The following is a 72,089-nucleotide window of genomic DNA, read 5'->3' as shown; positions in this document are numbered from 1 at the left end:
TACCTTGCTCAAGATTACAACATGGAAATCAAAACTACGACATGGGCGTTGCAAGCTAATTTCCCTAACCATTAGGCTACACTGCTGACCCGAAAAATATGGATAACAGAAATGTTTGGCTTTTAGGAGCAACTTACACCTTTGAGCTGTCTCAAATTATGCTTGCACCCCATGTCCAGAGGATGAAAAATGACCCACCATCACCTGACCCCCAGTGATAAATCCTCTTCATTGAAACCCTAAGTCAATATTTTTCATATAGAAACAACCTGTAACTTATCAGTAAATTGGTGAATTTGGTTTCCAGTTCACAGTCCAGAGAGACAGTATTTGTTCATTCGCATTCACTACAAAACATACATAATAATTGATTATTATTATTTTTTGCTGTAATAGATGTGTGCTTAACTTTGATCTTGATCATCACTTCTCATTTAATAACTGCAGGGTTAAAAATGCTCATAAGTCAGTCTTTTTCACCTTGGTGGCCTAATGGCAATACATCTCTTGCATTTGGTGCCATAGATAATGTATGCCAACAACTACAGGCACTTATTCTGATTGTCACAGTGATAAAAATAAAAAATTCATAATTTCTGGTTCAGATGGTCCATGTACAGTAAAATAATGACCTATGCATATTGCCATTTTATATTGCGCAGACAACTTACTGATATGAAAGTACATTTTTATGCACTGCTGAAGTTACATTTTTGAAGAAAACTTGAATTCACTTGCAGAGAATATTCCTCTTCAGGATATGTATATCTCTTTGAAAGGGTATTCAAGGTATTTTCAGGACTTCTGCCGAAGGCGCAGGGTGTGGGAGTGTGAGCTGGGAGAACAGTAAACACATTTTACTACTTCTAAGGACAGAACAAAGAAATGCGATGAGGTGAAAAATTGCTCACTAGAATGATTCGTCATAAGAGGTTCAGGGTTGAGAATTCCGTCCTACCTGATAGCTTTTAAGTGCACAGTACTCTAACCGGGAGGTGTGAACACCAGGCTACATCCATTACGCAGTATTCGACATTGACAGAGGCGGTTTGACACTGGCCAGGCTAATGGGTAAGAAAAAAAAGAAAGAGGTCTTTAATACATTCCACAAGGATCCCAACCACGTAACCAACCCCATACTTGGTCAGATGGGGAAGTTGGGGGTGGTGACCTCACTTACTCATATCCTTGACCTGCAGACTTCCTGACGTCATGCTCTCATCTGATGACAGGTCCTCTGTAACACCAGTGAACTGCTGTGTGCGTAGTAACGGCAGAGGAAGAGAGCGGAGAGCGGCCGTTCCTCTCCGCCTTGCCGGATCTCAAACCGGCCGATCGTAAGACAGCCCGGCCAGGCGCCGACACAGGAAAGGACTCCCTGATTAATGATTCGCGACGCGTGCTCGATTGATTCTCGCGTACGCCCTGTCGTAGTGTTCATTAGCGATTTATCTTGATTCCGGAGGTATGATCGATTCACTGGGTGTCCCTGACGCCAGTCATAATTGACGGCCGTATGCTGAAGTGTAGACTACCTTTAAACGACCTGGTGAGGCTCCCTCAAATTTCCATGCCTAATTAGAGTGATGGTTAATGCAGCAGTTCCCCTGTATTATCCGTGACTTAACAAGGGGGTAATGGAGGGTAATAGGGCATTTAAAAAGCCAGGAATCATCTGACTAAAAAAGGTATTTGTGTCCCTCAGTTTGTCATTAATATCAGCTATGAAACCTAGTTAACTCCAATTGCCTTTATGGATCTGGAAGTCTATGCACAGAGAATAATGTAGGTGTAGCCAGAACTCAGAAAGGCTATGTTTCAGAGCTGAGAGTCAGGTGGACTTGTGGTCCAACAGCTCCATTGAGAAGAGTGAGCCTCTGTGTTTATTTTGTCAGAGTACATTAGGCAACTTCCCTCGTACAACCAGCACCCTCCCCCCCAGTCTCCCCCCCCCCCTCCGCCCGCCCATCCACCCCCTCTCTCTCACACACACACACACACTGACTAGCACTACATTCCCAGTGAACAGTTTCACTTCCTGACGAAAATCTCTTCAGGAACAACTTGCTAAATCAGGGCTTCATCTGGCTCAGTTTACAGTAACTGCTGTGGGCCTAGATCAATAAGGATTAAGCACTGAAACTGAGGAAAGTGACCACAGTTTGAGCAGGGGTTTTAAAGTGGACGTTCAGCAAAGACTTGGTGCTAGAGTTTATTTTCTGGTGATGGGCTGAGTTTAAAGTTTCACAACACAAATACAAGTTTCCTACCAATAGTCGCTTACTGCAGTCAAGTTACAACAGAAACCACAATAATCCACTTATATACACTTGCTATATCACACAGGAAACATCTGATCCAGATTTTAAAATGCAGAATGATTACTGTGGTTAAGTCATAGCAGAAACCATGATGATCCAGTTCCTACTGTATACAGTATGCTACTGTTTTACAATGTAGAATGCAGAAAGTTACCTGTCAGCTTACTCTGCACCATGTGCAATAAACTAGTTTCTGTTCCGTTGTCCCTGGTGTTCTTCCTAACTAAATTTGAATGACTTTAATATTTCCTTTGTGCAGCAATCTTTCCTGCAGCAAGGAAAAAAAAACAACACTTCTCCTGACATCCTCTTATGTGATCAGGGAAAAGAGAAACCATTTTTCATAAAGACGTACAGTATGATTCCCTGCCTGAAGATCAAGCTGCCCCCCCCCCCCCCCAACCCGCCTCTTTGCCTTAAGACAACAATATTTCTTACAGACACCAATCTCATTTGGGATCTGTGAAATGGTAGAAATGCAGTGGAGTAATTATTCATTCTGGATTAGGTGTACCTCGGGAATCAGCCAGCCTGACAAACAGAACAGCGATCAAAACTGTAAAATAATTAGAGATGCTTATTAGGGGTGAATAACGTTGCAGGAGCACCCCTTAAGGAAATGGTAATTAGGAATTAATGAGCTCTGAAGACAACAAAATATTTGGTGACTCTTGGACTCTGAGAGCGCTCCCACTTCTCCTTGAATACTAATTAATAACCAAAGAAAACAAATTTGTCATTATGCATAATTAGTAATCAATTTGTGTGTGGTGTTGAATCAATGTGTTGCTTTAGGATGTAAAAGACCTTTTCAATCAGGACAACACCACAAACTTAGTTTGCATATTCATTAATATATTTAAAGTAATTATTCTTGGTTTGACGCTGAATGGATCTGCTTTAGGTAGGCCTGTGCATGCACTAGTGTGCCCAACCCTATCAAACAGGGATCAGGGTACATATCCCCTACTAAGCGAGATAAATATCACAAATCTCCAGTACCTACAAGCAGATCCAGACAACAGGTGGAAGATGGGGTGGTGGAGGGTGAGTGCAATTCTGTGAGCTGCAGCAAGTATGCAAAATCAGCGCAGGCAATGAGCAGCACCCTGAGAGGTCTGACTGTCGGTTTAAAAAAGGCACAAAATGAATGATGTGTGCATGTGATAGGCTGAGTATGAAGACATGTAGAGATGCATGGATGTGTTGGTTAAGTATAAGAACATATGGTTGCTGAAGCCAACCGGTAGTTGCTGAGGCCAACCAATGGTTGGCTGCACAAGGGTTTCCTGACCAAACCTGCTCTGTGCATTTCATGCATGTCGCTCACTTCATTCTGGTTTGTTCTTTTGCATTGCTACAGGAGTGATAATCAGCATTGTGCTTTGAGAAAATAAACTTGAAAGGTTTGTGTACTTAGTGGTAATGGCTCAGATGTCACCATCATTAGGTTGTACAAGTTTTCCGGAAGTTTCCCTTGCAACGGTTTTGTGAGTACCCAAACAGGAGAAAAAGGGTCTCTGAGTTCAGCTTCCACTTGAAGATAATTGGAGGCACATAAACCCACAGTGTAGAAATAGAGGCGGTAAAAATAATCATGTCAGAATAGTTTATGCAAAATTGTCATTCTTTTTGCGGTAATTGTTCGCGCTAGGTTCTGAAAACCGTGCCAGTGATACGTGTGACCCTAGACGGATTAAACCCTGAGGTAAATTGATATGACTTTTTGTTTATCTGGCATTGATTATGTGCTGCAGGGGACGGTAAACGGGCTGGCTTGTGGACGAGGGGCTACAGCCAATCACAAGGCTGCGATTGTGCCTTGGCAGGTGTCGGGTCTGGAGTCATATTGATTTCTGTACAGGGGGAGGAGCTGTGAGAAGCCATACATTTGAAATGACACAAATGAAAGCAGAGGGAGAGGTTCGGGTGTCTGCTGAAATATGAAGGTCGTTCTGCAGGTACAATCGTCAGGACTACGGGTGTCAGACCAAGACAAATCAGCTTAAGACAAATGCACTGTGATGTTAAATTGCGCATTAATCCCCGTATTGACTGGATTAAGGACCAAGGCGAGTTCTCCTCTCCCCAGTTGTTTATGGCAGGGAGGTGGGATGAAGGGCTTGCTGTAGTCTTAGCAAAGGCAGTCCTTCATCTGTGTCATATTATAAACAGCAATCAAAGTACTCTGATTGCTGAGGCAGTGTAAATGTGATGCGGCCCATTGGCGTTAAATACTTTCTGCTGTGGCCCAAAGTCTGGGGGTTATGTCCTTATGTGACCATGGCTACGTGGAACAGGATGTGTGTGTGTGTGTGTGCGTGCGTGAGTGTAAGATAGAGTGTGAGTGTGTAATGTGAGAGTGAGTGTGAGTGTGCCTGTGAGACAGAGTGTTTGTGTGTCTGTATGAGTGTGAGAGAGAGAGAGTGTGCGTGTGTGTGTCTGTGCGTGATGGCATTGTTTTGATGTGCTGAAGATGTAAAACCGCTTAAAGAGACTGAGAGATCATGCAGTAACAAGGTGCTGTCAGCCCCTGCCGAAACACTGTGCATCACGCCACAAACGTCTGGTGAATTTATCTGAACACCATCTCCTTGGGTGCTGCCGACTGGAGAGACCTCTCAGCACATTTATAAATGTAGTGTCAAAACAAGCGCTCCGGGCTACAACACACTCCGCTTACTTCAGAACGGTAGGAACATCACATACCACCGCGAGTACCAGTAACCACCAATCAGACCTGACGCGTCCCCGCCCCCGAGACGAACAGCTGCTGCTCGCAGTTTATCGAAGCCCTGGCCGTCTGAGCGGAGGGTACAGCTCGCGTTCCGCCTCGTCCAGATAAATACCCACATCTGAGCACATCACCAAACTGCCACTCAGACTTCAGCTAACAGATAGTCTGCTCCTCCTAACCTACGCCTCCCCTCCCATGCAGGAGAGACAAAGTGAAAAGCAAACGATTTTGCCGGAGGAGCTGACGACATTTGTGCTGTCCCTCTCAGTCAAGAACAGATCTGGAGAAGAAGTCCTTCCAGTAGCTGCAGTTCATGTTCTCCCTTCCTAGAGGGCCAGGGACCACATTAACAGCAAATACTTTAATACAAGGATACTCAAATCTGGCTCTTGAGGCCAGTAGTGTTGCTGGTTTTTTGTTTTCTTTTTTGCTGATAGATACTTGACTGATCAATGCCGCTGACTGGCCAGGGATTTAGCCCACCTGATGTCCTGGGTTTAAATTAGTCCTGATTGGGGGAGAGGAATGAAAACTAGCAGTACTGCCAGCTTCGAGGGCCAGTTTGGAGTATCTCCCTGCTTTAATACATGTACCGAGGTGTTCAGATTGGGATAGAGGGCCAGAATTAGGCATTTGTGGACAATTTGTTATGTTTGTTTATGGGAAATATGGTTGGAGCTCTCGCATTGTTAATTTCTTAATTTCCGCTTGACAATAAGGAGGTTCTCTGAAGTGCCAACAAGCGACAACTGAACACTTTGCATAATCAGGTGTCAGTTTCTGTGCTTTACATCTTGGATCAAGGCCAGGACAAGCATTGAGTGGGTATAGGCAGTTAACATACACGGAAGGGGGGTTGCTTGCTTCCAGTTTCACCTTGTATTCCTTTCCCTTATGTTGTCACAGTTAAGTGCCTCCCAAAGCTCTGATACCTGCCAAGCCAAGATTAATGTACAAGTAACAGGCTCTTTACCCCTGAACCTAAACTGATTACAGGCAAACTTTTCTGCTTTACGGTACTGCCTTCATTGCACCCTCAAGTACCAAAATTCAACTGTGCTATCAATACCAATAACAGATGCGCAATCTTAGGCTAGTGATTCAATTCAGTAAAGAAAAAGTGAACTTGGATCAGTCTTAATTTCCTATCTCTGTGTTTCATATGTTGTATGTAGTGCACATACTTCATAGATATAGCTAATAACACTGTTACATGTACTTGTGGTTTGCTGCTGCCTTTAGCAACTAACACTAGGCTTTGTAGCAGTAATGTGTGTGTGTGTGTGTGTGTTTTGTTTTAATCACATGATGACCACTGAACTGACAGTTCTTTCCCAAAAATTGCATGCCTGCAGCGATCTGTGCCTCACAAACCACTTTGAGAAACATTAATAACAGGTGGCAGACACTACCTGGAGAATTACAGAAATTGCCTTTGGTGTAGCCTACCATTTCAACTGGAATGAAACCTTTCAGATTTAAAAAAAAAAAAAAAACATTTTTATAAGAATTTTAATGTCCTGGAGTTTTCCTGGAATTTAGTATTTCCAGTTCTTGTAAAGTAGACAATGCACAAATTACACAGAAATTAATCAGAAGTCACATGATCAGCTGGTTAATCTTTAGCTCTAAGACAGGGCTGCCTGACCCTGTTTCTGGTGATTTACCATCCTGTAGGTTTTCATTTCAACCCTAATTTGGCACACCTGACTCTACTAATTAGCAGCTCAACAAGACCTCTAGCTGTTGAATTGCTTGTGCTTTCGTAGGGTTGGATTGAATGTAAACATTGTGCAAAAGTTGTGTAAGTAGCTCTGGATAAGACAGTCTGTGAAATGCCTGTAATGTAATGTAATGTAATGTAATGTAATGATGATGCACATCTGTGTGTTAACTTCTGCTTTACAAAATTGTCTTTTATCTACCCATGTCTCCATTATTTCCTAATATGAATACATACAAAAAGAAAGTTGAAGGATGCCTCTGAATTCAGTGGCGTCTCCATGCTAAGCACTTAGGCTGGTTTTACTTCGCCTGAAATACTTTTTGAGTGGTTAGATCTGTTCTAGCCGAAGGTCATTACAACATAGCAGGCCTGCAGCAAAAATGGTGAGCTGTACACTATTCTTCTGTGATTTTTGAGCATCCCCTGACAGCCTTAGACTACAGTATATCGGTCCCTTTATAGATATTACATATCTTTAATCCGCACAGATATGATTGCATTCTTGGCCTCTTGCATCAAGGACAAGGATCCCAAAAAAAAGAAGACACTTAAGTTCAGCAGCTTCAGATTGAATGTCCTCACTTATATCCTTAATGACATTTCATATTTTCTTGCTGGTGACTTCAGTCGTTTCTAAGGCATGGTACACAATGACAGTTCTCAGGAGGGGGCAGTAGAGCTTGCAGTAACTGCCCCCTCCTGTGGAGCAGGGCTCATTGCCATCCCCGAGCTGAACCTTTTTGAAATGACACGCTTGGAAATAAATCCCCGAAGGCTCACATAAGAGACGTCTGAACAGGCGGACGCAAGGTTACAATATTTACAGTCCATAATATCGAGGCGCACACGCGCCGCGGCAACTTGAAGCTGAATGGCAGGTCATTCGAGGAGATGAGATCAGCTCCTGCTCTTCAAAGGTCAAACGCTTTCCCAGAATGCCGCTGCTTCTAAAGTGCGGAGCGTGTACGCATGAGGGGCAGGCGTGATGAAGGACCACATAACAGCACTTAAGATAACACAGCCATCGTGCCCCCAGAAGATTCAGGGGCCCCATTCCTGTGCAATAAGTTTGAGATTTCCAGGACACACAGTTACGGTAATGTAATAACAACACAGTATGGTCGAGGACGTAGCGATCTAGCTGCTTTAAGCTGAAATACCCTGCCCCAGACAGCTGCTTACTCTTGCATTTATATAACATCGTATTGCTAGAAGTTAGCAGCTAAAATATAGCCAATTAAATTTAAGATAGCCTACCACTTTCGAGCAGACCACTCTCAGTAACATTCATCCCTGCTCAGCAAACGAATTAGCTTGATTTGTTTCATCCTTATTTTCTGATTGATTGAGCAAGTAAATTGCCCAGAGTAATTAATGGACTGGCAGGACCGTATGAAAATTTGACTGGATTGCCAAAACTGCTGGCCAAATCCAAGTGCAACAATTTTTCATATCCATTATATTATATTAATTTACCACTGGTGCCAGAACATGGTTATGAATGCTCTGGTTTAACCCCTGATTATTAGTATATGCGTAGAACATCACAAACTTGCTCAAGACATTCTTGCCATATGCTGCACAGTAGCATAGAACTCTTATATTAAGAGAATGACAGCACAGCTTTGCAACTATAACACTTCGGTTTCCCATGCATGTACTAAAGCAGGGGTGCACAACTCCAGTCCTGGAGGGCTGGAATGGGTGCTGGTTTTTGTCTCAACCAATTACCAACCGATTACCGTTTTAGTTTTCTGACAGCTCTATTGGCTATGCTGGTTCACTCCTGTACATGAGCACAATAAAATCTTTAGAATACACTTGTAGTTTGTTGCTGTAGCTGGTGTATATACACATGTCAGTTCAAGGTTTGAATTTTAGAATTTTGAAAATTAGAATTGAGCTATAATTAAATAATTAAGAGCAAAAGTTTGCAAAAAACTTATAATAAAAAAGGCTTATAATAATGTTGAAATGATCCTTCAGAATTTACGTGGCAACACCACAGAAGCAGAGCCTTAAAATCACCACATTGCTTTGGCCCAGGGTATTCATTGAAAGTCTGATAAGGACCACATGTGATGCATTTAGACATGCTGTTCAGTGGCCAAGGGACATGACAGACATGCGAGCCAGGCTGAACAAGGATCCCTGAGCCTGCTCCCGCACCCCCTCTCCAATTTCAGCCCCTGATCTCCACGACTTATGACAAGAGGTTAACCCCTCGGGTCCCATCGATCTGGAGGTCGAAGCACCAGGGGCTAAATCAAAGTGGGTGTCCCCTCTCGACGGCAATCTGCATCGTGGCTACAGTGTTTAACCTCCTGCAGCAGCGTTGATTAAGTGCCCCCCCCCCCCCCCCCCCCCATCTCCAGCCAATGGGCTGCATCAGACATAGGAATCATCTACTCAGCCACCGGAGCCTGGAACTGCCTCCCAGACCATCTGCCCTTAGCCATCCCACAATGCATCTCTGCTCCCTGACACCCACCTGCATCTTTGACCTGAAAACAATCAGCATTTCTTCTGAACTTAAAATTTAAATGAAAAGCACACAGTTCTTTTCCTCTTTTCAAGCACATGCCAGCAAGGTCAGGGGAATGCGCTCCTGTTTCAGGATATCTGTAACTGTTTAAAGACACAGAAGAGGACACTTTAGGATTGAATGGTGTTTCTCATCATTTTAATTTCCCTCTGTACTTTTATGTTAATCCTTGAATGCCTCTTGTATCATTCTTTGCCCTTGTTTCTTGCTTTAGACCCGGTTTAAAAAAACCTTTGAGTTTTGTTCTTACATCCTGTTCCCAAAAAAAAGTTAATAAAAACCGGACTTTTCAGAATTTCACAGGCTGTGACTGCAAATTTTGTTCCACTGTGCTGTCATTACTGATGACATGGATAGTTGTTTTGGGGTTAAATTGTGTTTTGAGGGAAAATGTGTTCAGAAAATGCTGTTTAATTTTCCAATAAAGTTTTATAAAATTTTATAGTACAAGCAATAACATTTGAAAAATTATGTACCTCCCGGACTAATTTGCTATCTCATTCTACAGGCTGGCAAAACATAAAGTACATAATCAATAGATTTGGAACAAATTAAAATGTCCTTGTGTTCATGGCCTCATCGTAAAGCGGTTTAATATGTTTTTGAGGGGCTGCGACACCTGTTACCCATGATAAGTCCGGCTCACAAACATTTTACTGGAACTGGTGATATAGTAAGGTGACATAAAATAGTTTTTTTATTGGAGGACATTTGACGAGGCAACAGTTGGTGCTAAATCAGGGTGAGTCAGTATAGCAGAGAAGCAGTGCGTGAGCTCAGGAATTCTGGGAAGGCTTTAACGCATGTACTCTGCACGGCTGCGTCCCTCGCCTTGAGCTTGTTCTGCAGTCAGTGTGTCATCTTATTCAACCTTTCTGAATTCTCCAGGCCTTCACACACCTCTCAGTGAAGCAGCGCATTATAGCGTTACACTGTACAGCACTTACTGTACCTCCCATCAGTGCCCCAGTGAAGGGGGTCAGCCCCAGGGCTAGGGCTCCCGGGATATCAGATCAACACGGACACGCAGAGCTGCTGAAGTGTGACAGGAAATGAGGTCACACTGTTTTAATGGGGGGGGGGGGGGGGGGGGATTTCCTCTCTCTCTCGATCACAAGCATTCAGCCTCCCCTCACCCAGTCGCATCTGGACCCCATGGGTAGCGTTAAATACACTTTAACTTTAAACTGTGGGGATACAGTCAGCTACACCACTGAATTGTGCAATCGATTCATTTAGGACTGGAAAAAAGCGCAGCCTTCTTTTTAAGTGTGCAGTGCAGTGCCAGATGTACACAGTTTATTACTTCTCTCCAACCCAAAAATATGAACAAGTCTATCTTTAAAAGGAATTCACCAGGTGGGTTTTGAAACTCAGCCTCTTCTTGATTGTGATTAACTCTTATTAACTGGCATCTCTGCAGACAGGTGATGAATTCCCTGTATTCTCACCGTCTGCGTCAGCTTGTCATGTCAGCGTGGCAGAGCTCACGTTGAAGAGTCTCTTTCCCTTCACCTTTGTGTCTCGCTTTTTCTGTGATTTCTTTTTTCTTTAATTAACAATCACACAGACAACTCGCACTTTCGTTTCCATTTACCTCTCGCACTCCCAACCGTCCCCGACCTCTCAAAACATGCCCTAAAGCAGAACAAAAGCAAAATCAATAAGGACAACGGCAGAAGCCCATATGCGGCTTTCTAAAGATGTGCGCGGTGGCTGTACCATTGTCATTCAGCGTGCGGGCAACGCTCTGTGTAAAAAGAACGAATGCAATCACAAATAGAAAATGTTACAGCGCGAAGCGAAAATGATGTTTTCAGGGAAATGTCAAATCTTGAATCCATCATGTCCGGCAAATATCGCCCAGATTGCTATAATAAGACATCATTTAAAAATGCTTCACCACCCCAGAGGACATGCATGATTCAGCTGAAACTTCAAATAATGGGCAGATCAGTACATTATAGACCGACACTGATATTCATTTGCACTATTTCTTAACATTTAAAAGCATGCAGTCTGTGAAAGACTCAGAGCCTCTAGCTATGAAAAAAAATTATCAACAGGCAGGTCGCTGTTTATTGAGATTAATCAGAGATCTCAGTAAGCGCTGCAGGATTGGTACCCTGGTATATGTGTGTGTGTGTGTGTGTGTGTGTGCTACCCCCCATGTAGCCCCCTCTTTCCCCCTGAACCATATGGCGTTCTGCAGCTCACTAATGTTTCTGAAATGGATGGATGGAGTGGTATTACCACAGGAGATTGCTAAAAAGTGAAGTTATTATTTTTCCGTTTATCAATATAAAGTGCAATAAATACATACGCTCCTGAAAAGCAGATCCCTTTGTTTGTTTAAGATGTTGATTAATGCCAATTATATGGCTCTTCCTAAATATCACCACCAAACACTTAGGCCTACAAAGTCATTATGGTTATACATAGAACTGTCACGAGCAGTTGTTTTGACTGATGCATGGCGCTTCCTTAATCAAATCTGATCAGCATCAAAAACATGCTGTGGCATTTTTCAAACCCATTTCACAATGTAATAATAGCCTTCCAACTGCCCTAATGCTCCTCCACTGGAATGTGCATAAAATACCAAATTATGAAGCTAACCTTTTCTTCAATCTGTTCTTCAATTCACCCGGTATAGTAACACAACATCCATGTTTTCAATTTCAAAAATGGCTGTTAAAAATGGGAACATTATTCATTTGTTTATTTAAAAATAAACAGTAATAAATAAAAAAAATAACCTTTTGCTGAACTTGTGCTGAAGAAGCTATACTGTCTGTCCCCTGTGTTATTTCACACTTGGTAGCCTGGTACACATTTTAGGACTTCTCTGCAGATTGGTCATCATCACAAATGGAGACAGAGACATTTTCGGTTTTACCGAGGCAATCAATTATTTTCAATTGCTTTCTTTAATTAATTTTAAGCTATTAGCTTCTGACAGCTGAAATTATAACAAGTGATACATCTAGACTATACGTGGTTTCCTGTAATTTATATGTATTTCAAATGCCATAGGTGTCCTAAGCGATGCTAGCAGCAATAAAGCTTCCCTCAAACTCCTTAAAATGGCAGTGTCTGACCAATCACAGCGCAGTACGCTCCAGGGTGACATCACTGCGCCTTGTCAGTCTTCTCCTCTCAGCTGTAAAACATGGGCCACAGCTTAATTAAGGCAGCGGCACTGGGTTTGCGCGACCGTGTCTATAAATTCAATTAAATAGTTAATTACTACTGCGAAAGGTTAAGCCGATTCATTCCACTTGTCACCGAGCTGTTATACCGCACTGTACCCATGAGCCTCTGCTCCATAAAGCAGCTATCGTGCTGGTTTGTGTGCAGTCAGAAAACATCATTTCTAGCCTGTCAACCACCAAATATTCACTGAGTAGACCAATGCATTAATGTGCAGGACACAGCCCACCAACACTAAAGGAAAGACATTTAAATATGAGCTCCCTTCTGGTTTAAGACATTTGACTAGATCATGTCTTATGCATTACTGAAAGGTTTGTACATCTGCAGGTTTTTTTAAATACCAACTGAAATATAACTATAGATTCTATTTAAGGAATAGAATATATAGATGTATTTTTATACATAGTTATACAATAACTGATAATGTGTCATCGCTTTTGTGAGTAGCCTACTGTGTTTGTATTTCAGCATTGTTAATCATCTTTTTTCAATAAGGTGGCAGCACTCAAGATTGGTTGTTTGACTTTCTGCCTTTAGCTATGTCTGAAGTGAGATTTGATCTGAGAGATTAAGCTGTTGATACTCATTAACTATGCTGAGTGCTGATTTTGTTTTGTTATTTCAGCTTTGTTGCTTCATGCCGTTTCATGTTTTGCTATTAATTATACCATTGTCAGACATTATTTAATAATTGTAAAAGTGGTAAATATTTATTTTAGACAAAGTGCCATTTCACAAAACAATAAGCTCTGCTGCACCAGGTTAGCATTGCTTCATATTGTTCACCCAGGATTTCCGATCCAATATTGTGATGATGGACTTTGCCTGGACTCCTCACCCCCTCAGAACACAAAGGCCTGCAGCAGCATATTGCGTTCTTTTTTTCCACGAGCCAAATCAGACTTTTGCAGAGATCTCATCACGGCTGGCGGAGAGATCGAGAGCGATTTCAGAAGGTAATCTCATTCAAAGCGCTTTCTATCAGCTGCCTTACAAAGACTGACTGGCACTGCCAAGCTAACACAAATACGCACCTCCTCTTTCTTCTGCACGGGTCTCAGTAAATGAATCTCTGCCGGTTCTTTTCCATTTGACACGTCTATTGTGGTTTTTGCCGTTCCTTTTCAGCCCAAAGCACAACACGCACAAAAGCTGGCAGAAGGCAACACAAACATCCCTTTTCTGGGATATTGGGCTCAGGAGCGGCTGGGGAAATTAGATTTGGAGTGCTAGCTCAAACTGAAGCAGGGGAGTGGATTCATTAAAGGCTTGAACACGCTGCGTCGTAAAGACCGGTGTCTTTATTTATGGTTTACAGGGCAGGGACAGGGAAAATGTAAAGCTGGATTCTGAATTTGCGATTATTAGATGTGTTACTCTGTGATGTTCCTAGCTTGCGATAGTAAGACTCATTCCTACTCATCTAATCTATCACACTATCAGAGCACATTCTTTCACTCTCTCATTAATGTTTAAGGACCTAAAGTATTGTCAGCAGTTCCAAAAATGGAGCTCACACACACACACACAAGAAGAATCCTTTACTCACAGGAATGCATACACTCACATGTGCATGCATGAGCACACTATCTGAAAAGCGCACTCTCATAGCTATAAATGCATTTTAACAGATACGGTCAAATAAAAGGCAATGGGAACCCAAAAGTAAAAAGTAAACATTGAGAATTTCAGGCAAGGCGAATAGCTTGCACTCTAACACCCTTAGGATGTGAGGACCCTGCTGTGGAGTGATTTTGGATAAGAGAATAAGACCAATTTGCCAAAAAGGCAGAGGCATAGTTAATGTAGGGGATGCTGAGGCAGTTAGACTGAAGGTTAATTAACGCTGGGGAGCTTCAGGGCATGCTGGCCAAAGTGAATCCGCATTTTGCCGAGAGGCGGGGGAGACAAGTAGGAATGAGACATAACTCCTCCACTTGGAAGCTTATCCTCGTGTGCCCAGGATCGATACTGCTTAATAACTACGGCCTATTTAAACAGCACGCACGGCATCTGGGTGAAACTGCACTGCACTGACCCCATAATGCCCGTCTTCATCCCAGTGTGACAGGAGCTCCACCGTTCCCCAGGTTCATAAATGACAGCCGTGCGATTGTTAGTGTTCCTTGGTTGATATTCAACGTCCACGTTGGTCTAGCCCTCCTGGGCATAAGGAGGGCCTGCAAAGGGGGAGGTAACCCTTATCCAACGGATGATAAACCTCCGCTAAATTGCAAAGACGAAAACACAGTCTGCATTTTATTTAGAATTTACAGATAAACATAAGCACTTTTTTTAGCCAGGCATTCATTTAAGAGACAATTACAATGCCAAAGTGCTCTGCTGCCTTTCTGTTCTTGTTGTTGTAAGAGTCTGAGATATTGCTGTAATTAAATTTTCATTTGTACATTGGAGCAGTAAATGGCCTTGTCCAGGGAACCGACATATTGTAACCTGCGTGGACAGGCAGAATCAGAGGCCATTCACTATGACAATAACAACTGGTCCCCCGAGAAATCACTGATCACCCATATTTTTAATTTATATTTTTTCTAATTTTTAATGCAATCTTAATGTAAACAGAACAGCAATAGTACTTTCTATTAAGCATCCTCTCTCTCCCATCAGTATTCAGACCACCTTTATTCAGTAGTATTACTCATATTAAATAGACTGGGAAGATAATGTCACCAGCTGGAAGATTATGAATCAGGTTCAAGTTGTTAAATGTATTTAATGTTAATGCTAGCAAAAGCAATGGAATTCAAAGGGAGACATTTCCATTTTTCTCCACCTCACCTCAGACACCTGTACAAACTGAGACAAACTGATCCAACACAGGAGATCTGGAGAATTTACAGCAGTGTTTGCAAAGTTCTGCTGGCAGAGGAAGTAAAACAGCCATTTCATACTGTAAAGTACAAGGTGTAAACATCCTGTTCTTTTATTTTTGTTTTTGATCTCACTGGTCTCTCTTAATGATCATATCATTTTACTGCATCAAAACACCTGCCCTGGACTCAATATGTTGTAAATATCTACAGGCATGAAAAATGAAAGGAAAAAAGAATCTTAAAGAGTCCATATATCTCATACGGTGAGTTCCTGTAAGTATCCATTTGTTGTGCACAGCAAGGCATTTATATTGTTCTGGTGAAGACTGTAATGAACTAAAGCTTTGCTTTGTCCAAATGCAATGGGAGTCTAGTTGAGTGGACTGATAGATTTTCCTTTGGTCAACATCACTAGTGTCACATAGAGACATCTGCAAAACTGTCATTGACGTTGGGGTGAAATATAGTGTCCAAGGGCATCCACATTTTTTTCAGCCGGGTGATCTTTAATCGAATCATTTCACGAACAGTTCAAGGAAGAGGAAATCAATAAACAGGCACGAGAATTTCACAATGTCATGTGAGATGAAATTTTTCAATCTACTGCAGATCAACAAAGATACCATATGTTTTGATTGTAAATAAAAAAAAATTGATTCTCCTTTTCAAGGCGAGGCTGATTAACTGTCAACATGGAAGCCAGGGTGTAATAGTAACTCAATATCATCAACCCTGACATAAGACACAGTGCAGGAATGGAAACATAGGATTTTCTAATCTGAGCCCAATTCATTTCGTGTCACAAACCTTACTCTCAGTGATTTGTGCATGGTCGGGCTTACAGGAAGATATTCTCTCTGGCCATGTCTCTGTTGTGTGATGTGGAACGTTCTGGTGTCTCAAGACTGAAAGATATACTCTCACACACAAAGTCTAAACAGACCACAGCACAGATGTAATTATGAACTGGCATGTGTAAGGCCACCCCATCCATCATGGAACCCACAGGCCCTCGGAGAGCTTGGACTTAATCAAGAGAAAGCACAGAGGGTAGCTAGAATCCTAATGCTCTCCCACACTCAGCACCATCAATAACATCTCTACCTCTTATTTGATTTTGTATGTACACTACATGACCGAAAATATGTGGACACTCCTAATTAGTGGGTTTGGCTACTTCAGCCACACCCATTGCTAACAGATGCATAAAAACAAGCATACAGCCATGCAATCTCCATAGACCAACGCTGGTAGTAGAATGGGTCGTACTGAAGACACTGTCATAGGATGCCACCTTTTCAACAAGTCAGTTCATCGAATTTCTGCCCTGCCAGAGCTGCCTTGGTCAACTGTAAGTACTGTTATCATGAAGTGGAAACATCTAGGAGCAACAACAGCTCAGCCATGAAGCAGTAGGCCACACAAGCTCACAGAACAGAACTACTAAGAGCTGAAGCACATAGTGTGTAAAAATCATCTATATCAATGTATTGTTTATTTACTCTATTGTGAAACTCTTTGAGGTGCTTGTTTCATTGCATGAAAGGTGCTCTATAAAGTTTTATGATGATGATGATGAGGATAACTAATGATTTGTAAGGATTTAGCTTTTTTTATTTTTTTTAAATAGATTTTGTTTACATATTTTTACCAAGTTATCATTGCATGCAAACTATGTACTTGGCCATGAATCATTCAGGTCGTTCAAATATTCCAGAATAAGGGTTGTTGGGTCCTTGATTGCTGATTGCTCTTGCTTGATTGCTCGCGCCTGATACATACTTCCTGTTTGGTGTGGGAGAGAGAGAGAAAAGTTTGTGGGTGGATTGTATTGTGCTTTCAAGGATGTATTTGATATTAGTTTGCGTTTTTAAAACCCACGTAATAAACATGGTAAGGTGGTTTTGCTCCTAAGGTGAACTATTTTGATGCTGTTAGGGGACAGAGGGGGATTTAATTTTTTTCCCCTCCATTAAGCACTTGACTAGCACCTGGTTAGCTAATTCAGCCACCGTTTTGTGGTTTTTAACCCTCTCATGAGCAATCCTAGCCGTCGTTAGATAGCTTGCTTCCATTGTTATGTTGCCAATGTTAACTGTAGTTTATTCTAATCCACTTCCGGATAAATTTGTGTTGTATTTTGTCCTGAGATATAAATAAAATATTGCCTAGTGCAATGGTTATTTTCTGTTAGATATTGCCATTTAGAAAAGCTTATTAGGTGATTATAAACCGATTGATTCTGCACCTGGTTGTTCTTTTTTTATGTTACTAATGAACTTTTAATTAATAGTGCCTTGTTTCTCCTCTCCGGTTTTTGCTGCTAGCTGTTTGAAACCACCTTGTGTCTTTTTCAAGTTCTGGTCTTGGTGTCTCTGCCTCAGAAGTAGCTGGACTTGGGGGGGAGTGACAGAAAAATACTTAGGGTGTTAAAATGTGGCCACAGCTGTGTGAGCTGTTGCAGGATGATCACACTTCTGGAAAGTGGTTTCTAGAGTGATTTTGTCTGCCACCGTTGTCGGATTGTTGAGTAGCTCAAGAGCAAGATCCTTGTAAAATGGTTACTGGTATGAATGATAGGTTTTGAGGAAAATCTTGAGATGCTTAATCTCTTCAAGTTTAGTAAAAGGAGACTTAAGGGATATTTGCAAGATGCAGTCTATGGTAAGGTTCAGTATACAAGATGTCCCAACTCAAATTACACTGACATAAGTTGTCAAAATGGAACTGTAGTGTTAACAAAATATAACCTAAAAAAATTGTGCACAAACCTGGAAATAACACATTATTTACAGTACACAAATGCATGCATGTAGTGATACTGTAACTGGACTATGTTTGGACTGTGGAGGAACTCTGAAGAGGAACAGAAAAAGTCCAAAGCAGCAGAAGAAAGCTGGCTCCCAGCCTTCATAAGGCACTGAAGCCTGCTCCTCTGGAAAGCTGCCATCCTTCCTGGTCCAGCTATTAGCGAGAGTGGAGAAAACAGCCAGACAGCCGAGGCTTTTAAAAGCATGTTTTACAGCACGGCAGATGTAGACATAATGTTCGACATTACGGCGTGATGTAGACCTCTCATTTGGAACAGTGAACAGATGTGACTGTAAAAGTTTACTTTGCTCTGTGGCAGTGAGGGGCGGAGATTTTGGGGGAGGGGGCAGAGCGAGATGTAAGAGGGATCGTTATCGTTAAATTCAATAGGAAACACGATCCTCTGCAAACTCCTACCTTCTGTTACATCTGAGTATATGTGAGATGTTGTGGTATGCATGTATATTACACACATTATTGCATGTAGAAAAGGGAACTTTACATGGACTGCTGGCACTGAACAGCTTCTACACACAGTCAAATCCCAGAATCCTCTCAAAGTTACCTCCAGCATAGTGAAGATTGCATTACTTCCAGATCTCGCACTGCTGATTGTCCCCCCCCCCCTTCCTATATGAAAATGTCAGGTTATTTAGTGCCAGAGAAAGGGCAGCCAGAGATATTCAGACAACCCCCCCACCCCCCAAACCCCACTAAACTTCAGGCTATGACCTTTTCACTCATCTGTTCGCCCTCCATAGGTCTTCATGAACTGGAAACTGACCTGCATTTATGGTGCAATACAGTTACATCAGACTGAATGCATATAACGCCGTCGGAACACGAATCCTTGATTAATTACAATCCAAGCACGCCTCGGTAATGAACGTTAGCAGATTTTGAATACCACGAGGGCGTGAACTGCATTTGATGAACGACTATTCTGCACCAGTGTTCATTTCATTATTGATGGCTCCAATATCTTGTCTGTAAAAAATAAAATGAAGTGAGTGATTCCAGGAAGCTGTGACAGGTGAAGGGAATGTCAGTACTCGTGTCAGTCACCCGGGAGGCGTTGCTATGGACGGACAGATGTGAGGTGAAGCCTCCAGGCAGTACTGTGATGTCACAATGGGCTTGATCTGCGAGGGCTCTGAGGATTCTCTTGCCCAGAGGAACATGACTGATCACAGCTTAGCAAGCTAGCCCTTTCTTTCTTTCTTTCTTCAGTGGCTTTTCAAAGGCTGACCCCTGCATAGCGATCTGGCGACAGGTTTGAAAAATGCTGAAAGAGCGTGTGTTTGAGGCCTCTTTTTCAGCACAGATCTATTTCAGCACAGCCCTTCTGGCAGCTAACAGGATCAGGTTACTAGTTTCAGTCACGGTCAGTCACGCCTGCACAATCTAGACCTTTTGGAATAATGACCCAATGAATGAGAAAATATTAATGCTGCCTTTATAGATGCATGAGAGAGCTACTCCTCTCTGCCAAGATACTCAACACTTTCTACTCTGAGAATATGCCAAACAATCAGGCTGTCTCACTGCAAGGTTATTCTCTCCAGTCCTTCTGTCACAGCTGCTGCAGAGTCAGTAGAATAAGCTTGATATTTAAAGGTGCAGTATATGAGAAGAGACAGAGAGAGAGAGCGAAATACATGCATGTGTGCTGCCTGAAGACAGGCAAGTGCAGCACATCATGTCTTGGGGAGCAGGGAGGTGGGGCATGTTCTGATAGGCAAAGATTGCTGGATAAGTATGTCAGTGTATGCTGTTGTCCAATATCAAGTGTCTATTTGTCACAACTATTAGATAGTTTTGACTGTCAAATTGTAAGGTCAGCTAACTAGCTGAGGAAGGGAGCAAAGCAGAGTCCAACTAAGCATATTAATGCACAGTAGCAATAGCATAGTGCTGTTTAAATGAATAAATCATATTTTAAATTAAAATTAATTGATAACTACCTGAGGAGCAGCATCAGACAGGAGAGATTAAATGGACTGGCTATAGGCTACTTCCTGTCAAGAGCGTCAGAGCTTGGGAGCTGAATTTGAAGGAGATTGCTGATAATTTTGTTAATGAAGGCTTGTCGGATGCCTGTCAAATGAGTGAGTAGAGAGGGTGCTTTTCAAGGGGATTTGTGTTGAGTTTCTGATGGTGCCAGCCAGTTATAGTTTGAATTGGACGACTGCAGTTTGTCTCAATTATTATTTTATTTTTTTGTACAGCAAAGCGGCAGTGCTAAACTGTTAACCTCATATCATACTGTAAAATTTTCAGTAGCCTAAGGATAACCATAATCCATATGCACTTCTTAAAGGGATAGTTCACATTTTTAGAACCATATCCGCTGAGGTACTCCCAACTTAGTTCCCACTCTGTTTGCCATTAGCTATCTTAGCCAAATAACATTGAACAATGGTTGTGTAAATATTATGATCAAAAATAACACACGTCAGACCAATATCTCAGTTTATAGAACACTGTGTATTTTTTCCTTATCTGTCAAAATGCAGAATCCTACGTTAACACAACTTCCAAGTCTTGACCACAAGCACATAATTGAGCATGTGCATAAAATTAAACGGAAAAATTGAGTCGATGATTGAGTTTAAAACATAAAAAAACCCATCTCTGCTATTCTCTTAACAGTGTAGTCAGCGCTCTGCCAGTGCTGCGAATGCGAAACATGAATTTAACCAAATATTTAAAAAGTGTTCTAAAAAGAAATTAATATTCCACCTTCAATAAGCTCATTCTGAATCTCATGCTGTGTATACAGTACATACACTTAAATGGGACAGTGACATAATTTTTTGTTATTTTGGCTCTGCAGTCCTGCACTTTGGATTTGAAATGAAACAATGACAATAAGGTTAAAGTGTAAACTGTCATCTTCAATTTGAGGGTGTTTACATCCATTTTTGGTGAGCCGTATAGGAATTACAGCCCTTTTATACACATTTTAGGGGAGCAAATGCCATTGGAGTGCTAATTAAAACAAGTGCGAAATAAAACAACTTTATTTATGTACATTTCTGTGTGTGTGTGTGTATGTGTGTTTGTGTGTGTGGGTGTGTGAGAGTGAGTGTGTGTGTGTGAGAATGAGTGTGTGTGTGTGTGTGTTTGTATGTGTGTACATGTGTAGAGTGCTGGCCAAAAGTATGAGGCCACCTGTGGTGTAAAAAAAAAAAAAACCTTTAGCTAAAGACAATTTCAGTTAATTTAATTTAATAGCTGGCAATTTCTGCCTACTGTAACACATAAAGATGAGTGTTAAAAATAATCTTAGACATGACTTCTCAAAATACCCTCCTTGGCTGTAATTACTGTTAAACAAACTCTTGGAAGTCTGTCCGGTCATTTTTCTAAGTGGGAGGTGAAGGGGTGGGAGGAATGTACAGGGGTAGGCAAATTGTCTGAAATCTCATCTACCTTCAGTTTTATTTAAAACCACAAGTAGCCTAGTACCTTTTGCCTGTAGAGTAAATAAAATAGGCACTAAAGTTGCAATAAATATGGCTAAAGTCAAGCATAGATGTGTGGGTCTGCTATTCAATAAATGTGCTTAAATTAACTGAATTAATCTATACTTAAAGTTTTTATTTATTTATTTTAAATCACAGTTGGCCTAATACTGTTCGTCTGAACTGTATGTGTTTGTGTTTGTGCGTATATGTATGATTGCGTGTGCGCGTGTATATGTGTGCATGCGAGTGCTTGCGTGCGTGCGTTCGTGCGTATGCTTGTGTGTGCGTGTGCGTTTGTGGTTCAGGGTATTTTGTTGAGAAGCGGTTGTCTGGCGGTCGCTTATGTGTGGGCTCTGGTGTCAGTGACGGTGGACCGAGGCTCAGCCCTGGTCTGAGCACCCTTTCCCAGCCCTGTCTGATTACCCACAGCCAAACAAACAGCTGCTGCAGATTAACATGCGGAGCTGATTGTTTTCTGACCACAGAACGGGGATAAAGGGCTAAACCCCCGACGCGCCCTCAAGCCAACCAATCAAACGGAGCTGCAGAGCAGAGTGCTGATAACACGCTCCGTGTCTGTGTGGGGCAGCTGGCCACGCAGGCGATTTTTTCGAGGAATTTTCCGGAAAAATAGGACCACCTGTTTCGTTCAAATGACACGCGTGGAAGTTTTGTAGAGGAAAGTCATTTGTTCATATCTCAGTTACTGTACCACACACCCAGCTTGTGTATGACCATTTCTATTTGGCTAGTTTGAATTTAAAAATGTTCTACTTTTATGTCCAGTAAAAACAATCCCCATTTCAAAGTACTCAGCAGTCTCGGTCGTAAATAGCACTGCACCAGAATACATGTGATTGATTGGTTGACTGGTTGATTAACTGGCTTCTGGAGAAATTAAACTGTTCCCCTGTGATGTGAGGTCTGATGTGGGAGCGTCCCCTCAGGACTCTGGAGGACACTGGAAGACAGGACAAGAGGCTGGGAGCACTCTGGCTATTTGGCAGAGCGCGTCTCATTTGCGGGGGCGATCGGGCCTGCGGGTGCTTCCCTACTCCGGGCTCATCCCTGCAGCCTGGAGCTCTCAGGCCACTGATTGGCAGTTCAGACGGCGTGTTTCCCTGGGAGAAATCCGGGGAGCCGGCGGGGAGTAGCTTGTCTGCTATAGAAGTGACAGGCGCTGTCGCGGCCCCCGTGCCCCGCCTCTCAGTCACTGTGAGGAGCGGCCTTCTGTCCTCTCTCTCTCTCTCTCCAGCGCTGCCCTCTCTCTCTCTCTCCAGCGCTGCTCTCTCTCTCTCTCTCCAGCGCTGTCGCGGCCCCCGCCCCCCGCCTCTCAGTCACTGTGAGGAGCGGCCTTCTGTCCTCTCTCTCTCTCCAGCGCTGTCCTCTCTCTCTCTCCAGCGCTGCTCTCTCTCTCTCTCCAGCGCTGCTCTCTCTCTCTCTCTAGCGCTGTCGCGGCCCCCGGCCCCCGCCTCTCAGTCACTGTGAGGAGCGGCCTTCTGTCCTCTCTCTCTCTCCAGCGCTGTCCTCTCTCTCTCTCCAGCGCTGTCCTCTCTCTCTCTCCAGCGCTGCTCTCTCTCTCTCTCTCCAGCGCTGCTCTCTCTCTCTCTCTCTCTCTCCAGCGCTGTCCTCTCTCTCTCTCCAGCGCTGTCCCCTCTCTCTCTTTCCAGCGCTGCTCTCTCTCTCTCTCCAGCGCTGCTCTCTCTCTCTCTCTCCAGCGCTGTCCCCTCTCTCTCTTTCCAGCGCTGCTCTCTCTCTCTCTCTCCAGCGCTGCTCTCTCTCTCTCTCTCTCCAGCGCTGTCCTCTCTCTCTCTCCAGCGCTGTCCTCTCTCTCTCTCCAGCGCTGCTCTCTCTCTCTCTCTCTCTCCAGCGCTGTCCTCTCTCTCTCTCCAGCGCTGTCCCCTCTCTCTCTTTCCAGCGCTGCTCTCTCTCTCTCTCTCCAGCGCTGCTCTCTCTCTCTCTCTCCAGCGCTGTCGCGGCCCCCGCCCCCCGCCTCTCAGTCACTGTGAGGAGCGGCCTTCTGTCCTCTCTCTCTCTCCAGCGCTGTCCTCTCTCTCTCTCTCCAGCGCTGCTCTCTCTCTCTCTCTCTCCAGCGCTGTCCTCTCTCTCTCTCCAGCGCTGCTCTCTCTCCTCTGCGGACGTGACTGGCTCCCCGGGCCCGCCCCCGTACCGTCAGCAGGACAGGTACAGAGGGCTCAGAGCGTCTGATGAATCGATGTTCAGACCGAGACTCCCCCTCGTTCAACCCGAGGGTGCAAAAGTCGGTGGAACGGACCAAATGGGGATGAGAAATAACTTTTGGTCATTAACCAAAAGAAGAAAAATGAAAAACCACCCAGGGAAGGTACAGACCTAGATTCGACCAGTAGTTTTTCTTAGACCTTGAGTTAAATTCAAGTGTTTCTTTTCAATGCAGACTTGCACATGTTCATAATACCCAGTGGTCACTGAACAAGTCAAGACTAGAAAATAAGAGGAAAAAAAAGCTTTTGTGTCTAATTCTGATTGAATGGTAGACAAAAGTTCATTAAATCCAACCCACAGCTGTGACATTTCCAGTAAGCAAGAATTAATTTTTACGCACACACCCATTCAAGCAGCAGCACACCCAGTCTAACAAGCAGCAGCAATTTTGAATAAGAAAATATTAAAATCATAGCAATTTACTGTACAATAGAAGAATGGGCGAATGAGTGTCACAGAGCCATGAATCTCTTCTCCTGAAGTGTGTTTAACAACATTTCTTCCTCTATGTCATTTACTTGTCTCAGTGACAAATGGAGTTTCCACAGCCACCATCCTCGCTGAAACACTGCAGTTATTTTTCTTTAAAGTTCCCATTCGATGGCGTTCAGTGACAAGGAGTACTTTCAGGTTATCGAGCCTTCGCGCTGAAAAGACCGTGAGAAATTAATTCTATTTTTCTCCACTTTCTCCTTTGCTCGTTGAGGGCGACAGCCTTCATAAATATAAATGTTTCCACCGGCTCGTCCCTTTCTGAGTCTCTCTTATTCACCGATAGCAAAGTTATCTTCCGCGCAAAAAGGTGTCGATTACAAAGTTTGCTCTTAGCGGTGTGACAAATGTCAGCTCCTGCTGCTCAACATAACACGGTGAGCTCAGCGTCGACACGTTGCTATCTGGCATTAATTCTTGGACTGGATTAAATTCCTTCATCTCTTTTTATGCCTTTTGCTTCTTATTTCAGATTCAGAATGCCGAGTCATGCTTACTCTGCAGTACTCATCGCAGCCCACGCTGCTGAGTCAGGAGAGTGCGGGCGGGCACGTGCTCAGCTCTGAAGCACCTGCGGCCGCTCCTCAACACGCTGTGCTTCGCATGCCTAGCTGCCACGGAAGTGAGCTGGAGAAAAAAACTCTTCATGCGCAGTTCAACACACAGACCAGCAGGGGTCACTGCTGCGTGGTGAGACGCTGCCATCAGGGCTGACTGAAACCCTCCCATCCCCGAGTGATGCTTGAGCCAGCTCTGCATTTCCCTGAGGCACTGGTAGCCACAGTCAGCAGTATTACAGTCCAGTTTCAATACAAGCTCGTCGGGCTCATCTGTGTACTATAACAGTGCCTTACCAGCACCCCACCCAACAACTCAATCCCTTCTTCAATTTTTCTGTCAATTTCCAAATAAATACTAGGGGGAATAGGCTCTCTGTATTTTCCAATGATATTTCTTATCAGTACTTAGACCATAGAAAAGGGAATATAAAGAGAATATTACTGGCATTTAGCAGACACTCTTATCCAGAGTGACTTACCCAGGTTTTTCATTATTTCATTGTAACCACTGATAAAACTGGATATATTGTACTGAGGCAATTCAGGTTAACTGCCATTATCAACAGAATTGAACCTGCACCCTTTAAGTTACAAGTCTGCTTTGCTACCCATTATACTACACTGCCACTTCATAATATGAACTCATTGTACAAACACCGCCAGTGTATAAATTTGAAATTTATATCAGCCTAAAAATAGTTGTATTCAAATAGTTAGTAGTGTGAGTTAAGTGTGAATTAAACGTACATTTTTCATTTGAACTTGTTGAAAGAGGACCATTTTCCATAGTACAATGAATGTGGATTTCACTCCTGCATGTCACTCTGGGGTTGCTATTCGGCTGCCTGTCCTGGGGTTCATCACCTTTGAATGCCGCACATAATGCCAGCTGCATTATACGTGTGGGGAGCCATTCTCCGTTTCTCTATATATGGTCTGTGCCCGGGCAGCTGCCCGCAGGCCAGCGGCGTGGGGCGGGCTCAAATGGCTGTGTGATGCCCTCTAGCAGCGGTGTTCTCTGAGCAGCGGGCAGGGCTGGTAGGCTTCTGTTGGCACTGCTTTTGGGTCACATGCTGTACAGCTTTCAGGCAGTGTATGGCTGCATTATCCTTGATCAAGGTCAGTTACCTTAGTTTCTCCCATCGAGCACCAGAATGTACACACTGTACAGTTTTGAAATTATGGCACAAAAATATGTATTTGATTATTTTCTGAAGTCCATATTTGTGGGCTGATTACATGCATCTTGAATGGGTGGTTTATTTTATTATTTATTTGATAATCACATACTCCTTTTTGATTAAGAGAGGCTACACAGAAAAATGATGGGAATTTAACAAACTTTGGAAGAATACACTTTATCCCTTTTGATTCTGAACTCATATTAGCACAGTGTTGGATTAATACTAAACATTAAATCGTAGGGACTACAATAAAGTTCTGTTTTGTATACTTTTCTTTTTTTATTGAACCTATATACAATTACTGATCCGGACACATCATAAAAAACAACAATGCAATTATTATTTGCAAATATTATTTTAATTATTAGATCACCGTAGATTTGTAAATTTGATGAGGCATTGTCGTTATACTGGGGGAAATTGTACTTTACCTCTGTTGATTCAAGGCACACCACATCTGGTCATTTAAGACTGTAGTTCACTGAAAAAAGTATTTTTTTATTATTTGTATTTTTAAACAATAAAATAGAGATTTCAGAGCATTATACCAGTCTTTCACCCGCTATTCTTCACAGAAGACCATTATTGAGTGCAACAGTAGCCATAAAGCTTTTAAATGACGCAACGTCATGATGGGGAATCTTAAATACCATCAGACAGTAGCACTGTGAAAATTATAACCACTTTATTGCCACGCTGGGCCTTCTCTATTAAGAGACTGTTAGACAAATTCCTCGGTAAAAACCCTTGAGAAGATTACCTGAGTGAGAAGAGTGGGTCTGTCACAGATGATCCATCTCCACGCCCACACTCATCTCCACAGCGAGGCCGTCTGATCTCCTCCTTAGGGAAGGAGACCCTCGTTTGTCACAATGGCCCGGTCCTCCAGTCGCTGCCGGCGTTTCACTGAGCCATCACCTCAAGGCCTCTCTGCACACCCCTTAAAACAACCAGGCGCCGTTCGCTGGGCCTGCATGTCATACAAATGCATCAATGTACATGCTTAACACCGTTTTTAAGAAGGCAGGGAAGGAGTATGGAGACTGAGGGGATGGACCAACAAGCCCTGTTTTGTGTTGTACTAGTTTGTAGCTTGCTATATTTTCCAAAAAGGAAAGTGTCATAGAACCGTCCTGATGATCAAAATCAGAAATCAGGGGATTAATCAATTCTTCTTTAATTACAGCACTTAGCAGTGCTTCATAATGAAATTAAAAATCATTCTACTACCTGAGACAATCAGAGGAGATTAGACGGCGATTGTGTGGAGTTATGGAGGCGGCAAAATCCCCAGCAGCTGAGAGTAGAATAGCAGCCGAGTGAACACTGGTGTGGTCCAAAGTGAAGGAAACTCCGCTGTAGTGTTCAGGTGAAGACATGGCTACTTTTGGTTTAGAAGTGAAAGTTTCATAGCCAGCTATTATGCAGCCAGGTTATAAAACCTGATCAAAATTGGGGTTAACTCGTACTATTTACGTCAAAACGTCTCTCAAGCAAGATGTCTACGCCTCCAGATGTCTAGATTCTCGGTTTTGCTCACTGGGAAGGAACATGGGAAGGATGAGAACAAGACGTTCAGTCAATTTAGGGTCTTCATTGAATTTCCTTGCGTATGAGTTGGCAGTTTACATCGCAAAAACAAGCAACATCCTAAAAGCTTCTGTTCATAGTTTTCTTGTCCTGACAGACAGACCTATTGTAATTAAGTAATGATTGATTATGAGAAATGCCTGACATCATCTAGTAGCCAAGCAGGTGAGTAGAATGTCACAGTAACATGGGATAGAGCACTAGCCGCATACTGCATACTAGCTTAGTGTGGCCATCAAATTCTTTTTCTTTCAGTTTTTATAAACTGAGCAGCCAAAATGCCGTAAGGATTTAAAATAGTTCACAGTAAATAATTCCACATGCATTTCTCCATAATGTCTCAGTCTCATAATGAAATCTCTCTCATTAATTCTAGAGTTACTGTGAGGCACGCAGCCTTTAAATTAGGTAAATAGTGATGTCATCGTGACTGAAAATTACTTTTTGAATTGCAATTTGCACATGCAGTATTCCCCCCGAAGCAGAGTGAGAGAGTCTTCCTCTGAGGGAAGAACGGTCTCAACACTTTCTCTCTCTCTCTCCCTCTCCCTCTCTCTCTCTCTCTCTCTGTCTGTGTCTGTCTCTGTCTTGTATATAATTTCTGAATTGTATATCCGAATATCACAATATAATATATTCATTAAAAATGTGTTTTATTTCAGACACTAATGGTTTAAATGAATTCTGTTTCCATATAAGAACTTATAATCACCTAGGTTTTATTATAACCTCTTTTAACAGATTTTTAAAGGTACCTACTATGATGATGCATACACACACACACACACGCACTCACGTGCACAGGCACACACACACCATATGGTCATTTTACACCCAGCTATGTTATACCTATCCCCATTCCCCATCTGTCTAATGGGTCCCAATAATGACTAAACCTAATAATGAAATAATTATTCATATGTGATTACAGCAAATATTGTGCATTCTAGATTTTTTTTTTTTTGAAAATGAATATGAAAGTTTCTGTCTGTTTCATATGGTCAAGCACACAGAGGTATACACACACGCACACTCACAGTATGTACGTAGCATGTATGTATATGTGGGGTTTGTGTGTGTGTGTGTGAGTGTGTGTATGTGTGTGTGCATGCGAGTGTGTCAGCACATGCGTGTGTGTGTGAGTCTGTGCACATGCATGTGTGTGTATGCGCGTGCATGGGGGGGAGAAAAGAGAAGCTGATGGTGCACTACCATGCTGGGAGGCTCAGTACAGTATAAATCACATGCCAAAACCCAGCTGGAAGAAGAAAGCAATTATGACCACAGAGAGAAGGGGCTTCTGCACTTTATCTCTCTTTAAAAATACGGAGGAGGCCAGACAGGTCCAGGACAGGCACACCGCAGACGAGACAGTGGGACCCCGCACATTCACACGGTGCTCAGCCACAGCGTTTTTATCTGCTCTTTTATTAGCTAGTCATGAGACAGATTTGTTTCCTGAGGTACCCAGCCATGTTAAGCAATACCCTTTCGACTGCAGTTTCTCAAGACAAAAAAAAAAAGAACTTCTCGTGTGATATTTCAACATTTAATTTGCCGGCGATAACGGTTGGTTAGGAAGCTAGGATTAGCAAGATAACAGAAGACAGTTTAATATAATGCTCTGTGGTAAGGATAGTCAATACGCGCGGTTAGCATTCACTCCTCACAGAGTTGAGGACAAACTCTGACTGAACCCAGCTTGCGTGCGGCTCGCGGTGGGCCGCGCGACGACGGGCGCGGACGCTGGCCTGAGGCTCTGACCCGAGGCTCGCGTGACGCGGTTGGGTCGTCACGCCGCGCGGCCTTTCCTTCCCATCTGCCTTAGAGCCCGAGGCCGCTGCCCTCTGACAGGCGGAAGAGGTAATCAACGTTGAAATTAAGTTTCAGGGGTTTTTTTTTTTAATTAAAAAATGAAAAGCACATGTTAAACAGCAAGCACACTGTTTGCATACAATGTTTACTTCTGCATTATTTACATAAAGATAATTGTGGTTGGGGGGTGGGGGCTGTAAGGCTGGCTGGTATGTTGAAGCAGCGGTTATATTCTTATCTGTGGGTGGAGAGACAATCAATTACCTTCCCTCTCTACTGCACTCAACTGCAGCACAGCAGAAACGGTAACGGGCTGTTCACCCCAGCCGGTCTCTGTTGTGCCGGCAGACCTCCCTGCGCGCACCTGAGGGCCCGGAGTCAGCAAGCCCTGCTCCCTTCTCCTCTCCCTCTGGAGGAGATACAGAGGTGGGCTCCGACAGCACATAAACCGCACGGCTGTATGGGGCCCCAGAGACTTGGGGGCCCCCTGCTGGCTCCAAGCGGTAGCCCCTGTATTAGCATTCTGCAAGTACTGGCTGGATAGCTGAACATTGAAATATTTCTAGCCGGCCACTTTTTTTTTTTTTTTTTTTTTTGCTGCTTTTTATGATTGGTTGCTTCTTCTTACTCCGATCTCCCAATTGATGCCACGAGGCTTGCATCCAATTGAGCAGAGCCTACATCACTGAAGAAAAATAAACTGTCACTCGTACTTGTCATTGGCCACAGACGAGTACCTGTAGGCTACAGGTATAATTATTTTCATGTCACCCTTCTAGAAAACAAAGTGTTTAACTCAGAAAGCTCCAGTTCCACATGTGTAAAGTATATGTGAGCATTTGTGTATATGCAAGTGCGTGTGCCTATGTGTTTCTGTATTTGCTTATGAGTGTATGCTTGCATGTGCATGCATGCGTATGTATACGCACGTGTGTGTGTGTGTGTGTCTTACTTCCAACGTCACCACAGACGCAGTCCCCGGAAGCACTTTCTCTGCGATCAGCGGCAGGACTAGAATATGTTTACTTTCGATGACGCTTCCGAGGTTGAAGTCATCCTGTATGTGATGTAAACCTGACCTTAAAGAAAGCCCGGGGGAGATAGAGAAAGGCCGGGAGAGAGAGAGAGAAAGGCTGGGGGAGAGAGAGAACAGCCGGGAGAGAGAGCCGTCCGTGAGCAGATCGTCACCCAGGGCATACTACTCAGAGCCCGCCTTCAGGATCCAGGGCTCAAAAGAGGGCAATAAGTTGTGTGTGTGTGTGTGTGTGTGTGTGTGTGTGTGTGGGTGCGTGTGTGCGCGCGCATTTGTGTGTGAATAAAGAAAAGGAAGAGAGGAAGACGAGCTGGGATTCAATATTGGTCCTTGACTTTGAAACAATTGCAAACAATTGAAAGGAAGAATTATTTTCTTTACAAGCACAGTTTGTCAAGGTCATGGTATGAAAGAGAGCGATAAAGCATGAAAGGGAGAGTTGATTTCCTAAATGCCCAAAGAGGGTATGGAAATCAGTGCACAAGGCATTTCTGTCTGAACAGTAAGAAGAATTAACAATGGTGCAGTTATGCTAATCCTGATCATGAATGGAAATGGTGTCATTGGAATCGGACACTAGCAGGGGTCTGAGTGCATCAAATTTCATTAGGTTCGCTAGAACAATAAACATTTTGGGTCTTGAAGATTTAATAAACACATTTTTTAAACCGAAAATGAGGCACATATATGTTGTAATCTAGTAACTAGGTTGTAACAATGTAAATGCAACCGTTACAAAGTTAATTTATGCTTGTCCATTTTACCTGTAGCTGTAGTACACTGAGATTCAGCTCAGGGAAGTGAACATTATCTGTGTTGCTTGACTGAGAGAATCATTCATCTTGATTGCAAATGTTTTGAAAAATCCATTGCCTGCACTTCCCTCCTCTAATTGATGAGCAATTTCCTAAGAAAATAATGGAAATGCTTGTTATGTTTGTGGTTGCTGCCGAATCGAAGCCTTGTAAAAATTAATTTAGAGAGTGTCCAGACTTCATAATAATGCCTCAGGACACTTGCTTACATTACTGGAATGTGTTCTGGTAATTAGCATAACGTGTTCCTATTAAAGTGGTTGTCATATCCGGTAATAGAGGAGGAGGTGTCTGTGTTTAAATTTGACAAACAGCATTTGGAACAATAAAAAAGCTGCTGTGGTCCTGGCATGATACAGGACATCCCCCGCCAACCCCCACTCTCAGCCCTGCCATTACCCTTAGGGGGTGAAGTGAGAGGGGGGGGGAGGAGTAGGCCAGCCATGGCCCTGACCAGGTTCATAAAGCTCAAAAAAGGTAATGTGGGCTCTGGGAGATCTCCGTGGCAACCGGTGCGTCTGCTCGGCGGGGTAATTTACGGTAATCCACGCGCTGGAAAGGACGCCGAGCTCCAGACGGGCGTGGGGGCCGGAGCCAGAAACACCGGGGACATTCGCCATTTGCCTTTTTGTACGCCGCGCTGCCACATGTCCGCCCATACAATGCCTTTCACCCCGTCGGTGCAGTGCCAGGGGCTGACTTTCAGTCGTACGGGAGTAGATGATGTCATCGGCGAGAGCAAGGTCCTCAAACAAACCAAACGACGGATGGAGGGGGCGCTACGTTTAAAGGCAAACGGGCCACCCCTGGCCCAACCCCCAAGCCCCCCCAGACCCCCTTCCCCAAATATGATGATTGAAAAATGAAAGATGCAACCTCTGCGGGACAGATGGAAGGTAATTACGGTGTGTTTGCGTTTGACATTGTGAGCTCTGTCATTTGGGCCTCTGGCAGCCATTCAGTAGCAGACAGCTGTCTGTGCAGCGATAAACACTAAGACCAGCTCCACGGCCTTCGGGAGGTGGAGGCGTATGTTTAACGATCCGAGGCATGGGCATGTGTGCTGGGCTGTTCTCTGTGAGGGCGCAGGGCTGTTCTGTGTGAGAGTGCAGGGCTGTTCTCTGTGTGTGAGAGCGCAGGGCTGTTCTGTGTGTGAGAGCGCAGGGCTGTTCTCTGTGTGAGAGCGCAGGGCTGTTCTCTGTGTGTGAGAGCGCAGGGCTGTTCTCGGTGTGAGAGCGCAGGGCTGTTCTCGGTGTGAGAGCGCAGGGCTGTTCTCTGTGTGAGAGCGCAGGGCTGTTCTCTGTGTGAGAGCGCAGGGCTGTTCTGTGTGTGAGTGCGCAGGGCTGTTCTCTGTGTGAGAGGGCGCAGGGCTGTTCTCTGTGTGAGAGGGCGCAGGGCTGTTCTCTGTGTGTGAGAGCGCAGGGCTGTTCTCTGTGTGTGAGGGCGCAGGGCTGTTCTGTGTGAGAGGGCGCAGGGCTGTTCTCTGTGTGTGAGAGCGCAGGGCTGTTCTGTGTGTGAGAGCGCAGGGCTGTTCTGTGTGAGAGGGAGCAGGGCTGTTCTGTGTGTGAGAGCGCAGGGCTGTTCTGTGTGTGTGAGAGCGCAGGGCTGTTCTGTGTGAGAGTGCAGGGCTGTTCTGTGTGTGAGAGCGCAGGGCTGTTCTGTGTGCGAGGGCGCAGGGCTGTTCTGTGTGTGAGTGCGCAGGGCTGTTCTGTGTGTGAGGGCGCAGGGCTGTTCTGTGTGTGAGGGCACAGGGCTGTTCTGTGTGTGAGAGCGCAGGGCTGTTCTGTGTGTGTGAGAGCGCAGGGCTGTTCTGTGTGTGTGAGAGCGCAGGGCTGTTCTGTGTGTGTGAGAGCGCAGGGCTGTTCTCTGTGAGAGACCGCAGGGCTGTACTGTGTGAGAGCGCAGGGCTGTTCTGTGTGTGAGAGCGCAGGGCTGTTCTGTGTGTGAGAGCGCAGGGCTGTTCTGTGTGAGAGCGCAGGGCTGTTCTCTGTGTGTGAGGGCGCAGGGCTGTTCTGTGTGAGAGCGCAGGGCTGTTCTCTGTGTGAGAGCGCAGGGCTGTTCTGTGTGAGAGCGCAGGGCTGTACTGTGTGAGAGCGCAGGGCTGTTCTGTGTGAAAGTGCAGGGCTGTTCTGCAACCCTACATAGTCCATTATATTAGGTACTGCCTGAAAATAAAATAAATTGCATTAGTGTGCGTAGTGACCCAATCTGCTATGTGCAAATGCGTTGTATCAATTCATTTGTATTGAAGGCTTTTATAGATGCTGAAAATGGGGTTATTACTCTACAATGAGCAAAGACTCTCTCTTCCTGCTGTGACAGGTGCTGAGCCAGACTGGAGGCTCTGCTAATGCTTGTCTTTAAAAATCCTATTGACTGTAACACATTTAACCTGACAAGACAGACAAATGAAAAAGGTGGGTGGTGGGTGCTTGAGAGGATGTTGTTGATGACTACGCCCCCACAGCATTGGGTCCCCAGGTTCTCATTTAAATATGGGTTCTAGTCAGTATCGTATTTACTCCCTTGCCCTAGCTGACACTCTTATCTTCCACCGTTCTACAGGGGAACTGTGGCTGTTTGAGGGAACGCTGGGTTATGGGGGACACAGAACAAGCTTTTGGGGAGACAGCCGCCCCTCGCCCTCGCCTCGCGACTCCTACGTGCTGATCACACGGCGAAGGACTTTCTCCTCTCAGGCGGGGTTAACATTGAGCTCTACTTCCATGGTGCTCTCACCCCTCCTCCATTCAACCCCCGCCCACCCCCTCCACCCTCCTGGCTGACCCTGACACCCCCGAACAGCTGCAATCAGGAGCCAGAGATCCGCCGATTTACTGACGGACGCGGGAATTGGCGTGAACTTGTCTGAGTGGGGTCAGCTCGACAGCGTTCGTGTCGAACGAGTTTAAGAAACCGCTCTAATGCTGAGCCTCGCATGTGCTGCACGTATCGTGATATACTGCACTTTCCTTTTTTTCCATCTGGAGGACCTCCAGTAAAATACATCTAAAACAATCAAGGCAGAAAAGGCATCAGTTTCTATTACCTGTGACATGTTTGTTTATGGATTTCTTTTTTTTTTTTTTTTAAACAGTCTTCATACATGTCAAATTTTGGCATTGACCCCAATGACCACCCCCCTCCCAGGTCAGCCTGACATTTATTCCCCTGTGAACAGGCAACATCAATCCACAGACCCTTACTCTGCTCACTATCCACCTCCCACTGTCTTTGGGCTGTTTATTTGCTCTCGGTGACCACAGCACACTATGAGATCAGCGGCCTGCCCACAGCACAGGCTCCTGTGTTACATTACATTACAGGCATTTAGCAGCCACTCTTATCCAGAGCGACTTACACAACATTTTACGTAGCATACATTTATACAGCTGGATATATACTGAAGCAATTCAGGTCAAGTACCTTGCTCAAGGGTACAACGGCAGTGTCCTACATGGGAATTGAACCTGTGACCTTTAGGTTAGAAGACCTGTTCTTTTACCCATTACACTACACTGCTGCCCGTTACATTGGCTGTTCTCTGCCGACGTATGGCGGGACTGTTCCTGTTCCTCTCTCACTGTAAGCTCATTGGTTATCTTTCAGCAGGCCACATTCAAAGCCAGACGGCTGTCGTGCCCCCTCCAAACATACCATATGCACCATGGCTACACTCTGCTCGATCCAGACTGACAAGACATGGTTGTTTCTCCAACAGTCTGAAAAAACAGTGCCCTTTCCACATCAACAAACACATATGCACAATTGCTTGCATGGCCACATACACAAGCACACACCTACACAGAAATGACATGCGTGTACAAATGTACACACACACACACACACACACACACACACACACACGCCATATTCAGATTGACCACATTTACTCTACATCACCATCTGAGTGAATACATCTTCTACTGCTCACAGTAATATTTTAGTCACCACCAGTGAAGCGGTACAGTGGCAAACGACGGGGTGTTTCGATGAACAAACTCACGCTTTAATTACCCTGTCTTGGCGAGGGCAGAGCAGCACTGACAGAATGATACATCGTTAAATCAGGAAGCAACAGAGCTGTCTAATTATCCTGGGAAGAGCCCTGGTCCACAAATACAAGAGCTTGCTCTATGTACTGTACAGTATCTCCTCAGGGGCTGGCCTTGAATACTCTACTCCCTCTGAGTGCATACAGGATTCAAGCTGCCACACGCTCTTCCAATTCACACCACAGATATTTATATATAATATAAAAATATAAAAATACCAGCTAGAATGGCTGACTGTATCTGTGCTATACTGAACAGCTGAAGCCAGTGGGCCTGGGTATGATTAGTACTGGGTAAGCAAAATATCCCAGCAGCACCAAACTCCTGCTGGAAACAGTGCTGGATGGCCATTGGGGGCAGGTCCTTTAATCAGGGCCTGCTGAAATTCAGTCTAGAGCACCAGGAGAAAGCAGTGCGATTCTGTAGGAGCTTTGCTCTGTAAGGTGGGATGCTAGCCAGACATACTCTCTTTGGGGAAAGATGCCTGGGAATTTATTGCAAAGATTAGGGATCTTGTGCCCAGTGAAAAAAATCGGAGGGGGGGGCACCCTCCTCACCCCCCTCCCTGACTCCATAGGAGTTGACTGGCCACACAACACATTGGCACTACATTACCCACCTATTTCCCTAGGTTGACACTGCAATGACTTCTCATCCATTTCAGTATAACTGATGAGGTGTTCGATCACAGCTACTGTGCCTGTGTAGGCAAGCAAATGAGAATGTTGAAGTACCAACTGTGTAGTCAGGAAATAGTAAATAGGAAATAGGAAAAATAGCTAGAATAGGAAATGTGTGTGTGAGAGTGTGGTGTCCATCATTCTCCTTTATTCCTTGAAATAAATAACATGGGATATTTCTAGAGAAATTTCTAGAGAAAGAGGTGTATGAAGTGTATGGGGTCAGAGTTCAAATGTGCATGAGGGTTCGGTGTGAAAGTCTGACTTTTAACATACTTCCTTCAGTTTCTACAAAAATCTTCATAAAGTTCTTTCAAATGTAACCGTAGTTTACAAAAACAGCGCAAAAAATTAATTAAAAAAAATACAATTGTTAAAAATCAACAAAATAATCATATTCTAGAAATACTGGATTAAACAATACCATTTTATTAATCAGCAAAGGTCATTCTCCCTGCCATTGCATTGGCTAACAGCGTTACATTCTTTCAGCAGAGCATGATGAATGTGCATGATGTGTAAGGGTGATGTAAGCTTGTTCCCTTGTTTAGAAACCCCTACCATACTTTGATACATTGCACTAAATCTTACATCTCTGCCGAAGCACATGCTGCAGTTCTTCCACGGAGACAGCAGTGCTCTCTATTTGCATAGCATTCACTCAACATCATTAAGGATCTGCAGGCTGAACTCATAAAGTAGACTGGAGCATCTTTTTGGAAATAATCCGTACTGACAATACATCGAGGCTACACACTGCGCTATAAGACTTCTCTATTCATTCACTCTCCACACATCAGGGCCTCTGTGGAGGCGTACATACAAGGGACCTATCCAACACAACGCATTTCATCTACTAGAACAAGAGTCAATGACAGTTCGGTTTGTTTCTTCCTTTCTTTAATCTCCCGTGTTACACAGTGAATCGCCAGTAGTCTCAATGCCGTAGTGTAATTATTTTTGAGACATGTACGGTTTCTGTTGCGATCGGGGAAAGTTTAGATGGTGTCATATTAAAACTTTCTGCATGGGGCATAACTGTGTTCCACTGAAGGATGGTGTGATCCACACCTGCATTACAGTCCCTCTCTGTGGATGTTTGTGGAATCTGTGACCATGTGCTAATCCCCCCCCACCCCCCACCCCCCACCCCTGCACTCACCCCCCCCACCCCCACCCCCACCCCCACCCCCTTCCAGAAAAGACCATCACTTGATGTGTCTTCAGCATGCAGGCCAGGTAACAGAGCACTCCACTTCTTTCTTTCTTATTTAAATCAGGTTTTTAGTCCCCTTAATATTAATATTGCCTTCTCTCTTTTCTTTTATCTTTTCCCTCTTAACAATCTAAAAACATACCTCCATTTCCCCCCAATAGTATTTGTTCTGTCTGCAGATAGCAGATCAGTTAACAGATAGCACTCCACTTCAGTCTTTCATTTTAACTCCCCTCCACTTTACTTTTATCTCCACTTTTATTTTGAGTCTAGTTTGTTCTCTTTGATTATATATATTTATATATTCATGAACAAATATAAACATTTCTAATGTGAAAATAAGAAATAATTGGGGATGTTCAGGAGCTCAGTTTTAGCTGCTTACTCCTGAATTGATTGCCCAATTGTCTGCCTGTCACTCTCTCTCTGTCTCTCTCTCTCTCCATCTCTCACAGTCTCAAATGAGACTAAAGGAAAGTGAAGGCAGCCCTAGTCTCATTCCTTCACACTGTGAATGGCACACAGTCGATTGCTCGCCGATATCACAGACAGTCTTTAAAACCAACGGGCGCCTAAGAATAGCGCGATGGCGAACGGGATTGATTTTCTTCTCTCACCATCCGAACAGCAAATGAAATCACTTCGGCGAGCTCGTAGCGATTACCGTTCCGTTGGGTACTCAAACAATATTTTAAAGCAGATCAATTAAGCGGCGAATGCTTGGCTGCACGTTCTCAAAAGATACGTCATCTTTATTATGAACACCCTCTGATGTCACTGTCTCTGGTGCGCTGATCTAACCATAGAGTGCTGCAGTTATTTCTTTTGCAGAGAGCACTATCCTTATAACTTTGTATGCCTTACATTTCTATATATCACAAATTGTATCCATTTGTGTATTAATGTAGGCCATTATTATCCACTGGTTTGGCATGACAGGAATAGTATTTTCATGTTCTATGCTTGTGGAAGGTGCGCTCCATACCAAGAATGGTGTGTATTATTAATATCCACAGAGCTGGGTATTGACTGATAAAATTAAGGTACTTATGCTCGACTGTCCCACCCGGGGATCGAACCTCCAGCCTTTCCAAACCTCAACCACACTGGTGGCCACTGCTGAGGCCACACACAGAGGAGGCTCATGGGACGCCACGCCCTTCACCTCTCGCCAGGACGACCCGGGGGGGTCGCTGCCGGCGCGTCGGCAAGGGTCCGCCCGGCCGCGGCCACCCAGGGACCCGCCCCGACCCCCCGAGGTTTACGCCAATCACCGTCTCGCAGCTCGCTGACGAATCACAGCCCTTACATCCCTCGGTGCTCCTGACTAACGCCGCCATGTAGGACAGCGAGGAGAAGCCCTGGGAAAGCCTGCTGGGTAAACAGAGCAGTGAAGAGGAAGACTGGCGTGTGGGGTCTGAAGCAGAGCAGTGAAGAGGAAGACCGGCGTGTGGGGTCTGAAGCAGAGCAGCAGACCCACAGCCTCTTCCTCTTCCTCTTCCCCCAGCCGTGCTCGCTAACAACGGTGGAATGAAAGAGGAAAACTTTCTTAAATGAGTTACCCAAAGTTTGGGACGGTGCAGTGGAGCTAAAATAAATCGAATTACACTGAAGACCTGATTGTTCTCTCTCAGGAGCCAGTTGTTCCAAACAAGACCAGGCTGTTTTTTCCTTCTTTCTTTCTTTCTTTCTCTTTATTTCTTTCTTTCTTCTTTTAAACATAGAACCAAATTACTGGGGACTTATATAATGGATCTCAAAAGTGTTTTAATGAGCCAAGACAAGGGGACAGGAAATGGAAGCCCCCCCCCCCACCCCACCCCTGTTTGAAGCTTCTGATCCAAGCCCGTCTTTCCTGCCAAGTGATTAAGTGCACCGTAATTAGGGAAAATCTCACATGCGCTCAACCACACAAATGAAAAACAACAGGGTGTTCAAATCACACCATACATTTAGATTAGACATTAAAGATGATGAATCACGATAAGAATCTATATAAATAGCAATAATTACTGCCGCTTTATCAAATAGATTATTAATTGATCCGTATAAAATGTAGCACTTACAGCAGCAATACAACTGGCCCATAAAGTAATTATGCTGACTGATTATTTTTACTGATTACTGATGAATTAAGAAACCACATTTGAGTTTGTAGCATAAATGACAGACACGCCAACATGCTACAAATATCATCCTGTAGTGCCGTCTGCAGAAGTAGGGCAGCAATTTTGCAGAGATTAATAATCATAAAATCCCTCCTCTTTTACAAAAGAATCTTGGGTGAAAAAAGGGGCATGGATGTGTGATTATCTTCATTATTGTTACTCACTGATAAAACATAAGTGGACATCATTTCCACTTTTCTAGTATGTGGGTAGATTCCACAGAGGGAAATAAGTAGTAGAGTACCAAAATACATAATGTCTGAGAACTGTACCTGGACTATTTTGAGTTAAGATGAACAGTAATAAAAAATAAATTATAGAAAAAAAAAAAAAAAAAAAAAAAAAAAAAACATTGCTAGGCTGCACATTTTAATATTATTTCCTTTCAACATCCTTCCATGAGCTAGAGAAACAACCGAGATATTAAAGTGCTTTCATTACCAGTAAAGGTGATAAAAACGAGGACATTATGTGAGATTTAATGGAAGGTATCTTGGTATCTTCACTAGCTCTTTGCATATTGTTCATTGAGTGTATATGACACAGAACTTTAAAATTCAATGAATAAGTGCAATATCTACCACAAAGTAAAGAGAAGCAAGGAACAAACATTGAGTTTCTCGAGCCACGGTAAGGCAGGCTGCCCTCTACTGGTGAAAAGAAAAAGCACAGCTCGGTCAAGCACATTCAGCATTCACTTCCACAGCGAAGTAAACCTATATACCTTCTCAAAATGGTTATGTATTCTGTGTCTGTATTATGGGAATACTCAAGGTCTTGCTACAATTATTCGCAGGCTAACAGAGGCAAATGCAAATGGGAGGTTAAGCAAGGTCAATGTCAAGGTCAAGGGTTAAAATTTGAAATCAGAGTGAGGTTCTGACCACAATAATATAGCTTGATGAAAATGTTTGGGCTAAACAATCAAATTTTTTAAGTGAACACTGCATACAAGAGAGTAAGTTCGTGTTTTGAATTGCCTTGTATGCCAGTTTCAACAAATATCAACTTTTTATGTCCGTGTTGTCTGGCACCAGACTCCTCAGCCATAAATATCATTCTTTTTGACCACCAGATGTTTGAAGGGCTAAAGAACCAAACCAACACAGTCACTTTCTGTTACTATCTAGGAGTTTCATAACTAGACACACGATGGCGACATTTCTGTTAGTCATTAAATCCCCATCCCTGGACATCCAGAGTCACGGCGGCCAAGGAGACAATTAGACTTTTAATTTGCCTTATTGAATATTTCATGAGGACACTGCTGGTTGTCCTTTGTGTGTGGGTCAAAGTATAGCATCAGCTATTGGAAACAAGAGGAAAGCTAGAGTGAGAAATACTGCAATAGGCTTACATTTCCAATTACATTCATTTCCTTTTCCATCTAGTGCAAGGTTCTCTCCTTTTACCTCCATTTAATCAGACCACTAAGCAGAGTGCAAACCCATTAGAGCCAAAATGAAGTTTAATGGATCTGAACTGCGAGAAGCTTCACAATGACAGGTAGTTACAGGGCGGGGGATGGTTCTGAGCCGGGAAGACAAATCCGTCCCCATCCCAAACCCATAGGAGGCGTGCCGTTTGAACAGGGCGATTTAAGGCCAGCAACTCAAAATAAAATGCTTCTGATTTTCCCAGAATGCTTTGCAAGGTACAGGTTTGTCTTAAAGTATATACCAAGGTGTTGTTTTTTTTTTTAAACATGTCATTAATACAATGTGGAACAAATACAACATAACTGAAGTAGACAGACTCATGATCACATGGATAATACATACTGATAGCGTATGAGGAGTAAGGCAATAAGAATGCACCCACCATTCACCATTTTGGCCCAAGGAACTGGACTGATCTCAGGTCAGCCAGCGCCCCAAGTAGGTAAAGAGCAAGTCTTGATCTCAAAAGTTAACACTTTTTAAAAGGTTTTCCTGACACTCATCCCAAATTTATATTCTGGAGGCAGGCTTTGGGAGCGCTCCCGGGACAGCACAAACACCAGAGAGGAGCGCGGCTGCTTAATTTGCAGTCGGTGAAGTGGGTCAGAGTTTGGGACTGGGGCCGGGCTGAACCACTGGAGCGCTCAGTCCCCCTCCGCGCGGGACGGGCAGAGCGGGTGGCCTGATTCCGCAGCGGGCAGCGTGCCACCCTGCCGCTGACGGAGGAGATGGGCATGCAGCCCACCGCCTGGCACTGTACCCGCACTCGGTTCCGTATAGATTTTTACTGCACTATAAAAGGCTCTCTTGTTCAATCTATGTCTTGTTAAATTGCCATTCATCACCGCTGTTTATTGGAGCAATGATAACAATTACTCTCCCCAAAAATGGCCGCACACACACATCTATTAGAGGAACTTTGGAACATCCAAAACAATGCGATGCCCTGGCACAAACCATGAGTCAGTTCATATTTTATTACATCGACTTCTCGTACATAATGTGCATGTTTATCATTACTTTTTATTTGCGTTCCGTTTCTGTTCAAACTGCACTAGTAACTGCGTGCTTGTTCCCACTATATGACCCAACCTTTGCTTTTATCTTTGACTTTACGAATCTTGCTTTTAATTGTTAGTCAAAGTTAAAATCAAATGTAGAAGAAATTCCAGCACATTCTTTGCACAGTTTTGCACAAGAACAGCCATTGCCACCTTGATCTGGTCACATTTGTCCACAAAGCAAGTGCATTTCCAAATGATGCTTGCATAGCACACCTAAAAGACTTAGACCAGGGCTACCCAACCCTGTTCCAGGAGATCTACCATCCTGCAGGTTTTCACTACAGCTCTTACAAAGCACACCTCATTCAACAGCTAGATCTTGTTGAGCTGCCAATTAGTAGAATCAGGTGTGCCAAATTAGGGTTGGAGTGAAAACCTATAGGGCAGTAGATCCCCTGACATAGGGCTGGGCAGCCCCGACTGGCACAATAATATGCAATGTGTACCAAAGGAAAAAGGGATTTGTATCCCAAGTTAAATCTGCTGCAGTATAATGAAAACCTAGTAACTGGGAGGAATCCCAACACATACCCAGGAAAATACAGGTGCTTTCCACATAAAGGGAGGGGCAGGAAAACACGATATAGAATACATACAGCAACAGGGTGGGTGTGAGCGTGTTCTCACAAACAGGTAATAACTAATATTTACTTATGCAGTATACACTTCATGAAAAAATGAAAAGCTTCTGCATCCAGGCAATTTAAGCAATGTATTTTCCATTCATTTTAAACTTCTGTAACAAGCCAACATTATTTCTCTATTAAAAAAAGTGCTGGCATAAGATTTAATCCTATTCCTTTCAGTGTCACTTTGTAAGTCTTATTTTTATAATATTACTGTATGATCCTTAAACAACGTTTACAGTGTTCCTTTAAGAAGCGCCCCTTCCTTTATTTCGTGCCGCTCCCGTGGAGTAATCGTTTTCGGCCGAATCCCGGCAGAACCCTCGGCGTTTCTGTTGACGCCGCGCGCGCCCTTTCTTCTTTCCCTTTATTCTCCCTCCTTTTAAGCGTTGTCATGGTGAACCATCAGAGGAGACGGCCAGAAGGTGAAGAGAGAAGTTGGGGGCATTGACCAGAGAGAGGCCCCTCTCTCACTCAATAAACCCGTCTGGTCTGAGCGAAGCCCCTTACGCCGCGCCGATCAATTTTTATTAAAGCCAAACGTGTCCACGGCTGACGGAGGCCCCATGTATCCGCACAATGGCTAATAAAGCCCATTATGAAAGCCACTTTGAAGAAGAACAGGCAACCATAAAAACGGGCCCTTATTCCCTCCACTGTGCGATGCTAATTAGAGTTGTGATGCATTCATTTGCTTTGAATTCACACAAGAACTCTTTTCAGCTGAGGACCTGTTCAAACAGAATGCAAAAATGAGCCAGACTCTTATTTACACACGCATGATAACAAAAGCGTGGAGCACACTGTATATTTTAGAGCCTTCACAGACCATCATGGCCCAGATCTGAACCACTACCGCTTCCATATTTCTCGATAAAGTCCTAATCCAGAGGAAAGGTCAATACTGTAGTTTCACTGCTTTTTCAATTTCCTGTTCATTTCATAGGAGCCATTGCAATATGGGTACAGAATTTGTGTTTAACAAGGTACAAATTCATGACCCCCAGGTTTTGAGGAAACCACCAGTGTACCACACTATGGCATACCGAGACCGAGAACCAATCATGAAATAATTAGACATGCTGCATGTATTCAGAAGTTCATACATATGAAGAGTTAATTATAGGTAAACTAATTTTAATTACAAATTAAAATGTTCACCTAAAAATGAAATGCCAACTAACTGGAAAACTCTGGAAAGAAAATATTTTCATTTTTCAACTAAATATTAAAGTCTAAAAATATGAAATTTGCGTATCTGCAGCATGTCAGTAAAGCCATGAATCTCCTGAAATCTTGCCATGCTCTTTCACTCCCATCTGCTGGTAGATGTTGGTATTACTTCTTTTGAAGTAATGAATTTTCTGATAAAGTGGATATAGTTAATTACCAATCATTTTGAATTCCATAAAGACTAAATTTTAAAGTATACATATTTTCTGCCATGATTTTATATGCCATGATTCTAGATAACATAAAATGTAAATTCCAGAGATTTAATTAGATAAGATCAATGCCAGTGCAGCATGTAAACTATTGCTAGTTACAATAATGTGGGATCAGTTGATCTACAACCACATGTACTAGAATCACAATCACAAATCGGTCAATTGAGGCAGAGTGAAATGTGCAGGGTTAATTTCTGATAGAGTACATTGTAATGTATGCAAAGACGTTCAACCTCTTATATTATTGAGGTTAGGTTTAATAGTTCCCTGACATTACACTCATTGAAATACAAGCAATAAAACACATAGTTCACAGATAATTAAAATGACCATGTTAATGGTGAATTATGAAAGGAAATAAACCACCCACAATAAGCTCACATAGTAAAACATCAATGGTGGTAGATACTGTAGAGAGCAGGTGTTAAAATGGCAGTTACTTTAAATTGTACAGAAAATATAAGCAAAAGAAATGGGCCTTTATTCCAAAATTGATGTCTTAGCCAAATCACTATTGGCAATAGCAAATTCTATGGCATCTACTTCATAGATATAATGTCATCTGTGAAGTGGTATGCGGCAAATTTTAGGCCTTTCTGTGATATACTGCACCCTTGTAGCGACAATGAAGTGTTTCAGTCTTTATCCAATAAATGCCTTTTGCAATGACCATAAAATCATGAGAAAAACATAACGATAGTCATCGAAGAGCATAGTCATCTCCATCATTGAACATACACTGTTTCAAATAGTGCTGTACAGATAGGAGATAATGTACTCAAGCCCATAGAGCTTGGGACCATGAAGGCCTACCTGTAGAACACGTTCTGCTTTCCCTCTCTCCTTCACAGAGATCTTCAACAGAGGCCATTTTCCAGCATTCACATGGAGCTGCAGGGTCTCCTTCACAAAAGTGCTCAGGTCCTCAGTCCACAGATAGCAGTCTAGTTGTGAATAAACATGACGTCTTTTCAATTCTAATGTTTTACATTATGAGGACATAACTAACCATCATCTACTCCTCACTTAAGGAGAACTTTGAATAGTTCCCTTAATATTTTCACCACGTGATTCAGTGGCTGCCCCAGCATCTAACATTAGGAGATAAACCTAACCTGATGCAACTTGTAACTCATTTACTTTGTCATTTATATATCAATCAAAAATAAGCCAAAATGCAAAATGTCCATTTGTCTGGGCCAGTCAAAAACATGCACAAAAACATTCTCTATATATATTTTTCAAATACCAGATTTGTCTTTTTTTGTCCTTTTGTCTCAATGTTATCTTCTGCAGTGCCTGGATAACCAACTTTAGTGCCACCTATTGGCCACCACAATGCCAATTCCATAATTGCACAATTGCCAATTTCTCAGAGCGACATATTGCTTTTCAAGGCTTTTCAATAACCTTTTAAGAGGTTTTAATTGCAGAGCTGGCTTTGTCTTCATTTCTCATTTTGAGGAGGACAGGCCAGATACTCCTAAAATTCATTTAGGGCCATGTGCATGAGTCCTGATTAATTTCAAACTTCAGTTGCCAAGGAAAATGGAACACAAAGAGACTCTGCAAAGTTTTCTAGTTATTACTACTAAATAATGATAATTAATTGCGCAAGATAAATTAATCCAAGCATTCAGAGAACAGTTTGAAAGTGTTGATTCTGACTGCCTGGCACTAAGGTAAATGAAGGTTTATTGAGACTTTTCTTAATTGAGAACACAGAATCATAATTGATTTTTTTTGTAGATTTTCTTCTGTAAGAAAGTGTTATTTCATATATTACCTTAATGTTAGATGCTGGGGCAGCCACTGAATCACGTGGTGAAAATATTAAGGGAACTATTCAAAGTACTCAAAGAAATTATTTGCAAAAAATACCCAACAAAAAGACACTATCGCACAAATAAAGAAATCAGAACAAGCTCCAGATTCTACAAATCAAACGTGACAGAGTACCCATATGATCAGGAAAGACTCTCTTTCCTAGGCTTTTATAGAGCCCAGTAATTAGGAAACTGGTATCAGCTGTCCTGATTGGCAGTGAGCTACAGCTGGTACCCTGCCTGTGAGTGGAGGTGGTGGTGCTGTCCAAGGTGCTGAAGCTCTCCCAGGGCTGTCCACTGAGACACCTGGGGTGCTGAAAGGACAGCGCACCAGATCCTGTCGCCCTTCCTGACACTGCTGAATGTTATAAATATATATGTGCGCTCCATAATGTATAACAGTTCACACAAGTACAGATTTTCAGCTTTTTATTAAAGGGTAATTTAATGCATTTTGGTTTCACTATGTAGAAATGACCACACTTTTTATACATAGCCCCTCCATTTCAGGGCATCATAATATTTGGGACAAATGGCATCGCAGGTGTTTCTGATTAATGAGGTGTGTTCAGTTGCTTTCATAGTGTAGGTATAATATGCTTCCAGGATCTAGTCTTGATCCTAGGCTTTTGATTGCCTTTGGAGTCTTTATTGACTTTTGTCAGCATGAGGACAAGAGTTGTGGTAATGAAAGTCAAGGAAGGCATTATGAGGCTGAGACATAAGTCACAAATATAGGCTTACAAAAATCAACTGTTGGCAGGAAAACACATAAAAAAACAAACAAACAAAATAACAGACAGGAAAATAAAAAAGTGTTGGCTTACTGCCTTTTATTGCCCCCCCCCCCCGCCCAAAAAAAACAAAAAAACAAATAGGAATCTTTAGGAGAAACACAATAAGATCAATCTGGCAACCAAACATCTGAAAAGGAAAAAATGACAACAAAAACTGGCACCAACCCACTAGACTGTGCACACTACAGCCCCCCAAATACTGTTCAAAAGCTCCGCTCACTAGACCTGGAAGCCAGGCCTCTTATAGAGCACATACTCTGTAGGGCTGGTGCTGCCCCCTGGTGGCACCCCTAATTCCCTTCCTGGTATCACCACGGTTGGAAGAAAAAGTTTGTGAACCCTTTGGAATAACCTGGATTTCTGCATTAATTACTCATTAAATGTGGTCTGGTTTAAGTAACAATAATAGACTGAATTTCCTTCATTTGTAGGAAACGTTGTCTTATTGTGGATTGATGAATACCCAGGCCTTTAGAAATACTTCTGTAGCCTTTGCCAGCTTTATGCATCTCTACAGTCCTTCTAAGGTCATCTGAAAATGATTTTGATCAAGGCATGGTTCACATAAACAGATGTTTTTTCAGAGCAGACTCTGTCAGTAACTAAACTTTTCGTGACTTTTTTATTGGACAGGGCACCTCCAACCCACGCCTCCAATCTCATCTGATTGATTGGAACACAGCCTAGAGGTTCACTTACTTTTTCCAACCTAGACTGTGGATGTTTAAATTATGCATTCAGTATTGACAAAAAGTACAATTTTTTGTTTGTGATTAGTTGAAGCAGATTGTGTTTGTCTATTGTGACTTAGATGAAGATCAGACCAAATCTAATTAATGCAGAAATCCAAATAATTCACAAACTTTTTCTTGCAACAATGTCCAGTACACTGAAAATTGAAAAGAAAAAACTGACTTACTGTCCTTCTCCGCAAAGCTGAATAATTTGTCCTTTATTTTTGGGAAATATTTCTGTAGTTCGGCAGTGGTAGAAAAACACTTTACTGCAGTAAGGTTTTTGGCTGTCTGGGCATTCTGGTTAGTGTTAGCTTAGCTCTACTTCAGTGCACAGTTTGGATTACAGAGAGTAAAAATAGCCACTGCTGTATTCATTAATATGGAGGAATCCATGTGCTTTCAGCTGCACTGCTCTCTAAAGTAGCTGTGAGTGTCTTAGTGAAAACACAAGGGCTCAGAACAACTGACACTTACACAATGTCAGATATAATGGGAGAAAACAACCACATTAAAATACAGTCTGTCCTCATGGTCATCAGTGTTTGAGCATATACTGTACCATCAGAAGTGAAACGGACTGTGCCAACATAGCATGCATGCTATTCATTTAGGTGCCGACAAACCATGCTATTGATATAGGCAGCTCCAGTTTGAGAGTCCCCCTGGTCTCCATGGAGATACGTGAAGGCCTGCATGTAAACGCTGAGGAACGGGGGAAATATGAACTTTCTTCAGTGATATATTGGCTCAGGCATTTCATCCTCACCAGTTTTTCCTTTCATCACATTGTAGGATTGTCTCAGCTTTTCTCCCATCAAACAGTCTTTACGTCACTAAGAGTCCTGTGCTTTCAAAACACTGGTTCAGGGACACAGCCTGTGTGTGTTGGTTGCAGCTGATCTGTGATTCAGGCACGCGAATCCATTTCCAGACTGGACGCAACATAGCTAAATACATAATTCCCCATTAGCTCTTTGTTCCATGTTAGTTCTGCTGTTACGGTGCCTGTCGTAAGTTTTGTGTTTACATTTGTCTCTGCTGTGGGTGTATCTCCTTCTACTGGTTAGTCATTTGATTGGCCTTTTCCATCGTCTGTGACTCGGTTTGAAAAAAAGCCATTGGGCACTTACCGGCGGCGACTGGCTCTTTGAACTCATTCTTGGTTGCCGGTTTATCACAGCACACAGGCACATTTTTGCCCTTACTGAGCGCATTTAACTATGAGGTAGCCAATAAATAATAAATACATAATTGGTAAAATCTGTTGATAAATTAGTCTTATGAACTATTTTATATTCATACAATTGTCATTTTTGTAATTGACACGTTTGTCATCTTCATCATCACCACTTCACCTTGGCATCATCTGAAAAATAATGTAAGAGCTAATTAAATATTGCTGTTCTAATTTTGTATTTATGTTGGCCTGTTTATTTTTCATGTGATTACTCTGTCATCATCAGCACCATCATTATGCAAAGACAGAAATACTACAACTAATATCATTTTAATGACAGTTGACTATTAGTACCAATGTCAAAATGACAATGTAGTCAGAATAATGTGGTGGAATCAGCATAATAGCATCTTAATATAAGAGCCACATATGCCAGCTTTATTACTTATTTATTTTTCATGATTCATCACCATGAACAATGGACACAAGAAAGTTATGGCAGGTGACATTTTCATTAGTAATATTAATAGTAATAATCTTAAAATAATTATGTAATCAAAACAATAATGACGGTGGATTAATAATCCTAGATCGCAGTTTAATACTCTATGTATTCTGATACAGTGGTTCTGTGCAGGCAACTCTCAGTTCACCCATTTTAAACATCCATGAGTCATCAGAGCCTCATACTTGTTCATGTCCGGGTGTGCCTGTGTAAGGAGTCACACTGTGATGTAAAACCATGCGGACCAAATTGGAATTAAATACATTTTATGTCTTCTTCAGTGCCGCGAGAGTAATTAGTTCAGTGGGAAGAAATTTTAGAGCTTAAAAATTCTGTCCAAAAGAATTTAATTTGGCCAGGGTGAATTTGTAGTTTTGAATGGGCTTCAATTGGGAAATTTGGCACCACAGGCTTACTGAACTGCAATACCTCGAGTAACCACTGGGGTTTATGAGCTTTACGGAGAACGCCAATCCCCGGTCCCCTGATAATTGTTCATTAAAGCAAAGCTGGAAGTTAAGCAGTTTCAATTTCTCTCATATGCGAATGCCTAAACCTATTTTAATAACTCAGTTCTTATGACATACTCATCCACCAGGGTTTCTGCGAACCTTCCTTCGGTCACACGTAGCCTTCATGCTACGCTAATACCTTCCTCTGTAGGAGGGAGGCTGGCATGAGTGTAATCCCAAGACATCTCTCTCACAAATGACAGTCCTTTGATTGCGCTGCCTGGTGTGATAGTCTGTCTTCGCAATGCAATATATGTAACCAATCAGGTGCTCATTTGTCAACTATCACTCTTAATTTGAGTGACTGCCGGAGGCCTGTGTGGCAGCCCCTGGGGCTTTGACATTTGTTGTTTGTTATTTTGATTGGAATTAGCTGGAAGCCTCTGAGTAATAAACAGTGGTGGAACACAGTCATCGCAATATGGCAATCAAAAAAAAGAAAAAAGGCCTTTAACTGACACAGACACAGACACAGACACAGGCTTAAATACACAACAAAAATGTTTGGTGTTAAATTGCGTCACATCTTTTACAACGTATTCTTCATCATCCTCAGTCCTCAGCGGTGTGTCAACAGTGGCCTCATCATCACTGGAATCTGTAGTCCGCTATACAAATTGAACATGTATGCCTGAGAATGCATTAGACTAGCTTTTTCATTAATCCTTGGTCAAAAATCTTTAGGATGCTAATAATGCTAGCTCATCCTATTGAGCCACTTTTCCAGTGTATGACTGGACCCCACAGTCTGGTATCTGTTCAGGCCCTGTTACAGTGCATGGACAGCCCTGTGGTTTGGTGTGAAATCCGGACCGTGGTAGTGGCCAGTGGTGGTCAGCAGTGCCACGCAGCAGGCTAACATTATTGGCTGTCTCATTGGCAAGGGAATGACTGTGTATCACCACTCAACAGCGACCCCTTCTGGTGAATTGAGTGGCCACAGTCTGCCTACACAAGCTGCACACGAAATGTCAGAACCGAGTTGTTGATTGGAGCCTGCACAAACTCTGACACATCAGAGGATACATTTCATCAAAAGTTGAAATTCTCACAAATACGCATGAGAGGTACCAAGAAAAGCAAGGGTCAGAGAGGGTTAGGGTCAAGGTCAGGGGTCAAAGTGCGCAGGCCTCTTGAATGGTGCCAGTCTCTGCGTCACTCAGTATTTCTCTACTTTTCAGGTCGAGTGTCCAGACGCCGACGACTTCGGAACCGAATTAAAATGCGGCGAAGGGGCCAGAGAGCGCAAGTTAAGCTCAGCGCCTCATTATTAACGGTCCTGTATTTTACACCAAAGTCACGCGTGCCAATAACCCCGCTCTGCCCCCTAAATACTAAATGATTGTTATTAAAGTGTGATTGACAGGCCCGGTTATTAATTGTAATCTCGCGCGCATATGCGGGGTGATTGCTCAGAGTAACGGGCTTTGTGTGCCAGAGCGGCTACACGCGGACGCTAATTTGCTCTGACACGCTATCAAAGCCGCCTCATCTCCGGGTCCCGCGGTTACGCTCTCTATGGGCGGGGCGCTTGCTTAGCGACGGGCGTGGCCCCCGAGAAGGTTCCGGTGCCTCCAGAGACCACGAACCCAAGTGCAATTTCTTTCCTTTTCTTTTTCTTTGCCAATATAAAGCCATTTTTTTGGGTGCCTTTATTTCTCTTTTTTTTCTCAAAATATATGCCATCTCAAAGAAGCTGTTTGTTTTGCTTGTTTTTGCGTCGTCTTCTACAATCCTTTTTCCATTTTAGTCACATTGAACATTTACATTTCATAGTAAATGTTTTCCAATTGATGCATGACCTTCTGTTCAACATGTTTAGTTTTCTAAAGAACTAAAGTCTTCAAACTTGATTAAACACATTTTCTTCTCAATTAATTTTGAAATATAGGACCTGGCAATACAGTAAATGCACATCCCGATTCCCATAGTCATAACTGGTCAATGATTAATTTAGATGCATCTTCAGTACAACAGGAATTAGCATATTACTCAACAAAAGCTGACACTGGCTGACATGGGAATACAAACCAAATGGCATTTTATAGCTTGCAATGTACACAGTGTACTTAGTTGGATATTAGCTCTCAATAGCTCTGAACATTGAAACAAAACAAAACAAAACAAAAAAATAAATAAATAAAATTATATCATAATGGGAAATATAAACTCAAATTCAAGTAATAACTTGTTTTAAATAGCTTTAACATTTTCCTACCAAGCAGTAGTATTTTGCTTCACTATTATGTATGTTTCAAGGAATCTCATCAAGTATGTTTTCATAACTCACTGGCAGGTCATTTTGCGTGTTTACTGTGAACTCATTTGTCTTAAATTTCTTAATTTATCTATTTTTAAAAGTCTGTCAATACATACACCTTGCCTGGACAAGTGATCATCCATAAAGCACCAGAACAGCAGTAACTCACTGTGATTTGTGCCATTTGAATTCTTTGCTGGCTTTATAATACACTTAATAAATGCAAATAATATTAAGTTTACATTGCATTGCACTGCATTAGCTCTTACTGTACTATGAAAGGGGGATAACATTTCAGTAAAATGAAAGAGTTGATATGAATGTGAAATTCATATCAACTCTTCATTTTAAGTGATCCTGAGCAGTAGCCTAGACAGATTAATAAAGAGCTTTCACAGGAGGGTGAGATGGAGTGACTCTCGGGGTCATAAATCATGTTAAAAGCACACATAATACAGTTTAAAAAAACCTGTTTCCTGGATTGGGGTGCTGTTGCTAGTGGCAACCCACAGTTTCCCCCAAATGAAGAAACTAAATCTGCAAAATACATCCAAGAACCAAGATAAACATTATGAGGAAAAGCATTTGAAGTCCTCCCCAAAAAAAAAAAAAAAGTTGCACAGGGCCTGACCCAAGAAATACTCACCAAAATATGTTTTGAAAAACCTGAGTGCAATTTGTGATTCTGTCCAGCAGGGGGCACTTACACTCCATTGGTGTGTACGGTGCATCGTCAGGCCATAGCATTACCAGCTTTTGATCATGTGCACTAGTGCTGACTTCACACAGTACTCTCCAGAGCGATGACTGATATAATGCGTCTAAAAAGCTCCATATTTAACGATTGTATTTCGATCATCTATCATCATGGCAACATCATTATTATCAGCGACCCTATTTGTATGGCTGTTTTCACACGGACTCAGTACCAGCACGCCTCCCTCTACAGCCATTTTCATTTGCTTCCCATAGACATTTAGAGCCAAGATCCTTTACAGTGCTGGCTGTCATTTTCATTGGTGTTCAGATGTGTCACAAAGCGTGTCCTCACAAACAAAAAACTCCACAAACCGCCATTTAAGTAACCACGCAGACCCTATGACATATGTCCATACGCAAACACATACATACTCACACACAGACAAGCACATGTACACATACTGTACTCTCACACACACACACACCCATATTTACATATACTGCACTCACACACACACACATACCCATATTTACACATACTGTACTCTCACACACACACATACCCATATTTACATATACTGCACTCTCACACACACACATACACACACATGCACACATACGCGTATACAGATGCCCATGTAAACATACTCTCTCAAATGCAGGCACACACACGTGGACACACACACACACACAGGCTCATAAACTCACACACACACATGGGCACGCACACACACACTAACACACACACACATGCGCACACACCCACACACACGCACATGGACACACACACACACACACACACCCACACACACGCACACACACGCACACACACACAGAGCCGTTTCTGGAAAGCTACTCTCCATGATGAGAACACAGTGGGAGATGGCTGTAATTGGGAGAGAGTGGAGAAAGGACCTGTCAAAGGACACAGTGGCTCTGCGATGGCACTGCTTCCTAAATGACTCTTTTAATGGAGTATAAAAGACTTAAAAGATGAAATTGAGGCTCTTTGAAGCGACTCATTTCAATTTGTCAGCATGACGATTCATTTGGTGCACAAGTCCTGGCTCTGTAATTTCTCATTCTCCTTGGTATCTGGGTGAACATAAGTGGAGACACCTTGCTCTGGTCTTTACCATCACATTCATCTCTCTGCAGAGCATCCAGCTCTTTGAGCTCCTCCGTCAAACATTATTGTTCGGTTTCATTATGCATGTATGTACATTTCAAATAAAATAAAACACGTCCGCAATTTGAGAAGCGGGTGAGTTACACTAAATGGAGTTCAAATTGCCTGAAATAGGGGAAGGAGAGTGAGGAAGACAGAAGGGGGAAGAAATGAAAGATGGAGATTTTTCATCCCTGGAGAAAACGGCTAACAGCTATGTCGGCAGAAACCCGCGCAATCTCGTCGAACTATTCAAAGATGAGGGGGCCTAATTTTCCCGGTGCAGTTTGTCCTTCATTGTCTCTCTTTCTCTCCCTCTCTTCCTTGCTCTCTCACTCTCTCTTTCTCCCTCTATCTCCTCTCTCTCTCTCTGTCTCCTCCTCCTCCTCCTCCTCCTCCTCTCATTCCACCTCTCTCTAAATGCAAAGAGGAGCCCAGGGGCAGAGAGAAGATCCTGGTCAATCACACCGAGAGAGATCTGCATATTCAGTGGGTCATAAATCTTCTATTACCTGCTCTGCTCAGGGTGAGTTCTGACCCTTATTTCTCCGGGATAAGGGGTCTTGGGCAGGCAAGGGCATACTCACCCTCCCCCCCAGCCAACCCCCACACTCCACCCCCCCGCCCCCCCCCTCAGCCCGCAGACCCCTCCCAGCGATATGACCTCTCTGGGGTGTGTCCTCTCCAGGGTGTTCGCCAAGGCACCGGGGCCAAGCCTCCAAGCATCCCAGTCCCAGTTTCAGCTTCAGGTTGTTGGAAAATTGCAGGCCCCAGTGTGTAAAGAGCTTCCATCACAGAGGAACGAAACAGCGGGCTCTCCACCAATCACGCAAACGGCCTGGCCCTGTGTGTGTGGTGAGCCCAGCTCTCCCCCCACCCACTCCCCCCCCACCACCCCACCACCCCGCCCCCCTGTGACCGCGCCGAGGCTCCGCCCGCTCGTCACGGTTACGGATGCGCAGGAGTAGCGCGCCGCTGATGAGAGCGCTGAGCTGAGGTCGGCTCCGGCGCTGACCCCCCCCCCCCCCCGACCCTGTTTATGGGGCGGGCCCGGGAGGCGGAGGCTCCCCGCTTTAGCGCTCCTCCAGGGGGAGAGCCATCGCCCTGTGCCCCCCCCCCCTCACACCTCGTGCCCCCCGGCCCGACCTCGGCCATCCTCATTACAGAGCCGCGCGGCAAACGGCCCTCCTCATCTCCATCCAGATCACTCGCCCGCTGAGGCCCAGAGAGAGAGAGAGAGAGAGAGAGAGAGAGAGAGAGAGAGAGAGAGAGAGAGAGAGAGAGAGAGAGAGAGAGAGAGGGGGAGAGGGTGAGCGAGGGAGAGAGGGGCGAGAGAGAGAGAGAGAGAAAGAGAGAGAGTTGAAGGGGGAGAGGGAGAGAGAGAGAATGTGTGAGAGAGGGTGTGTGAGAGAGAGAGCTAGGGAGGGAGGGAGTAAGAGAGTGGGAAGAGACAGAGAGAACTCTCAATCATAAACTAAATCCACCCTACCTACAGTCAGTATAGTCAGTATTGTTCGACTTGAACATGCGCATCGACATACAAAACAGCTGTTCTCAAAAAGCAGGCCTCAAGCCACAGCGTTCACGTCCGCAGCGTAGGAAACCCGTCGCATTTATAGACTTCTCAATCCTTTCTGCTGCCGAGCACATCTACCTTGTTTACCCTTTCCAATAATGGACAAATGAATAAATAAGTCCTGCATTTAATGTGACTTTGCTCCTTTATCTTAATTATGCAAAAACACAAATCACCGTTTTGGTCAGTGTGACCTTTTTCATTATTCCCCTCTCAGCTCTCAATATTGTGGTATTTTCCTGTTACATGCATACATATACTGTATGCACTTCTGTTCGCATGGTGGCTGTTTTGGCCATAAGTACACTTGAAATCAGAGGCCTAAGCCTTCCTCTTTTACAAGCTAAATTAAAAACCTAACGTCAGAAGCTTCGAAGGGGAGCAGGGACAAACTGACACTGCATGCAAAGTGATGAGGAGGGGAGGAAAGGAAGAGAGGGATGGGAGAGAGAGAAAAAGAGGAGAGGAGGACAGGGAGAGAAAAGTGAGTGTACAGAGAGACCAGGAGAGCACAGGTAAAGAAAGTGAGGGAAGAGGAAGGGAAAGAGAGTAAGGTGTGGAGCAGTGTCTCTCCATCAGAGCGAGTCGCTGGTGGTGTGAGACAAGCCCGCGTTCGTAAACACTCTGCCGGGGTGTGTGGAGGATGGCGCTCCCGCGGCTCGGCATCGCCGCGGCGACGTTTAACGGTCGCCGAGGCCCCCGGTGACAGCGGTGCGGCGCATTAATAATTTAAGCGGCGGTGTTCGCGGCGCGGGCCTGCCGACGCTACCCCGGGAAGCGCGGCGATCCTGCCTCTTAATGATGCTGCTGCGGGGGGGCGGGGTGGGGAGGGGGGGTCCCTCTGCATCAGCATTCTGCGCGCATCTGGAAATGTCAGCCCATAATCACATCAAGGCCAGGAACGCACAGCTCAAAGGGCACCTGCTCTACAGCACCTGCTCTTCCATTATTATTATTAGCAGTACTATTATTATTATTATTATTAGTAGTAGTATTAGTGTTGTTATTATTATTAAATTTATGTTTTATTATTATTATTTTAGTATAGGTGTACATAATAATTGGGAAAATTAATTGTCAGCTGAAACCGCAGCGGGCAAAGAGAATGCGTCATTCCTCATTAATTCAATTAGCTAATGAGGCAGCGGAGCCAGGGATTGGCTGAGGACTGATGGAGGGGAGAACTTTTCCCAGCAGGAAGTGCTTACTACGGCTTTTTCCTACCTTCTCCCCTGAAACACAGAATGAGGCCAAAGACAGGGATGAGTGAGGGAGGGAGGGAGGGAGGGAGGGAGGAGGATAGCAGGGAGAGAGGAGGACAGGGACGGCGGGAGGCAGAAACAGTCCCAGCCAAAGCCATGGGTATTAGCAGGGAGCAGGGAGGAGTCTGGAGCTCCCTCAGCCCCATGCAGCCTCCACGGGGTACAGGTTATACTCATTCCGTCAGCCTATCTACAGTAAGGGCTTTTATAATTGGGCCTAAGTTTGAAGGCTGCTGGGTAACTCACTCTGTAAACACTGAGTAAGCACCGTGGACTCAGATCGGAAATGACCCATGGCGGTGCTGACTCATAGTTTGCTTTGTGTGGCCCAGTCGATACGTGGGAGGGAATCAGTAGTGAGGGATTGTAGTGTTCATTACTTCAGCCACCCCTTTCAGCCATCCGGGCGTCTCTGGCTTGCTCTCTGCACACGCGTATGATTGGGTCTCCTCCTACCCCAGCTCTGCACGTGCACGGCCTGTGACTGCGGTGTGAAAAGAAGCAGCTGGCTGGCACCATGATTTTCGAAGGTGAACCGCAAGTTGTTATGACTCTGCCGAGCGGGCAGCAGGGGGCGTATATGAGCACGCTTGTACATACAGTAGTTGGTGAGTTAGACATTCCAATTTTGGATGGGATAGAAGGTGCCGCATTTAATAAATAATAGAATCAAAGTTTTTATCTGTTCATTCTTAAACGAAATGAATGAATGGGCTGACATTTTAAGCCCCTAGCTCCCATAGAAATGGCTGAAAAAAAGAACCAGAACCAATCACATAAGTGCATTGACTCATTGACTGTTATCCCTGGTAATGATTGATAGATAAAAAAAGGTAAAAATGTAATGAATTCTGATCAGATTGGAACACTTTCTCCAGAACAGAGAGCAGAACAAGAAAGCGCTTCTGTGAAAAAAGAAAACAGACATGTAAAGTAATGATCTCTTCCCCTCCCATGTCTGAAACTTCACACTCATTCTCCTCTTCTTGTCAGAGAAATACACAGCCTCTCCTAACCACACCTCACACACACTTGAACACACCTCTTTTATCCTTTGCCACGCCCACACGCTCATCTGACCACACACCTCCATTTCCCTGATCGCACTACTACCCTCCCGCAAACACACAGCCACGCCTACCTCCATACCTCGCCTGGACCCGACCCCTCCCTTTACCTCCACAGCCTCCTCTGGCCACGCCCCCTTCCTCTTTCCTGAGCAGAAGACTCCTCCCCCTCCTCCGACACAGTCCTGTAGATCGCAGAACGCAGCAGAGGACCAGCCTCCCAGCCTCTAGGTGACAGGGTCACCCCAAAAGTCGCCGTCGCCATCTGTCACGCGACAACGAAGCCCCGCCTCTCCAGTCGGGCAAGGCACCGGAAACATGTCACCTGGCCACCTGAAGACAGGGTAGGATCAAATCACTGTTGTCATGACTCCCCTACAGTAAGCATTCCAGGACTTCAACTCTGAGCTCCTAACATTAGAGGGCAGCGAAGCTGCTGAAAACATGGCTAAGATGCACATATAGTAAAACTAATAAAACAAACACTCAGTAGTAATTCTACCACTGTCCCATTACTCAGGAATGCTCTTTCTCTGTTAAAGTGGGGCCGGAGCGCGCCCTTGCCTGATTTAGTGTCCTTGCGCATGGGGACGTGCCTCTGCGCTGTAATGTATTACGGGGCCTTGGCGCGTCCTAGCTCCCGGCTCCCAGGGTTTGGCTCAGACCGGAGGCCAGAAATGTCTGGAATGTGACGAGGCAGCGGGAGGCTGCCAGCTCCACTCCAGCGGCAGATTTATTTCCCCCCTCCCGCTCTGACGGATGATAAAAATGTCAGGGTGCGATGCTCGGATGGACCCTCCAGCAGGGCCTGATGGGCCAGGAACAGGAGGCGCCCAACTCCTCTCTGGCACCTCCTCTCCCTGCAGCTTGTCTGCCCTGTACTGCCCTGCAACCTGAGCCCCCGTCACACACACATACATATGTACAAATACACACACACACACATACACACACATATACGTACACACACTCACACACACAGTACACATACACACATACACACACACATACATATACACCCACACGCACTGAAACACACACACACACACACATTCACACATGCACACACACACATGCACACAGACACACACATACACACACACACACACACACACACACACATAGGATAGAGCTGATGCTTCTCCTGAATTGTCCATGAAAGCCGATACTGCCTTCCCATACCTATGATAATGCCATTCTGATACCCAGCATCCCTCTACAAAGAATCACACTCAACACACAGCAGCTCATTTTAAATGGCAAACAGCAGCGTACAGCAAGACAAAAATGGAAAAAATATCATTAAAGAAGTTTTACAAGAATAGCAAGTCACCTTCACTTCACAAAATTTCACTACGAACTGCAGGCTGTGGGGCCTCCCTTTGTCATTGCATGACCAGCGTGGTTCTGATCCGGACCCACACTGAGGCCTGGCTCTGAGAGAGAGGCATCACAGACCACAGCAGGCAGCGGCCCTGCACACTCCCGGTCCTGGAGAGCCATAATGCGTGAGCAACGAGAGAGAACGTGGCACAGCTCTGGAGCGCGACCTTCAGACCTGTCTCCGTCTGTGAGGTCAGGTCAGGCTTAGGACACGCGTGTGAAGCAAAGGGGAAATCTTCACACTGATGACGGTATCCTGGAATTAAACCTGTTAATTAGACAGGATTAACTAGACATTTTAAACTAAACTGGCAGTCCTAGTCATACTCAGAGTAGTGGTCAACGGTAATGCTTTCTATGGTAGATCTTTTCTCATTGGGAAACCTGAAGAATGTTAGCGACACATCCTTATATTCCCGGGTCTTCTATGGTATGAGAGTAGAAAGAAGAACTCACTTTAGAGAAGTAACAGTGACAGACAGCCATTGCATCCTGGGCAGGGCCCTGTTTATTTGGAGAAAGAGAGAAGTATTTGTATTTTTCCTTGAATCAGAGGAAATTACACTTAGGCAATGCTCCTGGTAAGCAGAAGAGTTTGCCCTGGTAAGAGTTTGTTTAACCTGGAATGCACAATGTGGCACAGCTTAATGTACACAAGGTAGCAAAGATGATGGTTGTCAAAAAAAAGATCATAATCACTTAATGCTTCTCCTGTAGTCACGCTTGCTTCTGCAGGTGACGTCTATGGTACAGAGTAGTGGAAAGTGCACACGCACACTGCCACGCGCAGGAGAGCCAGGTGTCGGCGCTGCGGAGGAACCGGCAGTGACAGAGCAGGGCGGGGCCAGCGGGGAAGCAGACGGGGGGAGACGGCGGCGGGCGTGGCGCCCGGCCCGGTGCCGGCAGGGTTGAGGACCCCCGGCCTCTCTCTCTCTCTCCCCCTCTCCTGCTCGGGGAGCTGACAGCCAGGGCCCAGATGAAGGAGAGAAACAAACTCTTTGAAATTTCAGCTGACAGAGCCGCTGCCCTCCTCCCCTTCCTCCCTCCTCCTCCTCCTCCGTGCAGTACCTGTGACAGACAGGAGGGTCCTCCGCGCTCTGGGAGAGGCTCGAGTTTGGGGGACGGCCCGGGCCTGTGTCCACGGTGATGCCTGTCCTAACTGTCTGTCTAATGCCCGGGTGGAGAAATTCTTCCCGGCTATATTAACAGAATCAAGCAGGAAAGGTTACAGGCTTCTTTTCTGAGGAGGTTTTTCAATGTTAAATACTGTAACAATAATCAGTATTAAAGGAAACAATAATAAAATAAAATGCTGCAGAAACCCAATAAAGCAGAATATTTACAGTAATCATTAAATATATAAGATGATTAGTATGGTGTGATGTTCAATTAAAAAACAACAACAAGAGACAGCACACATTCACACATACAAGCACACACGCACAAATACAGTACAAGCGTTCATACACACACACACACACACACACACACTCACACACTCACACTATGCCTCGACACCCCTGACCCGCCCGGACGCGGGGGGCTCCGAACCCGGCCACTCCCGACAAACGGGAGCCGGGGGGCGGCCCCGCGGCCCGGGCCGGGGGCGATTAACGTTATTTAAAAGAAAAATAACCTGGCGTGACAGTTTAACGCTGATTGATCAGGCTGCCGGAGGAGGGGAGATAAACAGGCGGGTGATGGATACGCCGCTCGCCGAGCGAAGACATTACGCCGCACGCGCCGCCCGGCGCCAGACACCTCGGAGCGGCGGGCGGCCGGAGGTTAGCCGCTCGGCGGCCGCTCGGTAAAGCAGGCCTAATCGCTTCCTATGCTCCCCGTTAAAAAGGATGCTTAATGAGCCAGCTTCCCCGGCCCAGAGAAACTGATTATTATCTGCGAGTTCCTGCCGAGTTGGTGTTTGTCCAAGTCTCTCCTCCCTGTGCCCAATCCACCCTGCCCGCCGCCCCCCCCCTCACACCCCCCACCCCCCCACGCCCGCAGCAGCGCCTGCCTTCCACTAGATGGCACTGTTCACCTTTTCCTGGGAGCCCGACTCCGTCCGCGTCGCTCCACGCGAGAGGTGCAGTCGGGCGTCAGCAGCAGCTGTATATTTCCCTTCTCTAGTGCGTGGCAGCTGAGTGGTCACACGGCTGTACGTTTCCGTGGTACCGAGGCCCAACCCACCGACAGTGCACCGCTCACACCGATAAACAAACGCAGAGACACCACTCAAACACAACCGAGGACACCGGTGTCCGGCTGGCACAACGCTACCTGTGCTCTTCAGGGATGAGCCGTGTATCCATGTTTAGTGATCGGAATGATAACACAGAACAGGGGTTTTGATATGAGAGCACCTCCTGGGTAAATGAGAAGAAGTGGCTGGCATGTTTCCATGTGTGTTTGGGTCCAGGTTCTGACGCACTGCTCCAGACACAGGCTTGATTCCTTAAACTTAAACTTCTCTCCATCTCATCTCTCTAACGCTAATCGGTTGACATCCAAACTAAAAAGCTGAGCTTAAAGGGAGTGAACATGAGGACACTGACGTGAGCATGCACCAAGTTGCATGCGTGGATTCATATATATATATATATATGTATATATATACACACACACTGTAATAGTATACAGTGCCTTCCAAAAGTATGGTAACTGTAAAGTGAAATTTGTTATTTTTGTTGTATACAAACAGTATTTGTATTTGAGATCAAAAGTTGAATATAAGACAGCTTTTATTTCACTGTATTTACATGTACATGTTTTACCATTTTACAGAAGCTGTTTTTGTGTTGAGTCCCCCCATTTTCAGCTGTGTAAAATTACGTTAACGGATGACTGGCAGGTTGTAAGGGCTGCTCATGCTTCCTTTCGCATGGATTGTTCATGCATAAAAGAACTGTGAGTGTCTAGTCTTGGTTTTAGCCTCTGTTTCTGTGAAGACTGCATTTGGAGTCAGATGGCATACACCATCAGGAAGACCAGAGAACTAGCTATGGCTGAAAAACAACTAATCTTTAAGCTTAGACAACAGGAAAATTAATTAAGAAGGATAGCACAAAAACTGGGTATATCACGTACAGCAGTTTGGAAACTCTTCAAAAAATAAAGAATGGACTGGTGGACTCCTAAATAAACACCGTACAGATCGCCCATGGAAGACAACTACAGTTGATGACAGACAAATCCTAAGAGCAGTGAAGAAAAGGCCTGAAAGAATGATTAGTGACATCACCAGCAGTCTACAGAGAGCAGGGTGAAAGTATCCCAAGCCACCCTATGCAGAAGACTTAAAGAGCTGGGGTATAGAGGCTACACTGCAAGATGCAAACCCCTCATCAGCAGCACGAATCAGAAGGGAAGATCAGAATCCACCAAAAAATTACAGAGACGATCCAGAAGAGTTCTGGAACAAAGTTTTATGGACAGATAAAACCAAAATGAACCTTTACCAAAGCGATGGAAAGCCAAAAGTATGCAGAAAGGAAAAAAACAGCCCATGATCCAAAGCATACCACCTCATCTGTGAAATATGGAGGAGGTAGTGTCATGGTTTGGGCATGTATTGCTTCTGGAACAGGCTCACTCATATTTATAAATTTATTAATGGAGGATGGCAGCAGGATGAATTTGTGTGTGTGTGTGTGTGTGTGTGTGTGTGATTACTCAGAAAGTAATCTGCAAACTAATTTGTATAATAATCTATCATAACAATCATAATAATGGCATGAGGTATTCACTCAATTCATCAATCAAAGAATATATTTTTTTTTAGTGCATATACATCGTTTCCATGCTCTTATTGTTTTAATGCAGTTGGTTACGGTCTACGGTCAAGATGGACAGAACCTACCCTTCATCAGCACAGAGAACAAGAGCCAAAGACTGCAAGAGGCAACTTTTTTTTTAGGAGACAGTGAAGAGAGCAAGTTAATTAAAAACCCTATGAATATGCATGAGGCACTTGTACGGTTCCTGTAATTACATATTCAGAAAAGGTTCCTGTGCTGGCAAGGCACTGGCATAAGTATTCTTAAGAGTCGTCTAATTCCAGCACGTCTCTCAGCATGGGCGTAAAAACCGGAAAATAACGTTACCTTAATAATACTTCTTTTTTTTTTTTTTTAAATGCAAAACTGTATTAGAGGCCACAAGCTCTGGTGCAAGTTAAAGGAGAGGTGTAATGATTGTTCTTGTCCAAACAATAAACTATTCATGAGATTTAAAGGGATTCAATACACATTAACCTGCCGGCTGCTTTGTTGAGAAGCAGCGTTCGGAAGGATGCTAACAAATCAGGTAAACAAACAAGCGATTTACGGAAGAACCAACAAGGAGTGCATTATGTTAAAATGGAGGTGCGTGTAACACACTGTTTTTTGAATGATTAATAATGATAAAGCAAAAACGTTAATTTCTCAAAAATAATATTCTGCATGTGTGAGTGGGTGTCAGTATGTGTGTGAGTGTGTGAGAGGACTGACACACTGTACTGTGACACATTCTCACACTAAACCTCCAGTGAGCACACAGCCACGCACTAAAATGGCCACCTCTCTGCTTCACTACACACTAAATCTCCCCTTCTCTTACATCCATACATCATACTGTATCAGAAACAAACACACATACACAAGTTTGGCCTGAAAATAACAAGATGATGAAATAACAGGCGTCCAAATAGAAAATGGCCAAGTTCAATGTCTACAACCCAAAGTACCAAACTAAAAAAAAAGAAAAGGCCAGTGCAAAGGCAAATATGATAGGGTGGTTAATCACCACTTTGCCCCGCTAATTTCGAGCCCCTGTGGCAACAGAGCATGTTTAATTCAGCACTTTATTAGATCCCCATCTATCCTGGCACTTAGCGCTTTTAGCAGCGCCGCGGAGAGGGAGCGGGGCGAGCCGCCCTTCCGGCGAAGCGCCCTCACGGAGACCAGGACAGGGGGACCCCGGAAAACGCCAAGGCGCCCCCCACCCCCGGAACCCCCCGCCGTCGAGCGGAACCCGAGCCGGGGCGACCGTGCGACGGTGCGCCGGGGAGCCGGGGGAGAGCGGGGGAGAGTGGGGGAGAGCGGGGAGACAGCCTTGGCAGGGCTACGAGCTAATGGGTCCCCGCGCTGAGAGCCAAACATTATGCAGGAACATGCTGGCCATATGGAAAAGACAACCAAGTACAGTAATTAAAACAGAACAAAGACAGGACTGCAGAGCCATAATTAGAAGACTGATTAATCAGCTGATAATTTTATCTTGATTAATGGCACTGATTTTCTCTTCTTATTGACCCAGGCGAGTCAGGTTTAGTCCAATTAAATTTAAGTTATGCTGCAGAAATTTCCCTGTCAGGATGTGATGGCCACCCAAGCTTCCCTAATAGTCAGATTGTTCTAGAGGAGGGAAGTGGGTTGGAGGGAAATAGCGTCTCGCTAAACTTTGCAGAAAATATCAGAATCTATTTATCCGATGTGGCACACACAAACACATATACACACCCATGCGCATACACGCACACAAACACATATACACACCTATGTGCATACACACACACAAACACATATACACACACAAACACATATACACGCACACAAACACATATACACACCCATGTGCATACACGCACACAAACACATATACAGACCTATGTGCATACACGCACACAAACACATATACACACACACAAACACATATACACACCTATGTGCATACACGCACACAAACACATATACACACCTATGTGCATACACGCACACAAACACATATACACACCCATGCGCATACACACACACAAACACATATACACGCACACAAACACATATACACACCTATGTGCATACACGCACACAAACACATATACACACCCATGTGCATACACGCACACAAACACATATACACACCCATGTGCATACACGCACACAAACACATATACACACCCATGCGCATACATGCACACAAACACATATACACACCCATGCGCATACATGCACACAAACACATATACACACCCATGCGCATACACGCACACAAACACATATACACACACACAAACACATATACACACACATGCGCATACACGCACACAAACACATATACACACACATGCGCATACACACACACAAACACATATACACACCCATGCGCATACACACACACAAACACATATACACACACATGCGCATACACGCACACAAACACATATACACACACACAAACACATATACACACCCATGCGCATACACGCACACAAACACATATACACACACACAAACACATATACACACACATGCGCATACACACACACAAACACATATACACACACATGCGCATACACACACACAAACACATATACACACACATGCGCATACACGCACACAAACACATATACACACCCATGCGCATACACACACACAAACACATATACACACACACAAACACATATACACACACATGCGCATACACGCACACAAACACATATACACACACATGCGCATACACGCACACAAACACATATACACACCCATGCGCATACACGCACACAAACACATATACACACACACAAACACATATACACACACCCATGCGCATACACACACACAAACACATATACACACCCATGCGCATACACGCACACAAACACACCCATGCACATACACGCACGCAAACACATATACACACACCCATGCACATACACGCACACAAACACATATACACACACCCATGCACATACACGCACACAAACACATATACACACACATGCGCATACACACACACAAACACACATACACGCACATCTTTGCATACTTGCACACAAACACATATACACACAACCATGCACATACTCGCACATAAACACATATACACACAACCATGCAAATATATTCACAGAAACACATATACACACACACACGCAAATATATTCACAGAAACACATATACACACACACACACGCAAATGCATGCACACAAACACATAAACACACACCCATGCAAATTTAAGCCAACATTTCCATAGCATTATGAGAGAGAAAATGATAAATAGAATTTAAGGAGCAGCAAAGACCTCTCAGTATTTTCAGTCCTATGTCCTTACAGTGGTTATTTTCCACCTCCCTGTGTTATATTGCATTACATTTCAGCTTTTAACAGGCACGCTTATTCAGACGGACTTACACGGAACATATTCAGAACATACAGACTCGACGTGATTCAGCCGTACACTGAACGGATCTGACGTTCTGGAGGAGTCACAGGCAGAACGCATATTATTAACTTGCGATGGTGACTGTATCTCAGAGCGCACGCCGTAGCTATGGGCTGTATAGGAATAAAACTGGATATGCGCTCAAAATCCAAACTTGATGCAGCTCGCATCCGAGCGTGCCCTCTCGCTTTCCCCCGTTCCCGGATTTAATTTGGAAATAATTTGGTAAAAGTGTCAGGAAAGAGCCTCATATGTCATTCAAATTGGATAGCGGTACACCTCATTGTTCCCCGGTCTGCCCCTTTAGTGTCCCTCCCTTTGACATCACCTCTTCCATCAAAGCCAGAACTAATCTCAGCAGTATTGCACAATGACAGGTGCATTTATTCTGTCAATTAAATAGAGAGGAAAAAAAGAGGGGGAGAGAAGAAGAAAAAAAAAAAAAAAAACAGTTGGACGGGTAAATGAAAAGCTGGCTCTCCTTCCAGCCGCGCCGCTCCGACCCGCCTCCGCCCGCTCGCCCGTCTCTTGGCCGCGTTTCAGCTGACTGGCCGGCGTCCAGCCCCCGCGGAGTCAATTTCGGAGGGGCCGCTGCCAGCCCGCTTCCGCCATCTCTTAGCGGAGGGCACCGCTGCTGTCTGTGCCTGCGTGACGGGAGAGACCCGTCGCCGCGCGTTAATTCTGCAGATCTGCTTAAAAGCGCGGGTGACAGCTCTGTTACAGATGGGCAGGGGGGCAAGGGCACCCCCGCCCCTCCCTCCTCCGGGATGGGGGGGGGGGAGAGGGAGGAGGGAGGGGAGCGCGGTCAGCGACGCGGGCGACGGCGGTTTTGAAACGGAGGAGGGCGCGAGCCGGCGTCCGCTGTCGTATTTGACTGACAGCTGTCAGGAGATCGGATTGGCGAGGTTATTTCTTCATCGCGACGCGGCACCCGCGGGAAAGCGCGAGCTGGGCTCTTGTTACCGCGGCGATGATTAGCGCCGGACCCCGCCGCTGTCGTCGAGCCGCGGCTCCGCGCGTCAAACCCACAAGGATTCAGTCAGGGGTCAAAAACACCTGCTTCAGCCAACGCTTCATTTAACCCGCTCCGTTCACAACAATTAAAACAGAGACCCTCGGGAAGCGCGTTAATACAAAACCTAAATACTCACTTCAACACTACAGTGTGTAGGGCTTAATTTAGAGAAGTCAGCAGGATGAGACTCCCTGAGACGCCAGGGCAGGAGGTTTGCAGATGCTTCAGGAGGCCTTGGTCCACGCAGAGAAGGGATCAGCTTTCTCAGAACCCGGAGTTGGGAGAACTAACTAAGCGCTCCTCCACGGCAGCTGAGAGAAGAAAAGCTGGGAAGCGGTCCAAATTGAGGCTCGCGGGCTTATTGTGAATAACCCGCTGGTGACACTGGATTTTCTGCTCATCTGACGCTCTCCAGCTCCTCTCTGGGGGATCCACGGACATCAGCAGCACATTTAGCTCCTAATTGACCCATAGCTTGTGCGTCGGTAGAGAGTCTTCCTTTCCCCAACATGAAAACAACCACTTTCATAAACAGAAATGTGACCTAATGCGATATAAACATTTGTCGGTGTGATAGCTACCAACATCATTGGACCCTTACAATGAAAAGTACGGGGAGCGCATTTGACATGAAATAAGCACAGCTAATACGTATGTGAAAGCACCCCCTTTCCCCATAATGACGCAGTGCTGGAACCCCATCTCCCCTCAACTTCTGCAATGACCAGTAAACTCTCCCTGCCAGTCTGTGTCCAGTTAACTGAAAGCCTCAAGTTTATGGAGCATTGAAAGAACGCTGTGCTCTGAAAAGCTGAACTGCCTGATGGGCAGCCATGTTCCAGACTGATCTTGATTGGGCGATGAAGCAGTTTGTCAATGAAAATGCAAAGCGTAACTGGTAGTGACCAATAAAAAAAATAATTTTTAAACGACAAAAATAAACATAAAATGAGTGTGGTTAAACATGCAAATATAGACACATGCATTGCAATGATTTAATAGTGCCTCTCAATTCGACATGATTTTGGCAAAAACAAGTTGTGATGTCTCCTGATGGTTCCTCTTACTCATACAGTCACATTGGGTGACTGGTAATGGGAGAAACAAATTAAGAAATGAATAACCACATGAATGACTCGTGGAATGGCATAAGGTGACAGCAATGAAATCAGAATTAGCCACATAGCCGGGATAAAAAAATGAGTTATGAGACTGAATGCATACAAACAGGCCGTTTGATTCAATCTGACAGATCTACCAACAGGTGCGCTTTTTATTTCATAAATAAAAACAGCCAAAGCGATTCGCTGCTCCGTGCTGCTCCTGTTAAACAAACAAAAAAAAAACCCCTCAAAATCCAAACCGAGGAGCAAAATGTTTTTTGTTCTCCTCTCGACACGGGCGGCGGCCGGCGGCTGAGAAGGGGGAAAAGCTGCACGGGGCCGGCGGCGGCGGCGGCGCGGGGGCTAGCGTGTTGTTTTTTTACGCCCTTCTGATATTGTAATAAAGCGGCGGCGCGCCGGGCGCAGGTGTGGCGTTCGGGCCAATAACGAGGGCTGAGTAATTACCGCGCCGCCGTCCGCGGCCGCTCCCCGAGCCCCAAAAGTGTGCTCTATACGCGGAGCCCCTCGCTCGCCCCCCCCCCCCCAACCCCCCCCGCCTCAGGAGCTCCCCGAAAAGCGTAAAGCGCAGAACTGGGATCCCGTCCAGGTTTACGGCCGCCCGGTTAGGGGGAAAGGAAGCCGGCGGGCCTCTGGAGGACGCTCTAATGTCTTTGTTAATTGTGAGTTATGGGTAAACAGCGAAGGCTGGCGGAGGTCAGGGCTGTCAGCTGTAATACTTTTCGGGAGGAATTTACGAGACGGCCCTGTTTATTCAGCTATAAAGGGAAAGTAACGGGCGGGATTAGCGATGGTCTGTTGTCGCCGTTCGCCGTTCGCCGTCGTCGTTCGCTCGTGTCGCTCCGGCTGGCGTGACATCTCTAGGGTTGCCATTAGACAGGAAATCCCCCCCTTCACCCCCAATCCTGCGTATGACCGCCGCGCGGTTTGTTAGGCCAGGGCGAAGGCGCCCTTTAGACCCAGAGATGAGGGTTAAGCCATGCGCAAAGGACTGAATCCCAAACCAAAGCTTAATTGTGTTTGTGTGTGCTTTTGTATGTAGAGATTCATGTGTGTGTTTGTGTTTTCACGTGTGTAGATTCATGCGCTGTGTGTTTGTATGTGCGTGGTTTTGAGTGTGTGTGAGTTTCTATGCGAGCAGAGTCATATGTGCTTATGAGTGCTTTCATGTATGTGTGTGTGTGTGTGTGTGTGCGTGTGTGTGTGTGTGTGTGTGTGTGTGTGACATTACGCACTCTCTCTTTCTCTAAACAGACAGTAATACACCACCGCTCCCAGGCCCTTGGTCATAGAGGGGAGTCGATCCCAGGGCAGTCACTCAGTGGCCTCGCAGGACGTATGAAACACAAGCAGGCTGGCAGGGGCTGTGGGCGGGGCCTACAGGCCGGAGCGCACGCCGCATCGACCCGCTCGGATCAAACCGCGACCCCGCCATTCCCCCGGGACCCCGTGTTCAGATTTGGCAGAGAGCGAGGGGGGGGGGGGGGGGGGCGAGGGGCGAGCTGACCCGTGTGGAGGTGAGGGGGCGATCGGTCCGGTTCAGACAGAGCCAGGTGGACCGGCGGATTCCTGGCAGGGCCCCGTGGAAAGGGCCCCGGTAAAGGGGTCCGGGGCCGAGGCGGAGAAGTGCGCTGTGAGTCTGCAGCACTTTAACAGCTGTGCAAACAGCTCTAACTCCTGGGCCGGCTGCGCTCCGGAGCCGCGGCTCAAAGAGTCAGCGCCAGCCTAATGAGACGCGTCCCCTTCGCACCCCGTAAAACCCTGCAATGGGCCGGGCGCGCGACTCCAAAAATAACAGCCCCCGCCCGTTCTGCTGAGCACCAGAAGGCCAAGGCGACCAGAAGGGCACACAAGGGAACAAACGCTGCTAATGCCAGGACCCCCCAAAGGGCAAAAGCCTCTTACAAAAAAGTGGTGCAATGCTCAGCAACGATAACAAAAACAACAACAACAACAAATAAAAAGTCTTTGCAAATTCACGCAATGGATCCAACTTCACCGCCATTTTGCAGAGAGCGAGGAAGGGGGGGGGGGGGAACGATTGCGCTCGCAGGTCACGCCACAACACAGCGCACTCGCCTCGACGCAACACACACGCGCGACGCGTAACAGGCGTAGGACACGCGGGGCCGCGACAGGACGCCAGCGCCACGCGACGCCAAACGTTTAGGCCATTACACAATAATGATTAATCATAATGGAGACTAATAACGGGCGAGAGGGATCCGAGCCTTCCCGTGCGTGACACGAGCAAAGTTCATTAGAAACGGCTAATAAGCCGTCGTGGGCTCAAGTGCCCATTCAGAATGACAATAAGCGGGCCATTGAGCAACGCAAACTGATGAAGTACGGATTCTTCAAGGCGTCAACACCGCCCCTCAAGGACTACTTCCACACCGAGCCGCCGTTCCCCCTCTTCCTTATTTTCCCCCCGAAGTGGGCGTGTCACACGACCCCTGCGGAGCCCTGGAATCCTGTCTAAAGTTCCCATCATGCACTTTTGGCGCACATGGCCTGCCAACCTCCCCACCTGCCGGCAGCCTGGAAAGAGGGCCGGGTTTCCCTGAGCATATAGGATATGTAGAGTGAGCCTGTGAGTGACACGGGATAAATAAAACACAGAGCACATCGGAACTGATGTGGGGGAGATGCATTCTCCATGAGGATAAATAATGTATGGCGCCCAAGTAAAGCTTGTTTATTTGCCACTTGCGTGCATCTTCGCCCACAAATTATCCTGCGGAACAGACTGATGGACCGACGCCGTGGAATACACAAAACACAACTTCAACCTCCCCCCCCCCCTTTGCCTACAATTCCTTTTCCAATTCCTACCTGGTAAATGTCTGGCGCTGTTGTATTCTAGACCAAAGTTATCTGAAACAGCAATGCTGTTTTTAGATACATGTATGAATATGATTACGTGATTTTGTTATGTACAATAAATGTCTTAAAACAATCCAACATCACAGGTACACAAAGCCCGAAGTCAGAAATATCTGCAACGTGCCCTTTGCCCACAGGATTCGGTCATTAACCGGTCTCACGTTACATCACACCAGCCTCAATCTGGTTGGTATTAGTGTGCTGTGGCCTTAATCTAAAAGGAGGAAGTTTGCCCGCTTCTCGCTGGCATCATTTAACACACGCCTAGACCATGCAAATCATACCAGATATTACATCACTTCCCCTCATCTCCCTGAGCTCGCCATATTATCAAATAAATCACGACTTCAAATAACACTTGAAGCGATCCCTTGCGTGAAATACTGTGCAGTAATACTAGCGAAAGAATGAAATAAAAAAACATTACTGTTTGCACTTGTTCTTGCCTTTCCATGGAAATTACTACTGAACAACATGTTTTTGAAAGAGTGATGGCTTGAAATCAGGACAGAGCACCACCGTGAGTGTGAAGTCTTACACATAGCATAAAGGTAGATTTCCTTCCGTCGCTGTACATTCTACTTTGGAGTCACTTCAAGTGCATTTTCTTTAACTACAAACCCCAGAATGCTCCTACACCTGCCACTTTAATGCCAGCCGCTTCTGTGAGTATCGGAAATATATTTTGCTGCACATAAAAACTGTCTAGGTCAATATAAAACACATACTAAAAATGAAATTACATTAAAACACTTGGAAAATGAATTTCCCTTAAAATATTAACATTTTAAATCAGTAAATTAATT

The 72,089-nt window shown here is 44.6% G+C and overlaps 1 long non-coding RNA gene across 1 annotated transcript; it reads right to left on the bottom strand.

Moving 5' to 3' along the window:
• Positions 1-42,619: 42,619 nt before the first annotated feature.
• LOC118218323 lies at positions 42,620-46,035 on the bottom strand. Its single transcript, XR_004763397.1, has 3 exons — positions 45,876-46,035; positions 44,903-45,033; positions 42,620-43,372 (listed from the first exon to the last, which is right to left on the bottom strand). It is a non-coding gene; the product is annotated as an uncharacterized LOC118218323 (long non-coding RNA).
• Positions 46,036-72,089: the final 26,054 nt, after the last annotated feature.

The sequence above is a fragment of the Anguilla anguilla genome, chromosome 18, assembly GCF_013347855.1.
Source record: "Anguilla anguilla isolate fAngAng1 chromosome 18, fAngAng1.pri, whole genome shotgun sequence".
NCBI classification, from domain to species: Eukaryota; Metazoa; Chordata; class Actinopteri; order Anguilliformes; family Anguillidae; genus Anguilla; species Anguilla anguilla.
Note: the sequence above shows the minus strand (reverse complement) of the source record. Positions and strands in the feature narration are given on the sequence as shown.